Source organism: Nicotiana sylvestris, chromosome 4 (genome assembly GCF_000393655.2).
Source record: "Nicotiana sylvestris chromosome 4, ASM39365v2, whole genome shotgun sequence".
Classification (NCBI taxonomy): domain Eukaryota; kingdom Viridiplantae; phylum Streptophyta; class Magnoliopsida; order Solanales; family Solanaceae; genus Nicotiana; species Nicotiana sylvestris.
Window position 1 is genome coordinate 16,396,722 of NC_091060.1, and position 72,089 is coordinate 16,468,810.

Here is a 72,089-nt window from a genome sequence, read left to right on the forward strand (position 1 = left end):
GTGCATTTATTTGCTTCGGACTTGCATGCTGACCAACTTTTGAGGAAAGCAAAATAGTAGTATGAGGGTTAAGGAGAGTTAATCGCCTGTGTTTGAAAAAAAATCAATGTCCAAATAGTGTCGAAACTCTGCCGAATTTTTTTAGAAAGTAAAAAATATATATATATATATATATATATATATATATATATATATATATATATATAGTTTTATTTGCCAATGAAAAGAATCTGATTTTCAAAAAGAAGTTTATTTTATCGACCCGAACTACGCCGGTTTGATTCTCACAGGGTGCGGGATACGTAGGCAACCCTCATCGGGTCCAACCTCCCCTCTTACAAAAATAGCCAAAAATGTCAAATTTTAATTGTCAACATAAATAAGTCGGGTGATGCCGTTTTTGGAAAAAATAGCCGAGTGTTCCCGAAAGGGACGCCGGAAGACTGACTTTGCATAAACGGCCACTTTTAGTCATTTTTGGATTTTTGACCGGTTGACTCACCCAGCTTTAAAATCTTCGTTCCCGAAGTGCTGAAAAGCCGTGTGCGGAGCCGGATCTTCCTTTTAATCTATGAAAAATTAAAAATAGTCAATTTGTTGAGTCAAATAAATTTTATTTCTTAATCACCTTAATTAATGTGCAGGATGAGCACGATGCAAAATGAACCTTTTTCAATAATAACTAAAATCCCTTTCAAGTTGCGGCTATGGTGGGATGATTTAGGTGGTGAAGGGCAAGATGAGGTCAAGAAATATCTAAAAGGTCTTACGGGTTTATTGGAAATCCAGCCTCGGGGGATATCATAAGAGCTTTGGTCACCTGCTGGGACCCGGCACACAATGTCTTCCACTTCTCCGATTTCGAACTCACTCTGATTTTGGAGGAAATAGCCGGGTACATCGGAAATGCTGAAGTTCCGTTGAGGCAAAAATACCTGGTTGCTCCAAGAGCTGTCACTGTGCATCGGTTTTTAGATTCGTTAAAGATACCCAGGACGGTCCATAACCCAGATTTGGCCGCAGGTTTTTGTAATCCGCGCTTCATATACGACAGATACGGTCATGTCGGAGGATTCAACAACCCAGGTAACAAGTTATGCAACAAAAGTAACCGTCAGAAATGGGACGAGCATAGACGAGTGGCTTTTATGATAACCTTTTTGGGCCTTTTGGTATTTCCAAGGAAAGACGGAAACATTGATTTGAAAATAGCCGGGGTCGTCAGTACCTTGCTCATTCAAGATGAAAGCACTCTTGCGCCTATGATAGTATCTGATATCTTCCGAACTCTCACAGCCTGCAAAGCCAGAGGGAACTTTTTCGAGGGGTGTAACTTGTTGCTACAAATATGGATGAATGAGCATCTCTGCCACCGTTCCCAGCTCTTGAGTTATGGTTCCTCGAAGAAAACTTGCATAGAAAAGTTCTACACAAGAATCAAGGGGGTCAGTCTACCCGAGGGAGTTACGGCGTGGACATCATTCTTTCGGACCCTCACCGCTGGCCAAATACAGTGGACACTAGGATGGTTGCCTGTGGATGAAATCATATATATGCCAGCCACTGGACCCCATTTCCTTTTGATGGGACTCCGGAGTATTCAGCCCTATGCCCCGTATCGAGTCTTGAGACAGTTGGGGAGATGCCAAATAGTTCCGAAAGATGAAGATCTTAGTGGCCAAGTAGTTGAGATCGGGCCCAACGGACAGTTTCCTGAAGCAGCAGTCCGACAAATTTGGAGTGAGTGTCAATACTTAATAGCCAATACATGTGTACGCAATCGGTCCAAGGGTGAAGTTTCGCCTGGATACTTTGCTTGGTTTAGGAAAGAAATCGAGTTTGGGAGACCGGCCAAAAGGCCCCATCTCCAGGAGTTCGTCCAGGCGTCGCAAGAACAGTGGGATTGGTTGGCTAAAGAAGAAAGTTACAGGGCAGAAATAGGCAAGCTGAGGCAACAGATTAGAAACCTGGAATTTGAAAATAGTCTGCAAGTTGATGCCGACCGGGGATAAAAGAGCAAATTGGCCCAAGAAAACGAGGCGCTGAAAACCCAAATCCGATAGATGAGGAGAGATGCTGACAAACAACAAAGGAGTCGGTCGGATGAGCGGTTAATAAAAGGGTTAAAAAAGGAAATCGGTGAGTGCCGGGATAATTTGAAGAAATCTAAGGATACCATAGCACAACTCCAGGTAAAATGGGCAAAGAGAACGAAAGAGCACACACAGCAGGCAAGGAAAGATCGTGAAAAGACCATTTTCAGTCTAAAAAAGGAAGGTGACCACCCTAGAGAGCGAGACGGCTAAACAAGCCAAGGCTTTTGAAACTGAGAGTAAACACTGTTATAATCTGATGGCCTCGATGGAAGATGAAATACAGCAGTTACGGAAACAACATCTGCATAATTCTCGGGTTTTGAAGGCTAGAGGGGATCAGATAGAATGCCTACTCCTAGGGAAAGACCGAACCAAGAACAAGATTCTGACTATTGCTCATGCTATTACCAGGAAATGTCGGGAGTGTGAAAACATGAACTGTACTACTTTTTTCTCGGCAGTGATGATATTTGTGAAGCACATCATGTATGAATTGGAATAGCTAGAAAGGAACCTTACACCTAAACCCGCGGCGAGGCCGAATGACGCCCCGCGGGCACCCAAATTTAAAACTTTAATGTGTTCATAGTTTGAATCTGCATTTTCTTTTTCTTAGAGTCTGTCTTCCCGTCAGAGTTTGTCTTTATTTCGCATCAGAGTATGTCAGTAGTTATTGAGTTCGTACTTGGTTTGGTTTCGAGTCTGTTATTTTCCTTTCCAAAAAAAAGCATCTGGTTTGTAATAGAATGTTTATCAGTGAAAAATCAAAAATTTCCAAAAATTATCTTTTTACTTTTCGTACTTATAGGGCATAACTACGCCCGGTATGATTCATGCGGGGACATAATACATAGGCAATCCACATAAGATTCGACCACCACTAAAAAGAAAAAGAGAAAGGGCAAAGTGAATAAAAGAAAGGAAAAGAGGGAAATAAAAAGAGAAATAAAAAAAGTTTCAGAAACACTTAAACGAGGCACAAACAAAGTAAACCGGAATGACGCATGCGGTCGAAGAAAAGACATGTTAGAAATGGATAAACTGCCTAGGAACATTGCATCCCCCAACGTGAAATTGCAATATGTGTTAAACTCTAACGCTAACAAGTTTGTTGTTTATCCAGAGATTTCGAACCTGTTAGTTTGTTAGAACGTTCTGGCAGATTACCATTACCAAACAAGATACAAAGGGCCCGTACTAAAAAGCATGACGAGTTCAGACCAAAGTGTCGAGGATGAAAGGACGGAGAATCAAATGCTGAAGGAGGAAATGGATAAGATGAGACAGGAGATGAAAGAAATGTAGCTGGCCTTAGCTAGGGTACAAAAAGTGCCTAACCCTCCCATTATTCCCACTCTCCCACCAGGACACACGCCGGAATACCCTCCCCCTGGCCCTTCGACATGCTTCCCCAGTCACCAATACTATCAGGGAAGAAATACCTATGATCCCCAAGCTTCACAACCTAATCAGAACCCTCTTCCACAAAATGTTCCTATTTTCGTGGCACCCCCACCAGCCGTGCTGCAAAGATCATCCAGCGAGCCGTTATTTCAGGCTCACGATAACCAATATTACCCCCCTGAACCAACCTTCAAATCACCCGAGCCTCAAACTTATAATACTCACTTCGAGATCCCGGTAGAGACTGAAAAACTGGCTAAGAGCCCAGAGCAAGACGAAGTGCTTCGAAAGTTTAAAAGCCTGGAGCAGTCCTTCAGGAATATCCATGGGTTAGGCAACCAAGTCAGTGTGGCCTACAAAGATCTGTGCCCATTCCCCGACATTCAATTGCCGGCAGGGTTCAAGATGCCAAAGTTTGATCTATACGAGGGGCACGGTGATCCAATGGCACATCTGCGAGGTTTTTGCAGTAAGATGAGAGGGGCCGGGGGAAAGGACGAGCTATTTATAGCTCATTTTGGTCAAAGTCTAAGCGGGTCTGCACTGGAATGGTACACAAGACAGGATTCTAGCAGGTGGTACACCTAGGACGATCTGGCACAAGCCTTTGCAGGTCACTTCTAGTACAACCTTGAGATCGTCCCTGACCGTCTCACATTGCTGAAACTTGAGAAGAAGCCCAGGGAAAGCTTCCGAGAATTTGGGTTCCGCTGGAGAGAGCAGGCGACAAGAGTTGATCCTCCGATGAGAGAGGGGGAGATGGTGGACTACTTTCTGCAGACTCTGGAGCCAACTTACTTCGGTCACCTGGTGACGTCAGTTGGCAAATCTTTCAACGAAGTAGTAAAAATGGGCGGTATGATTGAAGAGGGACTTAAGTCCAACAAAATCCTGAGCTATTCGGCGATTAAAGCAACCACTCAGGCCATCCAGAGCGGTATGGGAGGTGCGCTCGGAAAGAAGAAAAGGGAAGATATCGCAACAGTCGAGGCAGGTACTTGGTCCAGATCCAGAGGTCCCCCCCTCACTACCAACCTAGACCCCATCACTCAAATTACCCACACATTCCATACGGACCTCCACAGCCCTACTACCCACCACAGGAGCCACATTTCTCTGTCCATCATGCCCAAACTTACACCCAGCCTCCGGCTCGCCCGCAATGGCATGCGCTGGCTCCCCAAAACACATACCCACCTCCACAAAATACATATCCACCTCCACAAAATACATATCCACCACCAAGGGCCTACAAGAATCCTTCGGGACCAGGTTTCCGTGGGAATCAGACTTTCAGGAATGAAAGGGTGAAGAGACAGAGAACATTCACTCCGCTGGGAGAAACCTATACTACTCTGTTCCAAAAATTGAGGCAGTTAGGCTTATCGAGTCCTGTGGAGCCCAAATTGCCAAATCCCCTTCCCAAAAATCTGGACCACTCGGTAAGATGTGAATATTGTTCGGGGGCTCCTAGGTATGATACTGAGAAGTGTTGGAAGTTGAAGATTGTCGTACAAGATCTCATTGACACAAATAGGATCGAGTTCCAGGAGCCAGAGGCACCTAATATCAATCAGAACCCGTTGTCGGCACACCATGAAGCCCACATGATCGAACTAGTGCACAAAAGAGGGAAGCTCAAGAAGCCCTCACAAACGGTAATGATGATCCGTGCTAGTCCGAAAGAAAAGTTGATCAGTGGAAAAGCAGTAGTACAGTCGGAAAGGGTAGAAGGCAAGCCGGTGGTGGTGATAGGGAAGAGTTCGTCTGATATTGCCAAGAATCCAGAGCCGGTCAAAGTAACGGTGCAAGGGATATCAAGCAAGCCAGTAGCTGTGAAGGGGGCATGCATAGGACCAGTTGTTATCAGGTCAGTAATGCAGTTGCCGATAATCAGCGAGAAAGTTGTGCCATGGAGCTACAGTGAGGTAATGGTAATGCATAAGGGGAAGGAAGTTGTGGAAGAAATATGTGAGGCACAGGGGTTAACTCGTTCGGGAAGGTGTTTTGCCCCCGCAGAGTTAAGAAGGGCCAATCCAGTAGCGACAAAGAATCCAGTTACCGAGGAAGAGGCGGAAGAATTTTTAAAGAAAATGAATGCGCAAAATTACTCCATTGTGGAGCAGTTGAGGAAGACACCGGAACAGATCTCATTGTTATCGTTGTTGATCCATTCAGATGAGCATCGCCAGGTATTGATGAAAATTCTGAACGAAGCCCATGTTCCGGATAAGATCTCTGTGAATCATCTGGAGAAAATAGCAAACAAGATTTTCGAGGTCAATAGGGTCACTTTTTCAGATGATGAGTTGCCCGTAGAGGGTACAGAACATAATAGAGCCCTTTATTTGACCGTGAAGTGTGAAGACTCGGTAGTCACTCGAGTACTGATTGATAATGGTTCCAGTGCCAATATCTGTCCTTTGGCCACATTGAACAAACTGAAGGTCGATGGTGACAGGATTCACAAGAACAACATCTATGTTCGAGGGTTTGACGGTGGTGGTACAGACACAGTGGGTGACATCATACTTGAATTAACAATTGGTTCAGTCGAGTTCACCATGGAGTTTCAAGTGTTAGACGTGGCAGTGTCATATAATCTTCTGTTGGGGCGACCCTGGATCCACGCCGCCAAAGAAGTGCCATCTACATTACATTAGATGGTCAAATTCGAGTGGGATAGGCAAGAGATCATAGTACATGGGGAAGACAATGCAAGCGCCGTTCATAGAGACTGATGATGATAAGGGACCGTGGGTTTACCAGGTTTTCGATCGGTTTCAGTGGATAAAATTTCTGAAGGCGAGGACCTTCCACTTCCCAGGATCGCAGCTGCGACTGTCATGGTAGCCTCGGAGATGTTGAAGAACGGGTTTGTGCCAGGCAAAGGTTTAGGGGCTGATCTTCAGGGTATTGTTCAGCCGGTTTCTTTGTCCAAAAATCTGGACACCTTTGGGTTGGGGTTCAAGCCTATAGCAGCGGATATGAGACGGGCCCGTAAGTTGAAGAAAAGAGTCTGGGTCCTTCCTAAGCCAATCCCGCGCCTATCCAGATCATTTGTTAGAGCAGGTATCAGAAAGTTGTCGGTCCCGAAAGTTCTCGGACCACTGATTGGGCCAGATGGAGATTTGAATGAGGGCTTTGAAAGGATATTCACCAATGTCAACATGATAGAAGCTGGAGAAGGTTCCAGTAAGGCAGATATGCAGTTTGTGGGGCCTAGGGCCAATATCAACAATTGGACAGCTACTCCTCTTCCTGCCCGGAGGGAGTCTTGGTAGTAGGCTCTGGATTTTTCTTTCTTGTCTTTTTGGATTATTTCAGGGTTGTAATCCAGTTTTGTTTTGTATTCGGCAAAGTGTGAAACTCTGTTATCCCGTATTTTAATAAAGTGAAAGCTTTTTTTTCTCTTCTAATTTTGTTTTCTTTTTTTCTCTTTCTGAACAGTTCTCTTTATATTGGTTCTAATGACATGACATGCACAATGGATCTTCAACCCAGTCTAAAAAATCAATCTGATTCCGAACTAATTGTACAAGAGGTCGATCATGATGATGAATCGGAATACGATGAGGACGAAGCCTTCGAAGAGATAAACAGAGAGTTAAGCCAGTTTGAAGAGAAATCCAAGCCCAACTTAAATAACACATAAGCCATAAATTTAGGGGATGCAGATGATATCAGGGAAACTAAAATAAGCATCCACATTGCACTGAATATCAGGGAAGAACTAATCAAAGCACTTATTGAGTTCAAAGACGTTTTTGCATGGTTGTATGATGACTTGCCGGGGTTAAGTACGGATTTAGTGGTTCACAAATTGCACATTAACCTGGTATGCCCTCCCGTCAAGTAGAAATTGAGGAAGTTCAAAACAGACATGAGTGTGAAGATTAAAGAGGAAGTAACCAAGCAGCTGCAAGCAAAGGTTATTTGGGTCACTCGATATCCTGATTGGTTGGCTAATGTGGTGCCAGTGCCGAAGAAAGATGGGAAGATCAAGGTGTGTGTCGATTACCGCAATCTGAACAAGGCAAGCCCAAAGGATAACTTTCCATTACCCAACATCCATATCTTGATCGATAATTGTGCCGGACGTGAGATCGGGTCTTTTGTGGATTGTTATGCTGGGTATCATCAAATTCTGATGGATGAAGAAGATGCGGAAAAGACGGCTTTCATTACGCCGTGGGGGACTTATTGCTACAGGGTAATGCCATTTGGTTTGAAGAATGTCGGGGCAACGTACATGAGAGCAATGACTATTGTGTTTCATGATATGATACACAAAGATATTGAGGTATACGTGGACGATGTGATCATAAAATCCAAGCATCAGGAAGACCACGTAGCAGACCTAAGGAAGTTTTTCCAAAGACTTCGAAGGTACGATATTAAGCTCAGCCCGGCCAAATGTGCATTCGGTGTTCCATCTGGAAAGTTGTTGGGATTCATCATTAGTCGGCGAGGCATTGAGTTGGACCCGTCAAAGATCAAATCCATCCAAGATTTGCCACCGCCGAAGAACAAGACAGAAGTAACGAGTCTGTTGGGAAGGTTGAATTATATCAGCAGGTTTATTGCTCAACTCACAGCAACTTGTGAACCCATTTTTCGGCTACTGAAGAAAGATGCTGCGGTAGAATGGACGGCAGATTGTCAGGAAGCATTTGACCAAATCAAAGGATATTTATCAAATCTACCTGTGTTGGTTCCACCTGAGCCGGGAAGACCGTTAATTCTTTATCTAACGGTCCTAGAGAATTCGTTTGGCTGCGTACTGGGGCAACACGACATTACAGGAAGGAAGGAGCAAGCCGTCTATTATCTCAGCAAGAAGTTTACAGGCTATGAGGTTAAGTACACTCAACTTGAGAAGACATGTTGCGCCCTAACTTGGGTGGCCCAGAAATTGAAGCATTATCTGTCATCATATACTACTTATCTCATTTCACGCTTGGATCCACTGAAGTATATTTTCCAGAAGCCTATGCCCACAGGAAGATTGGCGAAATGGCAGATATTACTCACAGAATTCGACATCGTCTATGTGACGAGGACGACCATGAAGGCCCAAGCATTGGCTGATCACTTGGCTGAGAATCCTGTTGATGAAGAATACGAGCCCTTGAGGACGTATTTTCCTAATGAAGAAGTGATGCATATAGATGAGTTGGAAATGACCAAGGAACCAGGATGGAAACTTTTTTCGATGGAGCTGCAAATGCGAAGGGAGTTGGAATAGGAGCGGTACTTATTTCTGAAACATGACATCATTATCCTGTTACGGCTCAGCTGTGTTTCTATTGTACCAACAACATGGCTGAGTATGAGGCATGCATTTTGGGTCTATGGCTAGCTGCAGATATGGATGTCCAAGACGTCTTGGTCTTGGGAGACTCGAACCTCCTGGTGCATCAGATTCAGGGTGAATGGGAAACAAGGGATTTGAAGCTCGTACCATATCGACAATGCTTGCTTGATCTGAGTAAACGATTTTGATCAGTGGAGTTCAGACACATCCCAAGAGTTCATAATGATGTCGCCGATGCTTTTGCCACTTTAGCATCGATGTTGCACCACCCAGACAAAATTCATGTTGACCCATTGCATATCTAGATTCGTGATCAGCATGCTTATTGCAACATATTAGAGGGAGAGCTGGATGGCGAACCATGGTTCTATGATGTCAAGGAATAACTCAGGATGGGGATATACCCGGAGCAGGCCACCGGAGATCAAAAGAGAGCCATTCGGCGATTGGCAAATGGATTTTTCCTCAGTGGGGGAGTGTTGTACAAAAGAACACCAGATTTGGGATTGCTGAGATGTATAGATGCTAGTCAAGCCGCAACAGTTATGACAGAGGTACATGCTGGAGTTTGTAAGCCACATATGAGCGGATATGTATTGGCGAAGAAGATTCTTCGAGCAAGGTACTATTGGCTCACTATGGAGCGTGATTATATCAGTTTCGTGCGGAAATGCCATCAGTGTCAAATACACGGAGATCTGATTCATTCTCCGCCGACAGAATTGCATACAATGTCAGCACCATGTCCATTTGTTGCATGGGGCATGGATGTCATTGGACCGATTGAGCCGGTAGCTTCCAATAGTCATAGGTTCATTCTGGTCACCATCGATTATTTCACTAAGTGGGTTGAAGCTAAGACTTTCAAGTCGGTAACCAAGAAGGCAATGGTAGATTTTATTCACTCCCATATCATCTGTAGATTTGGAATCCCAAAGGTAATCATCACGGATAATGGTGCTAATCTTAACAGCAATTTGATGAAAGAGGTATGTCAATAGTTTAAGATTACACACCGCAATTCCACCCCATATCGTCCCAAGGCGAATGGAGCAGTTGAGGCAGCCAACAAAAACATAAAGGAGATACTTCGGAAGATGGTAGAAGGTTCGAGGCAATGACATGAAAAATTACCATTTGCATTATTGGGTTATCGCACTACTGTCCGTACTTTAGTAGGGGCAACTCCTTATTTGTTGGTATACGGAACTGAAGCAGTAATACCGACAGAAGTTGAAATTCCATCCCTTCGGATTGTCGTTGAGGCTGGAATTGATGATGATGAATGGGTCAAAACCCGTTTGGAGCAGTTGAACTTGATTGATGAAAAAAGATTGGCAGTTGTGTGTCATGGACAGTTATATCAAAGGAGAATGGCAAGAGCATACAACAAAAGGGTGCGTCCCCGGAAGTTTGAAGTGGGCCAGCAAGCGCTGAAACGCATCCTCCCACATCAGGCCGAGGCAAAAGGCAAGTTCGCCCCGAATTGGTAAGGGCCATTCATTGTAACCAGAGTGTTGTCCAATGGCGCTCTGTGTTTAATGGATATCGAAGGGAAATGTGTCAACATGACTATCAATTCTGACGCAGTTAAGAGATATTATGTATGATTTCTTTTGATTGTAATTGTTGTTTGTTTGCACTTGGCATGGTTTCGGAAAATGAAATGACAAAGGCAATTTGTTCTTCCATCCAAACACTTCAACCTTTGCTTCCCCTTTTGAGCCTTATTTATTCTTTCATACCCCTCTTTTGGAATCAGTAATGAAAATGAAAGAGAAAGAGAAGAGAAAAATAATCAAGACAAAATAAAAGTCACAATAAAAACAAAGGAATTGGGAACTACGTTTGACCTGATTCCTCAAAGAAGGATATGTAGGCGCCTCACGGCTCGGTCATAGTGTAAAAAAAAAATAATAAAAATCCCCAAGCAAGAAACTGGGGCAGAAGTTGTGTTTATAATTTTGGGAAAGAAAGTTGATTCCAAGAGTTGTAATGTTTTACCCATAAAGTTTAATTTGAACCTTTTACCCTTTTTCTTTTAGCCATACACAAAAACCCATATTGATGTCCAAAAAAGACCTCCCGATCAGTATCCGAGAAGTGTCAAGTCATGCAAACGGAAGTCGGGAATAACACTCTAATCCCTAGCAGAGAAGAGGATCATAAGCTGGAAATGAATTGGTAGCCGAAAGAATCCCCAGCAGAGAGAGTCATATCGGTAACACTCCAATCCCCAGCTGAAAAAAATAAAATAAAATGAGAGAGTCTTATCGGTGAAAACCTCCATAGGCATCATAAGGCGACGTAAGATGAGGGAAATAAAACGAGAGAGTCTTATCGGTGAAAACCTTCACAGGCACCATAAGGTGATGGGAGTTGAGAGAAATGAGAGAGTCTTAGTAGTGAAAACCCCTCGAAGAGAACTATGAGGCGACAAGACAAGATTGGCGGAAAGGATCCGCATTTGGCAAAAAGTTGAGTGCTTGTTTATCCCCAGCAAGATGAGGCCGTACGAAAGGTTGATTGATACAAGTGGACTGGGTTGATTAATCCGGAATGCACGACATGATCGTTGGGATCGGTTATATCATTCAAATAAGTTCTTTTCTTTCCTTTTCCCCAGCATTTGTTCAGAAAGATTTCTTCTTTTTCTATCTTTTGAAATCATCATTTTTCATTTTTGGTCTAAAGACTTTATCTCCCCAGCAGTTTGTTTTTGAAAAGAATTTTCAAAGCTTATTACCAGTTGCCAAGATGGTGCAAAAACACAATGTGGGTAGGACGGGCCAAAGATAAGGCGACAAAGGGAAAAGAAGTTTGTCGCAAGACAAATGATGAATGGGTCTAGATTCCAAGAGGACCAAATTTCCAGGGGAAGTTGGAGAAAAACAGAAAAAACAACAGTTGAAAAGTTATGGATCAAATTCCAAGAGGATCCCCAGCAGATTTGCGAGATGCAGGAACAACTCCGACAGATTATCGACCAAGTCCGCGATGGTCGGATAACACAGAGCGGGGAAGGAAGAGAAAAGAAAAACCATCCCCAGCAGGAATATCATCCCCAACAAATAATATCATCCCCAGCAAGTTTTGTAATAAAACGCAAAGCAGGGAAAGGGAAAATGGGAAAAACCATCCCCAGCAGGAGTAGCACGACCATTCACCACGTTTTAAACTAACAAAATTTTGTCTTTGACTTGAAGCAGGGACAGGAAATGTTATAGATGATGAAAAGACATCATGATAACAAGAAAAATTGTCAAACTAGAGCAGAAAGTTTTCTTTCATTTTTGAAAATTTTCTGGAAGTCCGGTACCCACTTGGGAAAGAAGCAAGATAACACAAATTTTGGGAAAATGGTATCCCCACCAGTCTTCGGAAGAAGGACAAACAAGTCTTAAGGGAAGTAGTTCCAGTGGAAGGAAAGCACCAGCTTTAAAGGAAGTAGTCTTTGAAGAAGGAAAATAACATATTTGTGAATAAAATGCTGGTGTTATCCCCAGCAGTTTTCAGAGGAATAAAACACCAATTTTAAGGGAAGCGGTTCTGAAAGAAGATGATTCAAGTTAGAAGGAAAATGGTTCGGGAGGCAGGAAGGAACAACAGCAATAAAACGCATTGTTTAAGAAGAAGTTGAAGTCAGGAACCTGCCTGGAGAATGGAGGTGTTATATTTTTAAGTCATTGTTGAAGTCAGGAGCCCGCCTGAAGAATAGAGGTGATGTATTTTTAAAGTTGTGTTGGAAGTCAGGAGCCCGCCTGGAGAATGGAGGTTGTTATCATTTCAAATTGAAGTTGAAGTCAGGAACTCGCCTGGAAAATGGAGGTCTTATATTTAAAAAAAAGTTGTTGAAGTTAAGAGCCCGCCTGGAGAATGGAGGTGTTATGCCTTTAAGAAATAGTCGAAGTCAGGAGCACGCCTGGAGAATGGAGGTACTATATTCTGAGTTGTAGTTGAAGTCAGGAGCCCGCCTGTAGAACGGAGGTTGTTATTTTTAAGTTGAAGAAGTCAGGAGCCCTCCTGGAGAACGGAGGTGTTACATTTTAAGTCATAATTGAAGTCAGGAGCCCGCCTGAAAAATAGAGGTGTTATATTTTTGAGTTGTTGTCGAAGTCAGGAGCCCGCCTGAAAAATGGAGGTGCTATATTTCTTGAGAAGGTTGAAGTCAGGAGCCCGCCTGGAGAATGGAGGTGTTATGTTTTTAAGAAATTGTCGAAGTCAGGAGCCCGCCTGGAAAATGGAGGTATTATCTCTAAATTGTTTATTGAAGTCAGGAGCCCGCCTGAAGAATGGAGGTATTATATCTTTAAGAAGCTGTTGAAGTCAGGAGCCTGCCTGAAAAATAGAGGAGTTATATTTTTAAGAAGCTATTGAAGTCAGGAGCCTGCCTGGAGAATAGAGGTATTATATTTTTAAGAAGTTGTTGAAGTCAGGAGCCCGCCTAGAGAATGGAGGTGTTACGTCTTTAAGAAGTTGTTTAAGTCAGGAGCCTGCCTGAAAAATAGAGGAGTTATATTTTTAAGAAGCTGTTGAAGTCAGGAGCCCGCCTGAAGAATGAAGGTTGTTATCATTGCAAGTTGCAGACGAAATCAGGAGCCCGCCTGGAGAATGGAGGTACTATATTTTGAAGAAGTAGCTGAAGTCAGGAGCCCGCCTGTAGAACGGAGGTTGTTATATTTTAAGATAATGGAGTCAGGAGCCCGCCCGTAGAACGGAGTTTGTTATATTTAAAGTTGATGAAGTCAGGAGCCCGCCTGTAGAACGGAGGTTGTTATATTTTAAGTTGAAGCAGTCAGGAGCCCGCCTGTTAGAACGGAGGTTGTTATATTTGAAGTTGATAAAGTCAGGAGCCCGCCTAGAGAATGGAGGCTGCATTATCTTTAAATTGCTGTTGAAGTCAGGAGCCCGCCTGTAGAACAGAGGAATAAATTTCAAGATTGAGGTCAGGAGCCCGCCTGTAGAACGGGGGTTGTTAAATTTTAAACTTGTGCAGTCGGGAGCCCGCCCGTAGAACGGAGGTGTTACTTTTAAGTCAAGAGCCCGCCTGCAGAATAGAGAAATACGTTTCAGGATCAAATCAGAGGTCAGTAATGCGGAGGATTACAACAAAATACCCCCAGCATGAATCCCATCGCAGAAATCAGAAAGAAAACTACAAGAGCAAGTTTGACGATAGATAAGATGTTGTAATCCCTAGTTTAGTCTAGCTTCTTGTTTTTCTTTTAGCGCGGTGTAATAAGGAGATCGAAAAGCAGTAGCAACAGCATGCAGCAGCAGTAACAGCAAAAATGCAGTCTCATGGTAGTCCCAGCTACCACAACTTTCCGAACTACATTAACCTGATTCCCTTTTAGCCAGGGATATGTAGGAAACCTGTGAAGCAAAGGTTCGGTTAAATCTTTTCAAAAATGCTTCACACGGAGTATTCCAACGGGCAAAAATCGCTCGTATCCGCTCACTTTATCTTTGCACGAAAAATCTTTGTGTTTTCGGACAAAGAGGGGCAGCTGTGAGCACGTGATTTTTGCTTCACGAAAACTACTCCAAAAAAAATCGAAAATAAAACAAATTGCCTTTGGGTACATTTTTGAGAATTTTTGCGTGACCTTTTGGATAATTATTTTTGTCTATGAATGTTTACTTTATTTTAATTAATTGAAAAATACCAAAATACTTGTTGCATGCATATTTAGAATTTAATTATGCATTTTTGAATTAATTAAACCATGTCCTATTTTAAAGAATGAAAATCACAAAAATATGAATTTTTGGTAGCTTTGTCATTTTTATTGTTTAATTGTGTGATTTTTATTTTAATCAATATTTGATCTTGTGTGTTAATTGTTGTTAAGGGTTAATTAATATCTTTTTAAAATAATCTTGGTTTTGCAATTTAATTTAGGAATTTTGGTTTTTAGGAATTAAAGAAAGTAAAAGGGAAAAGAAGAAACAAGAGAAGAAAGGGTAAAAATTCGGACTGGGCCAGTTTAAAAGGGAAAAGTTCAGGCCCAAATGTCATCCCCAAGTCTGCCCATACCCGCCCCAAATCCAGTCCACTTGTGACCAGTCCAGAACGACATCGTTTGGGCATTGTGAATCTGGACCGTCAATCTCATACGATCAAACGGTCCAGTCCGTCTCCAGATATATCCAAACGACGTCGTATCTGGACAATAAATCCAAGCCATTGATTTGTTTTTATCTAACGGTCCTAGGCTTCCCCCATAACCCGGTCCATTTCAACCCGGGTCGACCCAGTCTCGAGGAATGACCAAACGTCACCATTTCCTTTAAGTGAACTGATCCAGGCCATTGATCGTGCTTGATCCAACGGCCAGGATTAAACCACCCCCTCCGTATATAAATCCAACCTCTCACCTCGCACCCCCCCAAGCCATACCCCCTATTCATCATCTCTTTCAGAGACAAACCAAACGACCCTCGAAACCCTAGCCGCCCTGAAACCCTTTCGCCTGAAAGCCGGCGGCAACAACGCCGATGACCATGAAACTAACACCCCTAGAGCACCAACCACCCTCTCCACGAATCCCTTACCCGTTTTGCTCGAATCAGACTGTAGCTTCTCGAATCTTCAATCAAAGATTCGAGCAAAACTTGAAACCCACCCCAACCAGTCCCAAACTCACACCAAGGCACCCCCTGACCACCCTCGCTACGGATCTGTTAACCATTTGCCTCGAATTAGCTTGTAGTTTCTCGAATCTTCAATCGAAGATTCGAGCAGAACCTAAATCTACCCCAACCGGTCCCAAACTCATACTAAGGCATCCCTGGCCTCCCTCGTCAACAAACCACCATTGGTTTGGTTCGAATCAGACCGGAACCGTTCGAACCCCAAATCAAACCTCAAGAACCCTAGAAAGCTAAAGGCTAGAGTTGGTCCGAATTAGAGGAATTTGGGTGTCCAATGGACCTTAGTCGAAGTGTTCTCAGTTTAGAACACTCGATTAAGGTCCGTTCGACCTCAAAAAGTTCGAGTCAAGGGTTCGACCTGGGTTCATCTAGTTTCTGTTTTGTTAAGGTACCTTTATCTCCTTTCTTGTCCTATTTTGTTATGGTTAATTGTGTTTAGTTAGTTATAATCCAGTCTTGTTCGTTGTTCTTTCTTCTTCTCCATCAGACCTTTTATTTGGTCCAATTTTATCATTGCTTCGGTTTGTTGTCGAGTGTTATATGTTATAATTTGTGTAATTGATTGAATAAGTGTCGTCGATTAGTCTGGTATACTTGAATGTTAGATTAGCATGATAATAGCATAATTTTTGGTTCATTCTTGTCTGTTTCCCCTCCTGCCTCGTTTGTGTTCTAAAGTTTGTATCAAAATGAGCTCGTTGGTATATTTGAACTTAGAACTGAGCCTGTTGGTATATTCAGTTCATTGAACTGAATTTATTGGTCATTTGTTATCCTGAATCTGTCGATCCCCTTAAGGCTCTTCTAGCTGTTTTTTCTTTTGTATTCCAATCTGATTAAGGCATATGCTCATCTAGTTGATTTCAGTTCATCTGTTGCTGAGCTAAATATGATTGGTTCCCCAATATAGTTAGTTCAATATGTGCTGCCTTGAACCCTTAGTCTTCATTTTAATGCCATTTGATTTAATATCTTGAATTACTAACTGATTTGAATTGGTTATAGCTGTTGTAGTTTGTTGGATTCAGCTTAGTTAGTTGGTAGGTTTGAATAGGTTAGAGTTGAAAGGTTCAATGCAGAGTGAAAGGGATTGGGTAGGATAGTAATTTCAGGGGCTTTTAGGAGGGTAATTTGGGAATTGAAAATTCTAAAAATGGCTAGTTTAAGTGGGCTGTCAGTAAAGCACTTAAGTAACATTTAAACTAATGCATTTGTTAGTGCTAATGGGGAACAAAACATAATGTTATGAAAGGCTTTAAAGGGAATGGATTAAGAAATAGGTGCCCATGCCTATTTGAATTTAAATAAAGAAAAGACAAGGGTAGTGGGGAACAAATGAATTAAAAGGAGGGAAAACATACTCTAGTGGGGTTTGAGATGATGGGCAGAAATTAATAACAGTTGGGATGCTTTTGAGAATGGGGGGGTCTGTTTTGGTGATAAATAGGGTCATTCAAGACAGAAAAGGGGCTGGTTTTTTGGGGAGCAGAAAATCAGTTCTTTTTTTTCAAGCTTTTGAGTCTGGTCTGGCTGTTCTTTTGGGCAGACCTTAAGAAGGAAAACATTCTAGAAATCTTAAGGGGATGGGAATCTAAAAAAAGGTCAGAGTTATAGAGTAAGAAAGTCTAGGCTGGATTTTGACATTAGAAATTCAGAGTTTAATAGTGAAATACAAGCCGAGTTTTACCCTAAAAGAGTTCAATAGGTTGAGAGCTAAATACTTAAAAAGTGAGGTCTTCTTTACTATTGAAAATCAGAATCAGTTTGTTACTTTTTAGTTGAGGTTCTGAGTGTTTTTATTTGAGAATCTGAGGAACAGAATTCAGAAAATCTACTCTCCTGTCTCATTCCTGAATACATTTTGTTCCTGTCTGTGAATCGCTTGGTATTTTCTGGTTTCATTCCTGGGTTTTGGACTGTTTGTGCTGGTTGTTATTTCTGCTGTGTGTTCTGGGCTGAACTGGTTGTGTTCGTGGCTGTTTGAACTCTAAATCTGCTACTATGCCTGTTGTTTGCTACTACTGACTGCTCCTTCTTCATTGTTGTAAATCCTAGGTACATGTTTCGAATTCCTTTGATGTAAGTTCAACATTGGAGTGAAAAATGTAGTTTTATGCCAGAGTCGAGTTCATTTGAATACTTGTAGTTATAGTCCGTTAAATGTTGTACTTATTTAGTTTTTAACCAGTTGGATTGTTAACATGATATGGACTGCATGGATTTGAACTAGGACTGTTTTATATTACATGAATAATAGACGACTGTATAATTAGGACTATTTATAAGTTGTTTGGGCTGCTTGATTCCGGGACTGTTTGGATTTTGGAATATGATTATGTAATAGTCATATTGGTTTAGTGTTGTTTTGTAGTAAAATTTTTGAAATTAGAAGCAAGTTGCTAGCTGAAACAGGAAAGTGTTTTTGGAATTCATGCATTTCACTTGTACTAATAAAATTGAGCTGAAATCAGCAAGTATGGGTTTAAATGTGGTTATTGATTAAGAGTGCATTCGTTATTCATATTTTGTTAAGAATTAAACTTGTATCTATGTATTCTCGTAAAATTCTCTTTTATATATTTTATAATGCGTGTATTTATGTAAGTTTTAGACAATATTATCATTAGTGAGTGTTGTAGTTTAGACAAGTAATATATTTTAGTTGTAATAATAATGTTATGGTACATGTTTTCAATCTGATAGTAATAGACAATGGTCAATAGTTAAAACGAGATAGGAAATTAATGGTAATGCGTTATTAAGCTAATAATTGTAATCATTGTTAATTAGTTAACTGATCAGGAAAGTTGTGCTTGGATTTGGAGATGAAAGCCGGCTGTCCCACGGGTAGGCCTTGGAGACCCGATGCGGATTAATTATAAGTTTCTTTCTTAAAGGGGAAGTAGCTCTTAAAATAAATTAATTAGGACTTCTTCTTTTACTTTAGAGACAATAAAAATAGCAAAAATTATAGTTACTTTAGGCTTACGCACAAGCTGTGGGGTCCTCAATAAATGGTTATAACGAATACATAGAATTCGGGATGGGCCGTTTAGAAAATTTCACGGCCTTCCCCAAAATAATAACGCGTTAATCACTGCAGGCGCGCTTTTAATAACATTACTTCCCCAAACTCGGGTGCGCATTTATGCGACCCAAATCCAAATCTCAACGATGTTAAAACGTGTCCAAAATCATGGGTGCATTGATGTGACGTGGTTCAAAATGTGTTTTAATAACGTTGCAAGTCCCTTTAAAATAATAATAATAATAATAATAATAATAAAAGCGGTACACAGTTAAAATTTGCACATAGGTTCAACATGTATTAAAATTAGGTAAATAAGCCGAATATGACAGTTGAGCGACCGTGCTAGGACCACGGAACTTGGGAATGCCTAACACCTTCTCCCGGGTTAACAAAATTCCTTACTTGGATTTCTGGTTCGTGGACTGTAATACAGAGTCAATCTTTTCCTCGATTCGGGATTCAACCGGTGACTTGGAACACCATAAATCTCCTAAGTGGCGACTCTGAATTAAATAATAAATCCCGTTTCGATCGTCCCTTAATTGGAAAAACTCCCTCTGCGCCCCTACGGGTGTAGGTGAGAAAGGAGGTGTGACAAATTTTATATAATTTTTTGTCACATTACAATAATTGAATTTTATTCACTATAATAGTAAGATTACTTAACTTTACCCATTATCACAATAATATCTATCAATCAAGGTCACAACAACAACATACCCAATATTATCCTATACCGTAGGGTCTAGGGAGAGTAGTGTGTATGCGACCTTACCCCTACCTTGTGAGAATATAGATGTTGTTTCCAATAGACCCTCAGCGTAGGAAAGCATAAGCACCACATTAATGAAAATATATACAAGAAGGGACAATACCAAAAAGCCATATAAAATAACAACAACAACAACAACAATAACGACCCAATAAAATCTCACTAGTGGGTCTGGGGAGGGTAATGTATACGCAGACCTTACCCCTACCCCGAAGGAGTAGAGAGGCTGTTTTCGAATGACCCTCAGCTCAAGAAGACAAAAAGACAAAACGAGACAATATCAGTATCACTACAAAAATCATAGGAAAATAGGAGCAACATGAAATCCAGAAGAAAGATGCAAAGCAAAAACAATAGCTAGTAAATAGGTCCAGCACTGAAAAACGAAATAGTAAGACACAACATTGCCACTAACTATCTTAGACAAAAACCCTACCAGACTAGTCTCACAAAGGTACGACGGAAGGCAAGACTCAACTACCTCCTAACCTGCAACCCTAATACTCGACCTCCACATCTTCCTATCAAGTGTCATGTCCTCGAAAATCTGAAGCATCGCCATGTCCTGCCTAATCACTTCTCCCCAATACTTTTTAGGCCACCCTCTACCTCTTCTTGTTCCCTCCACAACCAGTCGCTCACACCTCATTACCGGAGCATATGGGCTTCTCCTCTGTACATGCCAGAACCATCTGAGCCTCGCTTGCCGCATCTTGTCGTCAATGGGAGCCACACACCTTCTCTCGAATATCATCATTCATAATCTTATCCATCCTAGTTTGCCCGCACATCCACCTCAACATCCTCATTTTTGCTACTTTCATCTTCTGGATCTGTGAGTTCTTAACAGGCCAACACTCAGCCCTATACATCATGGCCGGTTAGCTGAAGTTGCGTTATGTCTTGCCTAATCACCTCTCCCCGTCTCTTCTTTGGCGTACCTCTATCTCTTCGTAGGCCCTCTAATGTCAACCTCTCACACCTCCTCAGTGGGGCGTCTGTGCTCCTCCTCCTCACATGATCAAACCACCTAAGCGACGCTTCCCGCATCTTGTCCTCAATAGAGATAACACCCACCTTGTCACGAATAACTTATCAATCAAGGTGATTTTACTAATATAGTGGGTAGAATTTTGTGATTTTATTTTTATTGTGAGTAAAGTTTAGCTTATTATCTTAATATGACAAAAAAATTGTGACTTTTCTATTATGAAAGCAAAAGGAAGAAAAAAATAAAAAATAAAGAACTCACGCAGGTTAAATTTATATAATATTTGGCTGGCGGTATAAATAAATTTAGTGTCAATCAAAAATGATATAAATTTAATTATTTTCTTATGGAGTACATGATATCCCACCTTTATCCTACTCTATTTGGGAGTCCAAATATTAAATTAAATTTAATCGGCGCACCAAAGGACACCTTTTAAGTCTTCCCCTCATCGAGCTAAAAAAGTAAAAAACCTAAACAGACAAGGACACTGAGACTCAACCGTTAAAACCTGCAACTTCCATCAACTTAACCAATTTCTCTTACAAAAAAAACAAGAGAGAGTTTTATTCCTCTTTCTCTCTTTCACTTTCACACACATACACACAGATTTTTTTTAATTGAATTTCCCAATAAGTTTTGAGCTTACTTTAATTATGAAGATTGTTCGCAGAGACCTTGTTCCTGATGGCCCTGGTAGCGTCAAGGTAATTTTTTTCATTGAATTAAGTAATTTTCGTAGTATTTTGATACCCCAAATAAAGAAAACGATCAAATTAATTTGGTTATTATATATTTTGAAAAAAAATCATATTTTTTCTTTACAGATAATTCCAGAAGAAGCGGATGATTTATGGGTTGCCTATAATCTGATAGCTGAAGGTGATACTGTCTTAGCTGTTACTGTCAGGTATTATAATTTTGCCCAATTTCGATATAATTTTGCTCAATTTCAATACATGAGTTTACTCGCTCAATCCCAATTTATATGGTTGATATTTGACTGGACGGAGTTTAAGAATTTATATTTTGTGGTCTAAAATAAGCCATAGACATTTATTATAAATCATCTCATTAGGGATAAAATTCGAAGATTAAATTTTAAATTTGTTTCTAAATATACAAAAGTGTCATTCTTTTTAGGACGAACTAAAAAGGAAATGCCATCACATAAATTGGGACAAAAGGAGTAAGTGGTATCTTGTAGGTGCTACTAAAATTTACAAAAAATGTGAGTTTCTTGCACTTTTATAAATTTAATCATGAAAGATGGAATCTTTGGGTTGAATGAACTCTAAATATGTGTCTCTTGCTAATTATCTCCAAATTCAGTTTGTTTGAAAGTTTTCTAGACTCTTCTGGCGTTGTTTTCCAATACATTTTTGGTTCTATATAAATTACACACGTATACTTCTCGTTCTGCAAATCTCTATTTTTTGTAGCAATTATGTTGTTTCATGCCGTCAGCTATTTGTTAATTAGAGTCTAATATGAGCTGTATTGTAAATTCCTAGTTAAATTTGTCTAGATTTTCTTATGACGTTGAAGTTGTGAATGACAATGTAACTAGAAGGAAATTGAATTTTTTTCGGCAGATTGTGAGTCTTTGATGATTGCTCAGATTGATAATAATATAGTTAGTTTTGTTTCTTAAAGCCAGCGATGAATGCTCATTTTATATGTTGAGAGCAAGTGAGCAACTATCTTTTGCAAATTATGTTATGTGGCTCTTTACTGGCTGTGAACACATTTCCGCTTATCACAAAACAACCTAATGTAAGCGTTCATTATTGCTTGTGATTTCCTGTAGGAAGGTTCTAAGGGAAGCTGCTTCTGGAGGAAGAGATGCTGAACGAGTGAAACTGAAATTGGAAGTTAAAGTTGAGGTAAGAGAACATTTAGACGCATCATTCAGCTGTGAAGGGGGGGGGGGTGTTTAACATTCTTGTTAATTGTTTATTTCATCTTATAGTGTTAGTTCTTAATCCAAGTAAAATATTTAGCTGAGTGCAGTTAGAGCCAGATTCCATGGTTGACTTTCTTAGTTCATTATACGACATGTAATGCTCACTTATTTTGGATGTACACATGTCCAGCTTCTCACTGACTTACATCAATAAACTTTACCTTATCCAAAAAAAAAAAAGAAAAAAATATAGTGCATCTGTCCCAAAGTTGGGAAAAGGATAGTTTGATTGGGTGTGGGCCTTGGATCAGGACTTGGTCTTAGCTTCCAGCATAAGGTTTGTTAAGAGAAATTGAAGGATAAACTTTGAAATCAATAAACTATAGAGAAGAATTTACTAAAGGATGCGGAGGAGACTTTTCTTTGTCTTTCACTGATCATAAAAAGAAAAAAAGAGTTTTCTTTGTCTTCCTTTTCTAATTTGGTCAAGATGAAGGAATTTTTGGGTAGTTTGATATATTTTGAGGATATCAATACAGCATGTGTATGAAATACGATGTGATTGCCACATAACAATGCTCCTTTTCATATGAATCACAATAAATGCGACATTGATAATTATGTTCCACTGTAATGGTTATAATTGTAGTGTCACCACAAAGTAGGAAACAGATAGTTGCTCTTTCTAGGGTTTTCATTTGAGTCTATTCCGTTCCAAAGTTGTATAATGTGTAAGTAATTTGGTGTTTCAGAATGTTGAGTATGACAAAGAAGGTTCTGCCTTGCGTATTCGTGGGAAGAATATCCTGGAGAATGAACATGTAAAGGTGTGTATCATTCAACTTAATATTTTTGATTAAGTTCCTTGCTTTGACGCTGCGGCAAAAAACTCTAATTATTTTATTGCAGATAGGGGCCTTTCACACTCTGGAGATTGAGCAACACAGACCTTTTGTGCTAAGAAAGGTACACTGCTGCCGTTTGATTCTTTTCCACCTATCACTCTGTGTTTTCTTTTAAAACTTGTGAGGTATTTTTTTTTTTTTTTGAATTTCAAAAGCTATTAAGCTGGTGGTACATTTTCTTTAGAATTGCAGCTCAACCGAGCACAAAAAATCTGTAAAGTTATCCAGGCCATTTGCATTAATATGATCACACCGACCGAAAGAAAAAAAAAAGAAGAGAACAAGTTACTTAAGCAACTATATTTCAACTTATGTCTCGCCACTGATACCCCTTCGAGGCATCTCCTGTTCCTGTCCTTTGAGGCAGTCCACACCATGCACAAAAGGTGTACATACAATACTTTCTGGCTGCCTTCTAGACTGAACAACCCGTCTACATCAATGATAATTCCACCATGGTTATTTTCGTATCCGATTCCATGCCAAATAATCCAAGAAAAAGTTACGTGTTGTTCAATACACGTCAAAAAAGCGCACACCAAATATATTGTCATTGTTCTCTCATAAACAAATTTACAATGGTTGGAGAATTTCCTTAAGGTGTCGCTGCTTGTTAATTTATTATTAACTCCTTTATTATACATTATCTGGACTTTGGTGAGAATAACAAATACCGAATGTACCGAGGGGGTTATTATCTTTTTTCAGCTTGTTTTATATGTAGCATGACGAAGAAATTGGGGATAAAGGCGGGGACAGGAAGTTGTTCAGACTAGCGAAGGTGAGGGAGCGGAAGGCCCGGGATCTGGACCAAGTGAGATGCATAAAAGATGAGGAGGAAAGAGTTTTATTGGAGGGGGCACAGATTAAGCAGAGATGACAGTCTTACTTTCATAGGCTCTTGAATGAAGAGGGAAATAGGGGCATTGTGTTGGGGGAGTTGGAGCACTCGGAGCGGCAACGAGATTTTGGGTACTGTAGACGTATACGAGTGGGGGAGGTTGTAGGGGCTATGCGCAGGATGAGTAGGGGTAGAGCGACGGGGCCGGACGAGATCCCGGTGGAATTTTGGAAGAGCATGGGTAAGGAGGGCTTGGAATGGCTTGCTGGGTTGTTTAACGTCATTTTTAGGACGAAGAAGATGCCTGAAGAATGGAGGCAGAGTACGATGATCCCGCTGTACAAGAATAAGGGGGATGTCCAAAACTGCAACAACTATAGGGGTATCAAGTTGTTAAGCCATACGATGAAAGTGTGGAAGAGGGTGATTGAAGGGAGGTTGAGGAGGTGTGTGTCCATTTCCGAGAACCAGTTTGGTTTCATGCCGGGACGGTCGACCACTGAGGCCATTCATATTGTGAGGAGATTGGTGGAGCAGTTTAGGGCGGTGAAGAATGATTTGCACATGGTGCTCATTGACTTGGAGAAGGCCTATGACAAAGTCCCCGGAGAGGTTTTATGGAGATGTTTGGAGGCTATAGGAGTGCCTGTAGCGTATATTAGAGTGATTCAGGACATGTATGATGGAACTAAGACACGGGTTAGGACAACAGGTGGAGACTCGGATTACTTTCCGGTTGAGATGGGGTTGCATCAAGGATCAGCACTTAGCCCGTTTTTGTTTTCCCTGGCGTTGGATTCTTTGACACGTCACATTCAGGGGGAGGTGCCTTGGTGCTTGCTATTTGCAGATGACATAGTCCTGATTGATGAGACGCGAGGTGGCGTTAACGAGAGGCTGGAGGTCTGGAGACATACCCTGGAGTCTAAGGGTTTCAAGTTGAGTAGGACCAAGACAGAATACTTGGAGTGCAAGTTCAGCGATGTTATCCAGGAGGCGGATGGGGATGTGAAACTCGATACGCAAGTCATTGCCAGGAGAGAGAGTTTCAAGTATCTGGGATCTATAAGTCAGAAGGATGGGGAGATAGATGAGGATGTCACACACCGTATCGGAGCAGGGTGGATGAAGTGGAGGCTCGCTTCCGGTGTCTTGTGTGATAAGAATGTGCCGTTGAGACTTAAGGGTAAGTTCTACAAGGTAGTTGTTAGACCGACTATGTTGTATGGGGCAGAGTGTTGGCCAGTCAAAACCTCTCATATCCAGAAGATGAGGGTAGCGGAAATGAGGATGTTGAGATGAATGTGTGGGCATACTAGGTTGGATAGAATCAGAAATGAAGTTATTCGAGACAAGGTGGGAGTGGCCCCTGTGGAGGCAAAGATGCGTGAGGCAAAGTTGAGGTGGTTCGGGCATGTTAAGAGGAGAAATGCAGATGCCCCTGTCAGGAGATGTGAGGGGTTGACCTTAGCAGGTGTGAGGAGGGGTAGAGGTAGGCCAAAGAAGTCTTGGGGAGAGGTGATTAGGCTGGCCATGGCGCTACTTGAGCTAACCGAGGACATGAGTCTAGATAGAAGGATGTGGAGGTTGAAGATTAGGGTAGAAGGTTAGTAGGTAGTCGTGCATCCCCCTTTATCTTCTCTAGCTCGATAGTATTCGCGCTAGTTCGGTACCCTTTTTTTTCCTTAGTTTTCTATATTCGCATGTCTCGTTTCGTTGTTACTTGCCATTGGTCATTCCGTAGTTTGCTAGCAGTACTTCGTTCATATTCTCGTCTGCTGCCTTGGAATTAGTTTTCTGAATATGTTATCTTGTTGCTACTTGTTATCAGTACCCCTTTCATATTACCTGTTGCTATCCCCGATTTAGTTTTCTAATTATTGTTTTGCTATTACTTGCTACCAGGGCTTCTCTCACCTTCTGTAGCTGAGGGTCTATCCGAAACAGTCTCTCTGCCCTTCCAGGGTAGGGGTAAGGCTGCGTACATCCTACCCTCCCCAAACCTCACTTGTGGGACCACACTGGGTTGTTTGTTGTTGTTGTTATATGTAGCATGAAGGATCTATGTCCCCTTGTTCGTCCAACACAGGTAGGGGTTGGGGCAATGATAGGGTAAATGAAGGGTTTGAGTTACCTAGTTAATGTATATTTAAGTGATGCAACAATCTGGGTTCAGGTAGAAGAAATTCTTTTCATATGTTAGAGGCTAAATGAGTGATAGGAGATGAATTAGGTCAATAATCAGGATATTATTTATATTATCCCAGACAAATGGTCCATAAAACAGTTTTAGAAAAAAGGACTCCAGAAGCCTTATGCTAAATCATTTTACTTTAATTTTCATGTTGCAAAATATTCTCAAATTATGAGCTCTTTTACATTTGGAGAGCACCTCAAACTCTTTCTTACAGGAACATTGATTGTAATAACGCACATACAATCTTCAGTTTTGTGGAATAAGCAAAAATTTTATGATGTACTTAATTCTTACAGTTATGGACAAACCAAAGGACCCTCGGAATATCTTTTAGACACCTTGGTTAGCTCAGTAGAGATTAGTTTTTCATCGTCAGTTTCGATAAACAGACTAATGTTTCTTAATTGTGGTTATTGTAAAAAAGAAGGAAGGTTAGCAGTAAGAAGAATGAGTAAAAGACAAGACATTTAAGGTATGGGATAAAAGAGAAGATCTGAAATTAGAGAAAGCGGAGATAACACATACTCAATCTTGTGATGTCTATTATTTGTCATTCGTACGTAGTACTTCAACAACCAAAAAAATCTTTTATTCGTAGTTGTCACTTGAGGATTCTATAGGAAACTGTAGGAATACTTTGGATCGAAATATGAAAGCCTGAGCTGAGAATTAAAGGTAAAACTTGAAAGTATGTGGATCAGCGTACAGGCTGAATGAAATTTGCCAAAATTTCTTTTGCTGCTAGATATATTACTGAAAGGTATACACTTATCAAAAGAACATTTTTTAAAGGTATTCGCGTTTTCGTTTAAAACTTTTGTTTGTAATCTGTATATACTTCCATCTATGCATGGACAATAATTGTTTTGAATTTCTTTGTATATAGTGTTTCAAAGTGATTGTTCTTTCCTTTGCATCTGCCCTTCTGATTTCATATGTTTTCTTATTAGCAAATTTATGAGCATGTGCTTTTTTTATTCTTCAATCGTAGTCTTATCTAAACAGAGTTGATTTTTACAATAGTTTATGCATATATTAGTTTTGACCAAGATTATCTTATTTAGGTGGTATGGGACTCACTGGCGCGGGAGGTTCTTCGTCAAGCTTCTGGTATTTTTTACAGTACACTTCAACAAAATTAAATTTTTAGTTGTTCAGTGCTGCCATTACCATTATCTGCAATATTAGGTGTTTTATTTCATAGCCTGACTTTGATCCCGTTTGGCTTAGTGGAATAAAGTAGCTTTTAAGCACCAAGTGCTGAAAATCACTTTTAAGTGCTGGAGCTAATTTTATGAATAAGAAGTTACGTGTTAGCACTTGGTTAGATTAATAATCAATTGGCATGATAGTGAAACTGCTTTGTAGGTGCATTAGTTGTTTCAGTCTAGGTGTGTTTTAGCTTTTTTTTTTTTTTTTGCAAAGGTTCTCTTACTTCTCCGCTCGTACACTGGTGGAGAGAACATGATTATTCGCTGCAATTTCGTGTGCGTCAGGGTGTTCTTGAACTGATGAAAAGTTTCCCTACAAAATTGTTGATGATTGGACAGTATTGCTTCCAATGTGGATATGTGGTTTAGTACTGCTCTTGGATTACCCTTTCATTATGCTGAATATGGTTTTCCAATTTGATTCAGATCCATCTGCAAGCGCCGATCTGGCTGTGGTTCTGATGCAAGAAGGATTGGCACACATACTTCTTATTGGTAAAAGGTAAGCTTGACAATCTGATAATCCTCTTGAATACAAATTTTAAACAGATTTTGAGTCTCTCCTTTTCTTTTATTCAAATAAGATGGTATAATTTAAAAGGCGAATGAGGATGACAGACTTTCTGTTGCGGATTAAGGTTAAGACTGAGTTAACTAGATTGTCTGGCATAATTTAGCCTTATGTACCTGTTGATGTTGTTAACAGCGTGACTATTACTCGTTCTCGTATAGAGACTTCTATACCACGCAAGCATGGGCCAGCTATTGCAGGTTATGATAAGGTATGTCTTTCTTTTTTTCCAGCTTTTGTATTATTTAATTATGATATCTTAGTGATTTGAGTTCTTAACTTTGTTTTGCAGGCGTTAAACAAGTTCTTTGATAATGTTCTACAGGTAGACTTTGCGAACTTTCTTAATGTTGCTTAATGTTCATAAGCAATATGTGACAAGTTGTTATTTTCTGTTTCAGGCCTTTGTTAAGCATGTTGATTTCAAGGTAGTTCGCTGTGCTGTAATTGCAAGTCCAGGATTCACCAAGGTATTTTTTGTTTCGGTAGTTCTTTCTTGTAAAGTTACACTTCTTGGCATGTCATACATTTATGCTATGTTGCAAGTGAAAGAACGTGCATGCCTAAGTTTATCTCTACTATGCATATGTTATTTAATTGTGGTATATATCTTCAATCTTTTTTTGCTTATTAAATGTACAGGATCAGTTTCATCGTCACCTGTTGTTGGAAGCCGAGAGGAAACAGCTAAGACCTATAATAGAAAATAAGTCACGCATAATTCTTGTCCATACAACATCAGGATACAAGTGCGCCCATCTGTCTCTTTCTCTCATATTTTAGTACAATTCACCTTTTTTTGTCTAAGTGATATGTTATGGCTTATGATGTAAAATCATTGTCAAGCATGATTGTTTAAGCCCAAAAGTTTTTATCTGGTTAACAGGCATAGTTTGAAAGAGGTTTTGGAGGCCCCAAACGTAATGAGTATGATAAAAGATACAAAAGCTGCCAAAGAGGTATTTTATACCCTTGCTCAACATATTATGATCTTTATTATTCTTTATACTTATGTTTGTTAAAAGTCTTTTTCTTACTCATTTGGAATTACAGTTTCTTCTTCTCTTCCAATCTTAATCAGGTCCAAGCCCTAAAGGAATTTTTCGCCATGCTTTCAAATGTTAGTTTCAACCCTTGATCTCTATGTTTTATTTTTATGTTAATAAATATATTTGGGATATTTCAGATTGTTTTCTTTCATAAGCTAAGAGTACAAGCAGATTGTTTGTCTTTGAATTTATGTTGCTGGAATCTTTTTGGTGTTTGTTTTTTATCTTTCATCTTGAATTCTGTGTAAGGCCTGGAAATTTCAAATAAAAGTCAGGTGTTTTACTATGCATGCCGGAGATCCCTGTTTTAAGGAAATCAAGATGGACTAATCTGAAATATTTCAAGATTAATAACAGATTTGCTTGCAATCTAACTTGGTTAAATTTATTTTCAGCAAGGATCTGTCAATATTCTTAGATATTTCCAATCAACAATTTTCGACTTTTATTGAATTTTTGGGCATCTCAGTTGTATCTGAGATGTGCAATGAGTTTGATGCTACTTAGCGATCTGCCTACTTGATGAACCATTATTTGAAACTAAAACATTCACAAATGATCTTTTCGGACCTAGGAATGCACAAGTTGAGGATGATGTGAGGCTTATGAGTAAGTAGGTTTTGGTTGTTGAGTATTTGAAACATCAGAGGCTGGCTCATATTCTTTGTAAAGCTTCTACACTAAGAAAGAAATTCTTTTTAGCTGGAAATTCTGCAAATGGAAGTTGTAAATTCTTGCTAATCAATATATCTGAAATTTCACCACGAGTTTCTTAGTTGGATCTTTAGTTGACCGATGTTGAATTTAGTGCGAGGAATATTCGTCTGCAACGGTGACGCCATATTGATATGAGAGGGCTAGAGGAAAAATTATCATCTGAGATGACCTCCTCCCCCTTTACTTCTTTGCAGAAAGAAATACAATAAGTCTGGCTGAATTAAAACACTTTTGCTTGATTTCCAGGTCTCTAGGTCATTACGTCTAAACACTAGAGTTACATTACATGAATTATGATATTCATTTTTTTTGAAGTAACTGAGAAGGATAACACTCTTGGTTATAAGTTTTTCTCTCTTTTTTTTAAGAACCTGCAATAAATTTATGGCATGTCCTCTTTACTGAATCTCTACCATTTATATGAATGAACTTCACCTTTTATGAAGTTATATGTACTTCCACTTGTCAAAAATGAGGTAATACAAAATTACAGCATAGCTGTATAGTTACATTGCCACAAGTACGTCAGAATTTGATATTGGAGTGTTTTTTTCCCTTATTTTAAATATATTTTAGTAGTGGAAGCTTACGTTTATGTTGGAATTTGATATTGAAGTGTTTTCTTATTCTTATTTTAAAATATATTTTAGAAGTGGAAGTTTAAGTTGCTTTTTTGGTACTTTCCTAGGATCCCGATCGTGCATGCTACGGACCAAAGCATGTTGAAGTTGCTCATGAACGAATGGCTGTCCAGACACTTCTCATTACTGACGAGCTCTTTAGGTGAGCTATCTAATGGTTCCCGGGTTGAACTGATGGGCTGTACGAGCAATAAAAATGAAAGTGTATTGTTGTATGGATTAAGATATAGCTTGATAATATATTTACCTGCAACTCATGTTCCTCTAGTTGATATATATCTCTTTTTACGTGCTTAGCTTTTAAAAATGGTGTCTTTGGTGCATAGGATTGGTCTATTTCATTGCTGTTGTCATATTTTAACATGTAATAACTTTGTATCTTCATATTTCAATGGATTATAAATGGTCAAGAGGCGAGGCGGCTTTCATGAGATGTTTTGTCCAACATATCTACTCTCTATGTGAAATTCAAAAGTGGCCTCTAAGATAATAAACATTCATGTACCATGTCAATACATGGTCCAGAAGATCAATAGAACATCTCCCTCAAGCGCTTGGGCAGAGTGCCAAACCCTGTTTCATGGGTGAAATAGAACTACTTCCCTTCATTTTCTTTTGTTTTCGTTTCTTACTTTTTCGCATTAAGGAACCTGCCAATTTGGTTGTTGTTTGTTTCTTTGGAATCGAATGCATGCTATCCTTAAACCGACTTTATTTTTGAGGAACATGTGAGTGGTGAGAGTAAGTCGTTGGCTAGGGCTTTGCATAGTAATTGATGAGATGTAAACATCTTACTGTACTATCTCTTTCGCTCCTTCGCGTATATAGTTGGTTGATTGTATATGAGAAATATCTAACATCTTCTGATCTGTTGACAGGAGTTCTGATGTAGCAACGAGGAAAAAGTATGCTAATCTGGTTGATTCAGTCAAGGATTCAGGTGGTACTGCTCTCATTTTCTCGTCAATGCATGTTTCAGGAGAACGTGAGTATATAGTTACTTTATTGTTAATTTCTTTTTCCTTCCAGCATTTACATCTGTCATTCCCAGTTAGACTCTATTTTGCTCGGTCCTTGGTAGTGTTTTACGAAACAGGTCTCTTGGAAATTGATTCGTCTAGCGTCATCTAAATGAGTCGAACCATATATCCCTTTCTGTGCACATGTTCATTGTCACATTCACACTTTAAATCTTTTCCTTCCATCCTGTAAACGTGCATGCTTTACTGCATATTTGGTTAGACTGATTAAAGTAATTCTTGGTTGGGAGCACAGAACTGGCACAGCTAACTGGCATTGCTGCTATCCTTCGTTTTCCTTTGCCGGAACTGGAAGATATAGAGATGTGAATGAAGAAAGGCCGTTCGTGGGTAATGTTATAGCTACACTCTTAAACGTACCATACACACCAGAACAGACATTCACTATAGAAAGAGTGAGAAACTGAAGTAATGCATTCTTAGGAATGAAGATGCCCGTGTTGTTGTACATCCGAATTTTGTCCTTTCTATTAATTAAACTGTAATGTATTGTGACTGTAGAGATGTACTATATCATTGTAGCGGTATTTTTCATCGCAGGTTTCTGCTTATAGGAGCCCCATTTTAATGTATTCACTTCTTTCATGTTCAATTAGAATATCTTAATTCAGTGGTGCGCTGATGTAACAAGTCTTTGCACTCTTGATTATTAAGTGAAGTTCTCTTGTTATTGACAGCTGCTCTGGTTTTGCTGTTGTTTCTTTGACAAGCACATTGTTTTAATTCTTTTTATTGTTTCTCAGGAGTTTGGCTTGTTTCCTCTCATTTTCCAGATTTTTTTTTCGTTTTCCTTTGTATATTTATAGAAGGGGAGCCTTGGCGTAACTGGTAAAGTTGCTACCGATCAGGAGGTCACGGGTTCGAGCCGTGGAAACAGCTTCTTGCAGAGAGCTGTGGAAACAACATCTTGCAGAAATGCAAGGTAAGGCTATGTACAAAAGACCCTTGTGGTCCGACCCTTCTCCGAACCCCGCGCATAGCGGGAACTTAGTGCACCCGACTGCCGTTTTTTCTTTGTAAGTTCATAAAATGAGATAAACCAACTACAAAATTCTTCTTATTTATTTATTTAATTATTTATGTGCGGCACCAGATGTGAAAGTAAATTTCAAGAGAATAGATTGGAAAGATATTTTCCAGTCTGCAAAATTTATCTGTATCATCTTGCTGCACCTGGTTAACCAATTGGAAGTAATTTTCCCCTCCAGAAAATGGCATCAGTAATCTTAGTCTTTGCTTCTTCACACAAATTTTATCAAGATATTTTGCATATTCTAATTTTTAATTTATCCAGTCTTGAAAATGTTTCACTGTAAAGGAACAAGTCGACTGGGGAAACCCCTTCTCTGGAGTTTTGAGTGTCAATTGCCAAAGTATACTGGCAACTTCTCAACCAATTTTTTATCAGTTTTTTCCCGTTTTGGGCTCGACTAAACCAGATTTAGATTCACGCTTGGAACTTCAACTTTGGGATAAAGAACTTCCTATCAAAGGTGACTCAATTCCTAGAGCTAAATTTCGAGACTTTTGGTTAACGATGGAGTGATACCTACCCCATCACAACTTTTAATGGTAATTTTTCATCTTTTATGACAACTATTCCCAAAGCTCAATTGTCTTGAAATTATGAGTGTCGATCATTTCATTGCCAAAAAAATGTAGTGATCACGTAATTTGAAAGACAGAGTACTTTTACATAGAAAGGTGTGTTAATAATAGAAATGGAGAATAATCAAACATAAAATGACTCCACTCAAAAAAGCAAAAGCAATACTCCATTACATATTTACATATATAAATTTAAAAATGGAATTTCTTTCATGATAAGCCAAATCAAATAACACTTACTACCAACAAAAACTAATTGGAAAATCTTAGAAATTAAAATAACTACCATCAAACTATTATTTATTTTGATCAAAACCTAAAAAGACATAAACCCTAAAGATAATAACCTTAAAAAATGTATGATCAATAAAATATTGTTCCAACACTTCTCTTCATGTCTTAGATAATTCTTAATTATTCTCTCCTTTGTCTCCTTTTGGTGGAGACGGGACTGTTGGATGCATGAATGGCCATGGATGATGACGGAACCATGGATGAGGAAACTTATGAAAACCATCAGCAGGCATGGGTGGATGCGGGAATGACCATGTGTGATGATAATCACGAGTAGGCATTGGAGGATGAACGAATGACCATGGAAGTGGATGTGACCATGGATGTGGATGGAACCATGGATGGTACCAATCTAATTCTTTATCTTGCAAAGACTGAATCAGATTTCTCCGTAGTAGCTACGTTCTCAGTTGCAAAACATAGGTTGAAAAGCAGGAAAATGCAAATGAGAAAAGTGAAAAAGCAAGAAAATAAACTTTTCTTAGCCATGGTTAATAACTGATTATAGTTTGTACTTTAAGATGAAATATCAAAGTAGGTACAGCTGGGATTTTATAGGGTTGTTTAGGAATACATTCTGTTTACCCTCAAAATCGGATAACAATTGAATTTATAAGTGATTTTAAAGATACGTGAATTAAATGGACGCAAAACAACAAGTTAAATTGTAATTGTAAATAAACTATGATAAACCAAATTCATACCACACGAATTAAACAGTAACAACCTTAGGGTGGATTGGGGAGGGGGGAGGAGCCACCCTTTAGCAGACTTCGATCAGTCTCAAAACACTATTGAAATAGAACTTAAAGAGTAAATAATAATTTATTGCTTCTGAATGGATGCTACAATGTCCTTTACAAATAATCAGACCCCCTTTATATAATAGGGGAGTCCTATTTTAGGTACAATTCAATAAAAGGTAAAAGATCCAATGATTTGCTAATTAGTCGGTTTCTTATTGATATGTGCCGAGATTTTCGCCCTGATACCCGACCGGTTATGGATATTTCAGCCTCCCGTTATTTGGTCAGACAATGTTTACTCGAGCTCATTCGGGGTCAGGGTTGATTCCGGGGTCATGGACTCGATGTTCTTGAAGATGGGCGTTCTGACCTTGTATCCTATTTCGATGGAACCTAGGGTCGATCTTCAACCCTTCACGTCTCAATCCCGATCTGTCATGCAATAGACGAGCCCGATTTCGACCGTATAGAGATAGTCCCCTCATTTTTTGGAGAGTAAACGATGAGAAACGATATAAGTTCCCGATTCTCGCCTCAATACTCCGCATCAGAAACGACAAAATGAACGAAACATCTCGTCAGTCACGTCTTAATGGCATTAAATGCTCGTCAGTTGTTGAACGGGCCACTCCTGATTTTGAACCATCGTTTGAAAATTATAAATACCCCGTCCTTCATTCATTCAAACTTTACATCCAAATGTTTCCTACTTTTGTTCTAAAAAATATTTGCATTTTCTAGCACTTGTACCCAGATTTCTCGAGATCTTTATAAAAACTCTCGCTCGTCTTCACTTCAATCCATTAAGCGTACCCTTTTAACTTCATCTCCTTCATCTTTATTCAAAATAAAAATGCCGAAGACTTCTAAGACAGTTCCTCAAAAAGAAACTGCTTCTTCGTCACGGTCGGCAGCAAAGAACCAGCGGTGGAACCTCTTTTTGGCGCGTTTATTCCTGGCGGGTGCTCGGTGACCGCCGACTTCAAGGTTGAAAAACCTTCACCCATTACGAGCCGAGGTGAGAAAGTATCGAGGTATATTTTCTCGATCACTGAAGAGACCCTCCCTACAGTCATAAGGACTGTAACTCGGCCGGAAAAGACGTGGTAGTTCCCGGGCCCGAAAAAGATATCACACCATTCTTCTCCGATTCTTTGTGAGCAAGATTGACAGATGCCCATTCATTGTTGACCATCTGATGCGCCTATACAATCCCCGAATCTTCCGGGGGGGGCTAATTAAACTTGCATATTGGGCCACTAAAGCCCTTTTCTAGAGCATCAATAAAGATCGAGACTGAGGTTGTCTAGGCCGATTTGTCCGAGTGAGAACCTCGAATCTGATCCCGGCCAAGGATATGCCGTTCCCCGAGGAGTGAAACATAAAATGTAAGTAATGTTTCGTTTTTCCCAAAATTTTATTTTTACTTTATTTTTCTCCTTTCTGATTGATGTTTAGTGGTGATGTAACTGTTGCTCGGGTCCCGGATGCAGTTCCTCGACTTAGGGAGTGGGTCGATGACATTGTGTCACAACAACTATATTCTGAGCACTCATGGCGCGAACTTTTGAAGGGCCGGTGGGAGGCCCGTTCTCACGGTAAGATTACTTTCTTGAGTGGACAACACTTGGATTTCTTCCATGCTGCCTTACTCATTTCTTTTTTCTTTGTAGGTCTTTCCAAGGATGTTGCAATGAGGCCTCCATCCGGTGATGAGGATAGCCCCACCGAGTCCCCTGCTACGAGGCAGGGTGAGGAGAATAAAAGGAGAATGGGTCCGAGTTCTCCGAACTCGGAGAAGAAAAAACCAAAAAGGAGGCTGGTGCGCAAATCCAAGGAAAACACTAGTGCCCGAGAGCTCCCACCGGACTCAATCCACCGGCTGAGGGATGAGTCCGAAGAAGAAGAAGATGCTATCGAACTTGTGGCCTGTGTACGAGGCAACATCATACTGCCACAAACTAGGGGGCCAATAAGGAGGCAGTGGCCGAGGCCTCCGAACCAGAGAGGGGCGAAATTAGGGAGGTCGACAAAGAGACTGTGGCTGGTGCTTCTTGGGCAGAGGATAATGCCCCGAAGGATGCACTTGGAGTGGTAGATCTCTCCGAGTCGCCTTCATTTACCGACTCCATGATCCACAATGCCCAGACGTTGAAAGGACTCCCAAATGAGGAGCCCCAAGGGGTGGCAGACCCTTTTCACAACTTCTTTGAAGGTTTAGACTCTACTACCTCGAAAGATGTCACTGGGTTGGGTGACTTACTGGTACCAAAGAAGAGTCCACCTTGGGGAACCAACGTGCCTTCTTCGAGTTCGAAACTAGTAAACCGGTTCCTAGCTCCAAGTGCAGATCCTGACCGGAAGCGGTCGATCATTATGTCTATTCCGGAGAACGCCCGAGTCCTCTCTGCCCCCATGGGAGTTGCAAATTATCTTCGGTGCTTGATGACAGATAAGGATCAATAAAATATGAACGAGGTGGACGCGCCCTGCCTGTTCAACGAAGCCCAACAGGCATTAAATCGGGTAACTTCGAATGCCTCCTGATGACTTCTATTATGTTCTTAAATTAAGTCGTAAATAACCGTAATTTTTTTTCTTTGTCAATAGGCCCTGATGCTTCATTACGAGACTTTTCTCCGATATCTAGAAGAGTTAAGCCAACCCGAGGGCTCATTGAGAGGGGTGCTTACAAACTTCTCAGTGAGCAACGTGGAGAGGAAGTCATGAAACTCCAAGCTGAGCTGGAAATGGCTCGGAAGGAGCATGCCGACCTAGTCGAGCAGGTAAGAAGAGTGTTTAAGGTTAGTGACGATGAGTCAGATACGGTGGCTAGTGGTCCGAACCTGTAGGTCCAATAGAAGCTTGAACGGATTGGACAGCTTCGGGCAGAGGTGAATGCGGTAAAGGCCGAGGCCAAAGAATGAAAAAAAATGGACTGCCTGGCCTTAGAAAAAGAGACCACTCGGGCACAACTGGCTCCAGTTGAGATCCAGCTTCGAGTCGTAAAGGAGAAATCCTTGGTGCATGCCAAGAAAATCGAGAAGCTCCAGTCCCAGTTAAATTCGGTCGTCTCTGATCGAGAAAATCTGGCTAAGGAGCTTGAAACAGTCAAGTCAGAGACCAAGGTAATTAAAGTTGATGCCGACGAGATGGTGGCCATTTATAAGGCTGATGCCGAGGTGGCTCAAGTTTGAGAAAATTATATCATCGAGCACACAAAGTGGCAATCTCGAAAGGGGCCCTTAAAGAAATTCATGCTCGGGGTTTCGACTTATCGGCTAAGATTGAGAGTGCCAAAGAGCTCGAAGCCGAGGCTAAAAAACCAGCCTATCCCAAAGACGAGGAGTCCGAAGATTTGGGCGAGTCCGAGGGTGGTGGAGACCCCGAAGGTGATGATGCTTCCCCCGATGAAGACTAGCCACTTAGACCTTTTTAGATGTTTTTTTTGTATTACCTTTTTGCTTTACTTTGAAAAGGCCCGACTTCCAAGTCTCTACCTTGATAGCCCTTGCGTGTGCCTTCACGAAAGATTCTGCTAGCATAGCAAATGAGTCAATAGAATTAGGTGGTAAATTGTGATATCATATAATAGCTCCCTTTAACAGGGTCTCCCTGAATTTCTTTAGCAAGACAAATTCGATCTCGTCATCCTCCAAGTTATTCCCTTTGATGGCGCATGTGTAGGAGGTAACATGCTTATTTGGATCGGTTGTTCCATTGTACTTAGGAATTTTGGGCATGCGGAACTTCTTAGGGATCATCTTGGGAGCCGCGCTTGAAGGAAAAGTTTTCTACACGAGCTTCTTGGAGTCTAGGCCTTTCAATACCGGTGGCGCTCCTGGGATTTGATCGACCCTGGAATTGTAGGTTTCCACCTTCTTATCATTTGCCTCGATCTTCTTCTCTCCCGACTACATCCGTTTTGTCAGTTCCTCGAGAATCTTCATGATTACCGGGTTGGTCCCCGACTCCTTCTCATTCGATCTCCCTGAGACCGGTTCAACTCTGTGAACAACTTCATGGGATGGTTCGGGCTCAACCCTACTTAGCGGGTGGCTCTGGTTCTGGAGTTGGGCTACCGCCGCCTGTTGAGCCTGTAACATTTCGAAGATCACTCGCAAGTTGATTCCACCATCTTCGCCAACGTGTGTTCTTTGTGCGGCCAATCGAACACCCCTACGGACGCTATCCTCAGGATCGGTGGGCAAATTTGCATTGATGGCTACATGTGAGCTAACATTGATTGGATCTGCAGTCGGGGCTCCGTTGAGGTCGATCGGGGGCACGTCGTTCCCGGGTGCTACGTTGTTGTTTTTGGCATGGTGGCCGTAATCATTGTCAACATGTAAGGGTGATAATTGGGAGTTCGACATTTTTATCCTGAAATCAAAGACACTTCAAAGAACAAGTGTAAAATAGAGTGTGTTATGGAAATTTGTATCAAATAACCACTATTATCCTTAGCCCCACAGTGTGCGTCATACTGTTTACCCTTAAAATCGGATAACAATTGAATTTGTAAGTGGTTTTAAGGATACGTGGATTAAATTGACACAAAACGACAAGTTAAATTGTAATTGTAAATAAAGTATGATAAAGCAAATTCAAACCACACGAATTGAACAGTAACAACCTTGGGGGGGGGGAGCCACCCTTTAGCAAAAAGCACTTCGATCAATCTCAAGACACAGTTGAAATAGAATTTAAAGAGAAAATAACAGTATATTGCTTCTGAATGGATGCTACAATGTCCTTTACAAATAATCAGACCCCCTTTATATAGTAGGGAAGTCCTACTTTACGTACAATTCTATAAAAGGTAAAAGATCCCATGATTTTCTAATTAGCCGATTTCTTATTGATACGTGCTGATATTCTCGCCGTGATACCCGATCGGTTATGCATATTTCAGCCTTCTGTTATTCGGTCTGGCAATGTTTACTCGAGCTCATTCGGGGTCAGGGTCGATTCCGGAGTCATGGACTCGATGTTCTTGAAGACGGGCGTTCTGACTTCGTATCCTAGTTCGATGGAATCCGGGGTCGATCTTCAACCTTTCACGTTTCAATCCCGATTTGTCATGCAATAGACGAGCCCGATTTCTGCCGTATACACATTCATATGGATTAGGAGAGTTTTTTAGTTTATCGGATATTTGATTTCTTGATTTATGTCAATCATAATTGAAGTTTTGTACAAACAGAAGTCTAATGTTTTAATCAACTTTTAATTATTTCTACTACATAATCCGTTTGTGTGAATATATAGTCTAGCGGTTGGGCAATTTGGTTCGGAATTTGTGCTTGATTTAACGCCTATATTAATTAAATCAATTGTATCACTTCATCAACTAACAGAGACATGTTTTGATTAATGATTTAAAAATAAAATCGATAATGTAATAATGACTTATTTAAATAATTACGATTGTCTATATTATTTAAAGGCGAAATACATACGGAGACACTTAAAGTTGACACGATCTTTCATTTAGACACTTGAACTTAAGAGAGTTCCTATTGAGCACTTATACTACCCGAAACTTATTCCAATTGAGCACTTCTTGCTGAGTTGGCACATAAAGTGAATTTCACCCGATATAGGCGCGTGAAGACCCAAAAAACAGATTTTTTATTTTTTCTTTTTTATTTCCTTCATCTTCTCCCTCAAAAACAAAACAGATTTGCGTCTCTTCACTGCCAGAATTCGGCAAGAGAAACCGACGACCTCATCCTCTCCAAAAAACCAACGAGTTCCCCTCTTCTTCTCCCGTGCTGGTCACAGAAAAGATTCCAAAACCCTAGGAAAACGATCTGGGTTCCAACGAGCTCCCCTCTTAACAAGAGTTCAATGTTCTTCAATTTTTGATTTTTTAATTTTTATTATTGGATTTTAATTTTTCTTGTAAATCCTGGATTTGATTTAAGGTTGGAGAAGTCAGGAGTAGCAGCCGCATCCCCTTGTTGCAGAGAACTGCAATTAAATGAAATCTACCATTAATGGGTCTTTAAAGAGCTTGAAGGTTTAAAATGGGTTACTTGATTTGATGAAAGTTTGGGAAATTAATATTGGGGTTGTCTTCGGGTCGTCGTGGGGAATGTTTAGCTAAAGTTATAACAAATTTGGTGGAGTTTCTCTTAAAAATTTGGATTAAAATCGTGCTTGGAACAAGAACATACATGAAAATTATGAAGAACACCAAGACCACTAATTATTTTGTTTATTAAATAGATTTAACATAGTTTTTCCTTTTTTTTTACCCAAAATAATATATGTCCTTTTATTATATTTCATTCGCCACGTCAGCAGCGAGTGCATTTCACAAACTTTGTAAGTTTGGCTGATTGTCAAATAAGTGCTCAATTGGAATAAGTTTCGGGGTAGTATAAGTGCTCAATAGGAACTTTCTTAAGTTCAGGTGTCTAAATGAAAAATCATGCCAACTTTAAGTGTCTCCGTATGTATTCCGCCTTATTTAAATGAAGGTTGTTATTGTTGGTAAACCTGTATTTGTAAATAATGATTCTGGAAATCAGAACGTTAGCTTATAAACGTAAATATAAATGATATAAATGAAACAGAAATTAATTCGAGCTCACTGAATTCACAGTGTTTCCTTAAGGAATTTAATCCCCTCCTAGTACCCAAGGTTATGGATTATTTCCTCCCAGGACACTGGTGTAGCGGTACTTCAAACCCCAGTGTTTCAGCGAACACAAAGTTCGGCAGAAAATCACACTTACGGTTGCTTTGTTTGTAGTTTAAAATAATGCAGAACAACGGAGGAGAACTCAGAAGTCGAATGGAAATTCTGAGAGGAAGGAATGCAAATTATAACCAACGTTGAGTTTTCGGTGAAGAGAAGATCAATAGCTCTCAATTCTGTTTTTGGTGTGTCATTCTCCAACTGTTGTTGTTCATATTTATAGCAGTCAGTTGTGAAACCCGTCCCCCTTCCATGGTGGAGCATGCACTAGCTTGTTATGGAGCAAGCACTTAGCCATGGTGGGAGGAGCACTAGGCGGCTTTATAGCAGTTATTTGAGAGAAATCCGCCCCTTCCATGGTGCAACAAGCACTAGATCATGGAGAAAGCACTTACATGGTGGTATATACACTTGCTTGGTGGGAGGAACACTTGCACCATTGTGGGAGGTGCACTAGGCTGCATTGTTGCTTAGTGTTGCAACACAATACACGGATTGGAAAACATCCGTTACAAACACGGATTATATCACGTTAATATTCACTATTAACAAATAAATTTGGTCCAAAAAATTAATCAATCGATCGATCATTTGACCAAATCCGAATCCAAATCCCATTTCCCATTCACTCTAATTTTAAGACTATTTCATCTTAAACAAAAACTCAACAATCCCCCACATGAATGGGGAATGGCTATATCATGGAAGTATGCATGAAAAACTTGTGTGATTTGCAAACAAGAATTAATTGCATCTGGATAAGTAGGTTTCCCTTTGAACTTTCCGTAGTGAACTTATGTCGGATATACTCGGTCAATCGGTAGATTTGATATCTTTGAACCGTCGAACTTTAGTGTATACCTAGACAACCATAAGTCACACAATCAACCCTTAACCGTCTTTGGTTCTCATTGTTGTGTTCGTTTCAGCCATGAACACTGCCTGGTTTCATAAGTGCGTAGAGAATTGGCCTTGCAAAATTCTCCTTGAAGCGGCTAACACTTCACACTTACATAGGTGATTCCTAAATGTGTCATCTCGTAGATACACTATTTAATATACCCCGTATCAAATTTAGAAATCATTCAAAAGCCTTAATGTTTTATCCTTGGTACTGAATATTGTCTCATCACGAGAATGGACCAAAATTTTTGTTGATAATGTTGAACCGTCATTAATGACTTTGTTTGATCTCCTTGAACCTAGATCTTGGGATCTCTAGTCTTCTAGGTAGAGTTACCGCCACAATGACTTGTTCTCGGCCATAGTCCCATTCCCCTTGATGATTTCTCAACTACCTCTCTAGTTAGACCTTTTGTAAGTGGATCTGACACATTATCACTTGACCTTACATAGTCAATCGTGATAATTCATCTAGAGAGTAGTTGCCTAATGGTTTTATGTCTTCATCGTATATGACGAGATTTACCGTTATACATAACGCTCCCAGCCCTTCCAATTGCCGCTTGGCTATCACAATGTATGCATATGGTGCCAACGGTTTGGGCCAAAATGGAATGTCTTCCAAGAAATTCCGAAGCCATTCAGCTTCTTCACCGGCTTTATCTAAGGCTATGAACTCAGCCTCCATTGTAGAGCGGGCAATACATGTTTGTTTGGACGACTTCCAAGATACCGCTCCTCCACCAATAGTGAATACATATCCACTTGTGGACTTCGAATCAGTTGAACCGGTGATCCAATTTGCATCACAATATCCTTCAATCACCGCAGGATATTTACTGTAGTGCAAATCAAAGTTTTGGGTATGTTCTAAGTATCCCAAAACTCGTTTCATTGCCATCCAGTGAGATTGGCCTGGATTGCTCGTGTATCGACTTAGTTTACTTATAGCACAAGCTATATCTGGTCGTGTACAATTCATGATGTACATTAAGCATCCCAACACACGAGCATAATCCAATTGTGATATGCTTTGGCCTTTGTTCTTTGCTAGTGCAAGATTCACGTCAATTGGAGTCTTTGCAACTTTAAAGCCCAAGTGCTTGAATTTTTCAAGTACTGTCTTAATATAATGAGATTGTGACAATGCCAGGCCTTGAGGAGTCTTTTGGATCTTAATCCCCAGAATTAAATCTGCAATTCCCAAGTCCTTCATATCAAACTTGCTAGTTAGCATACGCTTAGTAGCATTTATGTTGGCAATGTTATTACTCATTATCAGCATATCATCCACATATAGGCAAACAATGACTATGTGATTTGGAACATTTTTAATGTACACACATTTATCACATTCATTTATCTTAAAACCATTTGACAACATTGTTTGGTCAAATTTCGCATGCCATTGTTTGGGTGCTTGTTTTAGTCCGTAAAGGGACTTAACAAGTCTACATACCTTATTTTCTTTACCTGGAACCACAAACCCTTCAGGTTGTTCCATGTAAATTTCTTCCTCCAACTCTCCATTTAAGAAGGCCGTTTTAACATCCATTTGATGAATTTCAAGACCATACACTGCAGCTAATGCTACTAACATCCGTATGGACGTAATCCTTGTAACTGGGGAGTATGTATCAAAGTAGTCAAGACCTTCTCGTTGTCTATACCCTTTGACAACAAGTCTTGCCTTAAATTTATCAATAGTGCCATCATCTTTCATTTTTCTCTTAAAAATCCATTTAGAACCCAAAAGTTTATTTCCAGGAGGAAGATCAACCAATTCCCATGTACGGTTGTTCAAAATGGATTCTATTTCACTATTGACTGCCTCTTTCCAAGACAATGATTCCGAAGAAGACATAACTTCTTTAAATGTTTGAGGCTCATTCTTCAATAAGAAAGTCACAAAATCTGGTCCAAATGAAGTAGACATTCTTTGACGTTTACTACATCTTGGATCCTCCTGATTAAATGTACTTTCTTTTGTTTCTTCCCGAGGTTGTTTAGATACTTCACCAAACAACTCACATTCCTTTTTATACGGATATATATTTTCAAAGAACTCAGCATTATCTGATTCTATAACCGTATTATTATGAATGTCGGGATTTTCTGATTTATGAACCAGAAATCGATATGCTTTACTATTAGTTGCATATCCTATGAAAACACAATCAACTGTTTTCGGTCCTATTTTTACCCTTTTGGGTTTAGGAACTTGCACCTTTGCCAAACACCCCCACACTTTAAAATAATTCAAGTTGGGCTTCCTTCCTTTCCATTTTTCATATGGAATGGATTGTGTTTTGCTATGGGGTACTCGATTTTGTATTCGGTTAGCCGTAAGAACGGCTTCCCCCCACAAGTTCTGTGGCAAATCAGAACTTATCAACAATGCGTTCATCATCTCCTTTAATGAACGATTCTTTCTTTCTGCAATCCCATTGGATTGGGGCGTGTAAGGGGCTGTTGTTTGATGAATAATTCCATATTCTAGACATATTTCTTCAAAAGGAGATTCATATTCACCACCCCTATCACTTCTTATCATTTTGACTTTCTTGTTAAGTTGTGTTTCAACTTTATTTTTATATTGCCTGAATGCGTCTATTGCTTCATCTTTACTATTAAGTAAGTAAACATAGCAATATCGAGTACTGTCGTCAATAAAAGTTATGAAATACTTCTTTCCACCGCGAGATGGTATTGACTTCATGTCACAAATATCTGTGTGAATTAAGTCTAAAGGATTTGAATTCCTTTCAACTAACTTATAAGGATGTTTAACATACTTAGATTCCACACATATTTGACATTTTGATTTTTCGCATTCAAACTTAGGCAATACTTCCAAGTTTATCATTTTTCGCAAGGTTTTATAATTGACATGACCTAAACGTACATGCCATAAATCATTTGACTCAAGTAAGTAAGAAGAAGCTGAAGTTTTATTATTAGTTTCAACAACTATTACATTCAGCTTGAAAAGGCCCTCAGTAAGGTAACCTTTTCCTACAAACATTTCATTCTTACTAATCACTACCTTGTCAGATACAAAAACGCACTTGAAACCGTGCTTTACAAGAAGTCCAGTAGAGACTAAGTTCTTCCTAATCTCGGGAACATGAAGGACGTTGTTCAAAGTCATGACCTTGCCAGAAGTCATCTTGAGAAATATCTTACCGTATCCTTCAATTTTTGCTGTAGCAGCATTTCCCATAGAGAGCGTCTCTTCGGGTCCAGCAGAAGCATATGTAGAAAATGCTTCCCTCACAGCACAAACATGGCGAGTGGCTCCAGAATCAATCCACCACTCCTTTGGGTTTCCTACCAGGTTGCATTCAGAAAGCATGGCGCACAAGTCATCAACATCATCATGCTTTTCTACCATGTTTGCTTGACCCCTTTGCTTGTCTTTCTTCCGAGCACGACACTCCGTAGATTTGTGTCCGGTTTTCCCACAGTTGTAGCAGTTTCCACTGAACCGCTTCTTGCTTGGGTTGTATTTCGGACCAGAAGCCTTCTTTCTCTTTTTGTTATCTTCAACAATATTTGCTCCCATTATTGTTGAATTTTCACGACCTCTCTTTTCAGCAGCTTTATTGTCCTCTTCGATTCTCAATCGAACAATGAGATCCTCAAGGGACATCTCCTTTCGTTTGTGTTTCAAATAATTTTTGAAGTCCTTCCACAATGGAAGCAACTTCTCAATTATTGTTGCTACTTGGAATGCTTCATTGATGACAAGACCTTCAATGAAAATTCCGTTAGTAAAATTACTAAAAATTTTACTTTCAACATCAGTATTCTTTTTAAATATACCTTCAGCAAGTAGATTATGAATAATTACTTGCAATTCCTGGACTTGGGTAATAACAGATTTGCTATCTACCATTTTGTAGTCCAAAAATTTTGCAGCGACGAATTTCTTCATCTCGACATCTTCAGTTTTATATTTCTTTTCAAGCGCATTCCACAATTCTTTTGACGTCTCCACGCCACTGTATACATTATACAGATTATCATCCAGTCCGCTAAGAATATAATTCTTGCACAAAAAGTCAGAATGCTTCCACGCCTCAATCACGAGAAAATGTTCATTCTCTGGAGTTTCATCGGGCAGATCAGGAACATCTTCCTTGATGAACTTCTGTAGACATAACGTAGTCAAGTAGAAGAACATCTTCTGCTGCCAGCGCTTGAAATCAATCCCGGAAAATTTTTCGGGGTTTTCTGCCGGTGCCAAATCCAATGTTCGGCTTGTCGATGCGTTGGCAGTCACCATCGGAACAGCTTGATTTCCGTTGTCATTTGCCATTTTTCTGTAAAAAATGACACAAACAAACGTTTAAAACTGGAGTAAAAAATCACATAGATTTTAATCTCTCCAACAAAACGCCACGAAGACTTTAAAACTGGAGTAAAAATCACGTAGATTTTAATCTCCAACAAAATGCCACGAAAGCTTTACTCTCCAAACGAGAGTACACAAAAACCACAAAGGTTTTAGTTTCCAGAATAATAAGAATAACACAAATATAGAAATTAAAATAATTAAATTCCTTAAGCTTGTTGGTAAACCTGTGTTTGTAAATAATGATTCTGGAAATTAGAACGTTAGCTTATAAACGTAAATATAAATGAAACAGAAATTAATTCGAGCTCACTGAATTCACAGTGTTTCCTTAAGGAAGTTAATCCCCTCCTAGTACCCAAGGTTATGGATTATTTCCTCCCAGGACACTGGTGTCGCGGTACTTCAAACCCCAGTATTTCAGCGAACACAAAGTTCGGCAGTAAATCACACTTACGGTTGCTTTGTTTGTAGTTTAAAACAATGCAGAACAACGGAGGAGAACTCAGAAATCGAATGAAAATTCTGAGAGGAAGGAATGCAAATTATAGTCAATGTTGAGTTTTCGATGAAGAGAAGATCAATAGCTCTCAATTCTGTTTTTGGTGTGTCATTCTCCAACTGTTGCTGCTCATATTTATAGCAGTCAGTTGTGAGACCCGTCCCCCCTCCATGGTGGAGCATGCACTAGCTTGTTATGGAGCAAGCACTTAGCCATGGTGGGAGGAGCACTAGGCGGCTGCTATTGCAATTGGTGGTACAATACACGGATTGGAACATATCTGTTACAAACACGGATAATATTACGTTAATATCTACTATTAACAAATAAATTTGGTCCAAAAAATTAATCAATCAATCATTTGACCAAATCCAAATCCGAAGCCGAAACCGAAGTCGAGCGACGACGAAGCCGAAGCCGAAGCCGAGCGACGATGACGGCGCGAGGCTTGCCTTCTTCCTAACTCTTTAAGAGCTACATGAAGTGCATTTGTATATAAACCCACCAAATGTCTTTTCCTCTACTAATGAGGGACAATGTCTCATTAAAAGGAGAGGGAAACTTAAAATTTTACTCAAAATTTTCATTTCCCTTCATTTCTCATTCACCCTCTTTTTAATATCTTTCTATATTAAAAAGAAACTCTAACAGTTATCATGAGAATTCTATAGTGTTGTCAAGAAAGATATCCATATGTACTAGGGGACTTTTTAATTTTATCACGATTTTAGTATTTATGTTTATCATAAATGAAGTTTATATGTAAAGAGAATTCTTAAAATACTTGCAGTGTTGCTGTTATATTCGAAGAGAGTTACGTCCTGGTTGTGCTTACCATTTTCTTGATTTTAAAAGATGATCTTACTTGTTTCCCCCTTGCACATGCCTCACAAACTTTGTCTTCCTTGAACTTGATGTTAGGTAACTCTATCACCAAGTCCTTGGAGACTAATTTGTTGAGTTGATTCAGACTTGCATGACCAACTCTCTTGTGCCACAGAAGGGGATCATTGTCCAACACACTCAAGCAAGTGAGTTCGTTTTCTGAAAGTGTGGACAAATCTACAATGTAAATATTGTTAACTCTTTTTCCTGCAAAACAATCTTGTCAGTGGTAAGATTAATCACAAAGCATTTGGTAGAGGTAAATGCTACAAGTTATGAGTTCAACTGAACACATAACTTTCGACACAGAACATAAATTTATATGTAAAAATTAATTAAAATTACAATAAATAGTATATACGAACCCTTAATTTTAAAAATATAATAGGTTCAATGATAAAATCCTTAAATGTTGTGCCGAAAGAATTTAAATTATGGATTTGCTTCTTATTTAAATTTATGTAAGTGAATTCTGAATATGAAGGTCAAAACACAAAAAAAAAATCAGTGTAATTTTAACCTTCAATTTTTTATTTAAACAAAATAATATATTTAAAAATTACATTAAAAAGTACAAATTATATTTAATAATTTACAAAAAGAAACTTCAAGTCTAACATCCATAAAATGGATCGGGAGTAACACCTATAGCGACGAAAATATTATTTTCTTCGTTTATTTAAATGTCTTACGTTCCCTTGTATAATTGTGAGATATTACCATACAAACAAGTTAAATTGAATGGTAATGTATCACAGTTATTACCAAAAAAAAATTAATTTTCAACACCAAAAAATTTAAATATTAGAGATGAGTTCATATTGGATGTTATACTGGGGATCTCATGTTCAACCACTTAAACTAGAATTTTGTTCTTACAATAAATACTTTATAACCTAAAAACAAGTTCATTACACTAGCTTGCTAGCTTATGAATAACAACTTATATACGTTCATTAGTGTATTTCCTGAAAGAAAAAAATATTATGTATTCTCAATGTAAAGAGTGTGCCAAACACACTCAAATTTTAAGTAACTAGCTACTATAAAATTGATATTTAAACTAACTCTTAATTGATTACTATCAAGAAATATGATGAAGTACAAGGGGTGAATTATTGTTTTTTTTTTCATATGTAAGTAGTTGACCAGTTTACCGAATAGTCGACTGAAAGTAAAGGCAGGATAAAACTAAAGACAGAAGTAAAGTGCAGGAATTAATTTAATGTGAATCCTGCTCCACTCCCCTTGGGTTGCAAGGGCGTTATCTCTTCAAAGCACCTTGAATAACTTTGTACAATTTTGTTGATGTTATCTCTGAATACCAACTCACTTTTGATTCTAAGTACACTCGTAATAATTGTGATACAAGGCCTCACCAAAGTTTTTCTCTCTTTCTTCTCTCTGTTGATTACACAGTAAACTACACTTAGATTACAATCCTTGTTTAGAATAGAAAACAAAGAGCATGAAGTTGGTTTAATCAAAGTATATCATTCTTCCTTGATAATCTGCAATATATACTCAACTTTGGTTTGACTGATTTCAACATATCATTGAGATATTTGCGATTTAAAGGAATTGATCCTTGGAGTTGAATCAGTTATGATTCATTCCAAAAATAAGTGCGGAGCTTCCTTAGTTTGAATCTTGATTGCCGGTCTTTCCTTTTTTAAGAGTGAATCTCCTCGTGCGAATGGTCCTTTGATTGTTCCTTGATCTAAGGGATTGATAACTTTCCTTTGCAACGCATATCTTCAGTGATCTGAGCAAACGCAATTTCAGCAACCTGGATCTCCGTCAAATCTTGATCCTTCCTTCTTTATTCTTTGTCATCTTTATTGCGTATCTTTTACAAACCTCTTCAATCTTGGACCTTTCTTTCTTGTTTTTGTTGACAGATCTTTGCATTTTTCTTTTCTTTTACTCCTTTCTTTCTTGTCTTCTTTCGTACATTATTGACAGACTTACTCGCATCCTCCTTTGTGTCTGGAATGATCCTGGAAACAAAGATATGTTATTTTTGATCGTTGAACTCAAGATCTAACAATGATGGCATGATTCCTCCCCTCTTAAACTAAATTTTGGCCTTATCCAAGTCTAGTTTAGATTCTAGTCTCAATAGGATTATAGGAATATCTCTCAATTCCTTTAACGCAAACCCGAGCCAATAATTCCAAATATGAGATGGCTGCATAAAAGAAAAAGAAATCTAAACTAACTATTGCTTTCCAATATATTTGCTTATAATTGTACGCATCCTCTTTTACCAACCAAGTTCTATTAATTTACCCCACACAGAAAAAGGAAAAAAATAAAATAAATGCTTTTTCATCACAGAGTTTTAATTATTTTAATTCATATAACTATGTTTAAAGACCCAACCCTTGATAAGCCTGTTATTTGTCCTCCCCCCCCTTCCCCGCGGTTCTCCGCCACCGTGCTCAGGGGCGACTCAATTTGATTTGTGGCCTAAGGCCGAATTTCAAGAAGAGGCTCTAATTATTTTTTTATATATTAAAAAATTTCATACATAATTTGAAGTATATTTTTTAACCATTTTAGATGCAGTGTTATTAATTGTTTTTTCATTCATTCCAAATGCACTTACAAACGTAGATTAGTGACTTGTTCATCTTCTAAAGAGCATCCTCTAGTATTTTTAAATTATTATAGTATTGTCTCTTAAAAAAATTTCAGGAGCTCCATTATGAGATTGTATTAAAGTTACAACTGTTTTTCTTTTTTTTGAGTTTTAAGTAGTTTACTTGTTTCATATTTTCTAATTTACATATTTAAATTCTAATAAATAAGACAAAAAATAATGTACACTTATGATGTAAAAAAATAATAAATAACAAATCTCAAATTTAAAAAAGAGAATAGCATGTTGAAACAATAGAACCTAATTCTGGAATTTGATAAACTGCTATTACAACAAATTTTACTGCTTTGATTTGCTTGTTGCAATGCCTGCCCAACCCGAGAAAGAATAAAAGAGGTGCAATTTGATGTATTCAATGTTCAAACCTTAACACTTCGTTTGGGTCATTGTTCCCCGTCGTTTTATAATGTATTGTATTGTATCGTATTATATCATATCATTTTATGAATACAATGTTTGGATAGATTGTATTGTTTGTTATTGTTAAATAATATTTTGTTGTTTGGTTTGACTGTATTGTACTATATTGTAACTGATAACTTTACTAAAATAACCTTAATTGTTTAAATATTAAATTTATCAAAAATTATGCATAAAATAGTCTAAAAACACAAAACAGAAGAAGACAAAACACTTTAAGCAGGCAGAATAAAGGAGCGAGACAAAAGAATGCAAAACAAAGGAGCACAACTAATTAGAAGTGAGTTAAAAGCAAATTAGGAGAAAAAATAAAATAGAAGGCGAAAAAATACCTTTAACGTTTGCAGCAGAAGTTTTGAAAAAAAACAAAGTAGGTTATAGGTTGGAGATTTAGAGTTAAAATAAAAAAAAAGGTAAAGAGTAAAATAGAATTGTGGAGTAATAAATTAGGGCATAATTGGAAAGAAAAATAGAAAACAATCCCACCACACCAAATTGGTTGTTTCAAAAAAGGAAATTTTTCATTGTTCCAGAACAATGAATTTAACAATACAATACAATCAATTTTAATGAAACAATCAAAACAAACATTATTTTGGGATGACAATACAATACTATACAATAAGGAACAACCATCCAAACAAGCTGTAAGTTTTTTAGACTAAATAGCTTAGTAGGAGGGAAAAAAGAGAGTATAAAGTGCAAGTTTTCTTGTGAGAAAAGAAAAAAGAAAAAGATTATTTATATATGTAAATTATCCAAAATGTATCTACATACACTTTCAATTACATAACAAATAGTTCTATAGATCTTTATATTTTTTATTAAAGTATTTAATATTTTTTTTGCTAGAAAATGAACACGTAATAATGGGGCCTAAAGGGGACCTAAGGCGGTCGCTTCATCCGCTTGGCCCTCGAGCCGGCCTTCTAAGTGACTAACTTAGTAATACAAGGGTATGCGTAAGATTTTAATGGGTGAAATTCAAAAATAGCTAGATTTACAATTGGTCGTTCAAAAATAGCCCAATTTCAAAAGTAATCAAAATTTAGGCATTTTTCATGTAAAGATAAATGTGAGCGAAAACACTGTTCAAAACCCGGAAAATACGCCAGTATATTATGCTGGAGTTCCAACATAAGTACACTAAAACTCCAGCATAATATACTGGAGTTCCAGCAAGTATACCGGTCCAGCATAATATACTGGAGTTTGGAGCACCGATGCTCCAGTCTCCAGTATATTATACTGGAGCCAGCAAAGTATACCGGTCCAGCATAATATGCTGGAGTTCATACACAGGTGCACCGAACTCCAGTATATTATGCTGGATCGGTCTCTGTTGCGGCAAAATAGTGGCTATTTTTCATTGACTTGGTAAACGCTGGCTATTTTTGAATGACCAGTCCAAAAACTGGCTATAACGTGCTATTTTTACGATTTTAATAGAATAGAAATAGTAAGTGACTAACTTAATAATACAAGGGTACGCTTAAAACTGAGCGATAGTACAAGGATGTTATCGTAGTTTTACCTTAAAAAAATATAATAATGACTATAATATTTTATTTAACAGAAAAGGGCCAAATATATCTCTCTATTTTCGTTTATTGTTCAATCTTATCCCTTGTTATACTTTTCATCGATACATATCCCTGTCGTCCATCAAAGTTTTATATTTTTTCCCTACTCTAACGAACATGACACGTGTCATCGTGTGAATGAAAGAACCAAACCAGCAACAAAATAACCCATCCTTGTTCGGGTTACCTGTAACCCATCAGACCCTCCAGCAGCAATACACAGTACAGGAAAACCAAAGATAAATATGGAACGAGAAGTTTTATTGTGTGCCTCACACAATTGACATTAGTTGTGTGAGGCTTCTTTTTATCTCACAAATTTGTAGATCCCAATCTTACACTTCTGGGTCCACAAAACTGTGAGACAAAAAAGATATCTCATACAACCAATGTCAGTTGTATGAGACACAAAATAAAATTTTACATATGGAACACGTTCCCCTCTCAACTTTTTCATTTTCCCTCCAAAAACTTATTTTCAACAAACTCGTAATATCCAAACCTAAACCAAAAAAATTGGCTGTACGGAGATCAAAATGAGGCAGGGGAAGAAATAGGACGAGTCATGGGAGAACGACGAGACGATCAAGGAGTTGAACTTGGTGGCTCCGAAGGAACTCCGTTGCACTAGGTGAAACAGCAAGAAACGGAGATGCAATGACTATAAAATACAAGGTAAATCCTTGTGTCACAAACATTATCTTAAATCGATTATAGCCCGTTAGACCGTCAAAACTTTTCTTCACGTCGCTAGACACAAGGGTTTCAGTAGGAAATAAGACGAGAAGTAGAGAAGATTATTCATCATCTAAGGAAGTGATGCCAACGAAGAAACTGCGACCAAATAGTAGTTTGGTTGGAAATGTGAAGACGACTAATGGTTCAAGTGAAGCAAAGGATGTAAAGCATGTGAAAAAATCCAGGATAATGAAAAGTGGGGGAAATGGAGAGGGTGGCAAGGAGGATGAGATTGTTACTTTTAAGGATGGTGAAAGATAGTAAGATAAAATTCGAAAATGAAGAAGAGAGGATAAAAGTTGGGGGCAAGGGGTTTCGGGTAACGATAGGGGAGTAGGATGGAATATCTGATGTACTAGAGGAGAAAAAGGGTTCTAATGTGATCAAATCTACTAAAAAGTGTGTCAAAACTTAATCGTCTTCGAAGGAAAAAGATGGGATAGAAAGACGGAAAATGATCTTACAAGAGGAAGATGATGATGGTGATGCAAATAACAACGAGAATAAACCTGAAGATGAGAAGGGTTGTGGAGTGGTTAAAAAAGAGGTTGGATATGATTTAGAGAAATCAATGTTAAAGGTGAACAAAGAGGAGATTCAAAGTGCTGAGGAGAAGAAGATTTTAAGTGAACAAGAGGATGTGAAGTGTGAAGAAATCTGGTTTTCCTTGGACGAAAAGCAGGAGAAATATAGAGGTTTCGAGGAGGATAAGGTTGTTTGTTCATTGAGGATGATGAAATATAGTAAGATAAAAGTTGAAAATGAACAAGACACTAGAGGTTTAAATGATCAGATAAAAGTTGGGGTTGAGGGGTTTCGAGCAAGGAAAGGGTTCTGATGTATCAAAGGAGAAAGGCTGTAATAAACCTGAAGGTGAGAAGGTCCGTGGAGTGGCCAAGAAAGAGGTTGAATGCGATTTAAAGAAATCAAGGTTGAAGGCAAACAAAAGGGAGGTTCAAAGTGATGGTAATTTTTTTTATTCAAAGGGGAAACGTTCAGCTAATTCATTGAAATCTATTCCAAAAGGTGTTAGCGATGAGTCTTTACTTAGGCGAAGCGAAAGGAATTTTGCCAGAGAACAGAGGAGTGGAAGATTCTTTGGAAAAGCAGTATTATGATGGCACCAACAAATCTGATGAACCCTCCTTGATTGATATATTACGAAATGCACGCCACATGACCATCGGTTCCCAACTTAATCCAGATGCCAAGTCAAGGACATTGCTTCAATCACAGTTTCTCCCGTTCTCTTTCATTCGGTGGGCAAGAAATATCACCAGTATCTGTTGCTCTCCATTCAGGCAGCCTTCTGTTTTCATCTGCACAATCAACATTACTAATCAATCCCGAAAAGGTTCATAAGGTGAACATGAAGCAAGAGATTTTCACCCTTGCAAGTAAGTTTTTATATATTATGAAACTGAACAACTACAACTTCCTCACCTCCTAGAAAACAACCTTCTCGAATTTCCTGACAGCAGGTCAGGCAGAGATCAGGCAGCGGGTGCCGTTTTACATCCAGGCCCAGGTTCGGGGCGTGACACAAAATTTCTTCAAGTTATAACAATATGTAAACTCACTCCAAGCTAAAGCCCCAGGGGACGGGATTAAAGATTTTCATCAAGCTAACTAATACATACAAATGGAAGAGAATGATTTTTCAAGTCAAGCCACATTCTATTGCATTAGATCTTCAACATGATATGGCAGCCCAATTGTATGGACAAAGGATCGGATTGATTGACTGACAAGTTATTACAATAAAAAGTTTCTCAGCCATTCCTAAATTACTGCAATCAATTTGAAAGTCCTCCCAACTGTTTGGTAATAAATCAGTCTCCTTGGAGATATGATAAGATTTAGTAAAATGCTTTCAAGTCACTATCTAGAACAAAAAAATTATTCAATAACTATATAAGTCCCTTAGATTTAATAAAAATTTTATTGTTAGGCATATCATCTTGACAAATAAGATGACAATTGAAATTTGTTAAAGCAATACGATCTAATATGTTCAAATAAGCCCGATTACAATTTAATTTAATTAATATTGACTGCGCATCGCGTGGGTACGACTACTAGTAAGACCTCACAGCAAGGGCCTTATGGACAAATAGCAGCAGATGAAAGGCAAAAGTCACCAAAAGGATCAGATATATCACCAAGAGACCATTTATGCAAAGGAAAAATATTGTCATGAATTATACCTTTAATCTTTGCCTCCGTCTCCATTTCAATGGTTTGATCATGGATAAATGATTTCAAAAATGGATGGAGCACATTTATGAGATGCTTCAAGCAAATTAATCTTTTTCTCTTTTTCCGGTGGTTCTCCTGAATATTTCGGTACCTGTAGTGTAAGGAGCAGATAATACATCAGCATGCCGCAATCACAAGCCTGGAGGACTGTAGCGGAAAGTTGAATGAAGTAATATATATGGTCTCATAGCAGCAGATGAAAGGCAAAAGTCACCAAAAGGATCAGATATATCACCAAGAGACCATTTATGCAAAGGAAAAATATTGTCATGAATTATACCTTTAATCTTTGCCTCCGTCTCCATTTCAATGGTTTGATCATGGATAAATGATTTCAAAAATGGATGGAGCACATTTATGAGATGCTTCAAGCAAATTAATCTTTTTCTCTTTTTCCGGTGGTTCTCCTGAATATTTCGGTACCTGTAGTGTAAGGAGCAGATAATACATCAGCATGCCGCAATCACAAGCCTGGAGGACTGTAGCGGAAAGTTGAATGAAGTAATATATATGGAAAACGCTAACCTTAACATTTTTGTGTAAACAATCTTAGTTGATGGCAAACAGGTAGAAGACATTAGCAAAGTCCACAAAGCATGAATAGCAGATGTTAACTAAGTTTGTTCCAATATCACCCTGTGGACAAAAGGGAATCAACAAACTATTACCATCTCTGGATACAAGGGACACAATAGCGTTTGCGACATCCCATTCCACACGGAACAACTTTTCGATCACTTTTGTGGCATTGATGGCACATATGGCAATTATCATCCTTGTCCTGTTAAGTGAAAATCAATTCAGGTTATGCTAAGAAGTTAAAAAGAGAAATGTTATATACCAACTAAAATGCTTCCTTCTTGTTTCAACCTTTGAATTCTTGTTTTACCCTGCCATCATAATACTGCAATTCTAAAGAATCTTCCACTCTTTCTTCTTTGGCAAATTCCTTTCGCTTCGCCTAAGTAAAGACTAGCTTCTGGAATAGATTTTAGTAAATTAACTGAACGTTTCCCCTTTGAATCAAAAAAATTACCATCACTTTGAACCTCCCCTTTCTTCGCCTTCAACCTTGATTTCTTTAAATCGCATCCAACCTCTTTCTTAGCCACTCCACTGACCTTCTCACCTTCAAGTTTATTACAGCATTTCTCCTTTGATACATCAGAATCTCCATTCTTTTCCCCTTTCCTTGCTCGAAACCCCTTAACCCCAACTTTTATCTGATCATTTAAACCTCTCGTGTCTTGTTCATTTTCGACTTGTATCTTACTATATTTCATCATCCTCAACGAACAGACAACCTTATCCTCCTCGAAACCGTCTCTATTTTTTCTGCTTTTCGTCCAAGGAAAACCAGATTTCTTCACAGGCTTCACATCGTCGTGTTCACTTAAATCCTTCTTCTCCCCGGCACTTTGAATCTCCTATTTATTCAACTTTAACATCGATTTCTCTAAATCACATCCAGCCTATTTCTTAACCACTCCACAAACCTTCTCATCTTCAGGTTTATTCTCGTTGTTATTTGCATCACCATCATCATCTTCCTCTTGTAAGATCATCTTCCGTCTTTTTATCCCATCCTTTTCCTTCGAAGACGATTCAGTTTTGACACACTTTTTAGTAGATTTGATCACATTAGAACCCTTTTTCTCCTTTAATACATCAGATATTCCATCATTTTCTCCTTTCGTTACCCGAAACCCCTCACCCCCAACTTTTATCCTCTCTTCTTTATTTTCGACTTTTATCTTACTATCTTTCACCATCCTTAAAAGTAACAATCTCATCCTCCATGCCACCCTTTCCATTTCCCCTGCTTCCCGGATCTTTTCACATGCTTTACATCCTTTGTTTCACTTGAATCATTAGTCGTCTTCACATTTCTAACCAAGCTACTATTTTGGTCGCAGTTTCTTAGTCGGCATCACTTCCTCAGATGCAGGGGCGGACCCAGAGCATTGGATATGGTTCCCGGGACCCTTCAACTCTTGCGTAGACCCTTTAATTATATTAAAAAATTCACTAAATATTTGTAAATATCTAACTGTGAACCCAATTGTTATTGCATATTAATTTGAAACTACGGTAGCAACTCATGAGCCTCAAATCCTAGATCCGCCTCTGCTCAAATGACGAATAATCTTCTCTACTTCTCTTATTTCCTACTTAAACCCTTGCGTCTAGCAACGCGGAAGAACAATTTTGACGGTGTAATGGGCTATAATCGATTTAAGATAATGTTTCTAACACAAAGATTTACCTTGTATTTTATAGCCGTTGCATCTCCATTTTTTGCTATCTGACCTTGCGCAACGGAGTTCGTTCGGAGCCACCAAGTTCAACTCCTTGATCGTCTCGTCGTTCTCCCATGACTCGTCCTCTTTCTTCCCCTGCCTCATTCTGATCTCCGTATAGCCAAATTTTCTGGTTTAGGTTTGGGTATTATGAGTTTGTTGAAAATAAGTTTTTAGAGGGAAAATAAAAAAGTTGAGAGGGAAAGGTGTACTGTGTATTGCTGCTGGAGGGTCGGATAGGTTCTTTTGTTGCTGGTTTGGTTCTTTCATTCACACGTTGACATGTGTCATTTCGCTAGAGTAGGGGGTAAATGTAAAATTTTGATGGACAGTAGGGGTATAAAAAGTATAACGAGGAATAAGGTTGAATAATAAACGAAAGTAAGAGGAATATATTTGACTCTTTAATTCATTAAATAAAATATTATAATCATTATTATATTTTTTAAGATAAATTATGATAAAAACCCTTGTACTATCGCTCAATTTTAAGCATACCCTTATATTACTAAGTTAGTCACCTACTATTCATATACTATTAAAATCCTACGCATACCCTTGTATTACTAAGTTAGGCCCCCAAATGTTTTAGGCCCCATTATTACGTGTTCATTTTCTGGTAAAAAATATTAAATACTTTAATAAAAATATATAAAGATCTATATAACTATTTCTTATGTAATTGAAAGTGTACGTAGATACATTTTGGATAATTTACATATATAATCCAAATAATATATATATTCTCACAAGATAACTTGCACTTTATACTCTCTTTTTTCCCTCCTACTAAGCTATTTAGTCTAAAAACATAAGGTTTGAAGGACATTGAATAAATCAACTTGCACCTCTTTTATTCTTTCTCGGGTTGGTCAGGCATTGCAACAAGCAAATCAAAGCAGTAAAATTTATTGTAATGGCAGTTTATCAAATTCCAGAATTAGATTCTATTGTTTTAACATGCTATTCTCTTTTTTAAATTTGAGATTTGTTATTTATTATATTTTCACATCATAAGTCTACATTATTTTTTGTCTTATGTATTAGAATTTAAATATGTCAATTAAAAAATATGAAACAAGTTAATTACTCACTCAAAAAAAAAAAAAGGAAAACAGTTGAAACTTTAATACAATCTCATAATGGAGCTCTTGAAATTTTTTTAAGAGACAATACTAAAATAATTTAATGCAACGACCCGGCCGGTTGTTTCATGAGTTACTGCTCTGTTTCCCTCATTTATGCTTCTTTATATCTTGTTCAACTGTGTTATGTGGCATCGTGTTGGTTAGTTTGGGTTCGGAGAGGTTTTGGAAAGGAATGAGACACTTAGTCTCTTTTGAGTAAGCTTAGGTTGGAAAAGTCAACCGGATGTTGACTTATGTGAAAAAGGGCTCGGATGTGAATTCTGATAGTTCGGATAGCTTCGGGAGGTAATTTAGGACTTAGGAGTGTGATCTGAATGTGTTTTGGAGGTCCGAAGAAGATTTAGGCTTGAATTGGCAAAATTGGAATTTTGGCGTTTCCCGATTTATGGGGGGATTTTGATATAGGGGTCGGAATGGATTTCCGGGACGCGGAGTAAGTCCGTTGTGTCATTTGTGATGCGTGTGCAAAATTTCAGGTCATTCGGACGAGGTTTGGTAGACTTTATGATCGAAAGCGGAATTTGGAAGTTTTTGGATTCTTAGGGTTGAATCCGATGGTGATTTGATGTTTTGATGTTGTTTTGAGTGTTCCGAAGGTTGGAACAAGTTTGATGAGCTTATGGGATATGTTGGCATATTTGGTAAGGTTCCGAGCGCCTCGGGTGAGTTTCGGGTGGTTAAACGGATCAAATCCTTGTATTGAAAGTTGCAGATTTGCTGATGTTGGTGTTGCGGAGTTTTGGCATTCACGTTCGCGAGAGGGCTCTTGCGTTCGCGAAGGGAAGAGATGTGAGGCAGTCAATTTGCCCTTCACTTTCAGAATGTTGGTCCCGCATTCGCGAAGGGTGAGGTTCAGTGTGCGTCGCGAACGCGATGAGGTTCCCGCGTTCGCGTAGAGTAATTGGAGCAGCTAGGGTCCTAGCCTTTTGTGCTTCGCATTAGGGGGTCGTGTTCGCGATAGTCTGAGAAGCTGAAGCTTTGCGTTCGCGTTTAGGTGGTCGCGTTCGCGAAAAAGGATTTTGTGGTCAATGAATTTTTGTACTTCGCGAACGCGAGGCTTTGACCGCGTTCGCGAAGAAGGAAAGGGTCACCTGGGCAGAATGTTTAAATAACCATTGTCCACAATTTTGGGTCTAACTTCCACATTTTTTAGCGATTTTGGAGCTTTTTGGGAAAGATTGAAGAGGGAATCAAAGGGAAACACTTGGAGGTAAGATTTATGGAGTTAATGCTCGATCCTATTGGAATTTCTACCTAATTAAACATGAAATTTATGGAATCTAAAAGCCTAAAATTGGGGAGTTAAGGCTTGGAATTTGAGACTTTAATTTGAGGATTTCAGGGGCCATTTGTGGTCGAATTTCGATGTATTTGATATGTATGAACTCGTGGGAGTGTAAGGATTCTCTTTTTGTGATTTTTACTGGAATCCGAGATGTGGGCCCGGGGGTCGAGTTTGGCCAATTTCGGGATTTTTGATGTAAATTGGTTATTTTCGTTTGGGTTTTGTTCCCTTAGCATATTTTGATGGTATAAATCTATTTTTGGTTAGATTTGGAGCATCCGAAGGTCGAGTCAAGAGGCAAAGGCATCGCGGGCTAGAGTTTGGACCAGATAGAGGTAAGTAATGATTGTAAATGTTGTCTTGAGGGTTTGAAACCCCAGATTTCACATCGTTGTGCTACTTTGAGGTGACACATATGCTAGATGACGAGCGTGGAGTCGTGCACTATTGGGGATTGTGATTTGGTCCGTCCCGTATGACTGTTAGGTCACGTATTTGATTGAAAACTGTTTGATATCATTGTGTTTTGGAAAATATTATCATGTTTTGGGCTGAATGCCATATTTGGGCCTCGTGTCAACTGTTTTGGACCCTTAGGGGATTTTTACTCCTATTCCTCACTATTTTGACTTTATATTTGTACTCAGTCATGCCTTATTCTACTGTTTTCATAACTCAGCCATATTTACTCTATTTTGATATTTTAAATGATATTTTGGCTGAGCATCATGTTTTACTGTTGCCCGAGTGGCTTGAGAGATTTCTGACTGATTGAGGTCGAGGGCATGTGTTGTAAGGATATTATATGATCGGTCTGCACGCCGCATCAATGTTGTACTGATTCATGATTTATGAGGCCAAGGGCCTGATTTGTTACGCCACGAGGTGGCTTGTTATGAGGCCGAGGGCGAGTTTGATTATGCCACGAGATGGCTTGTTATAGCGCTTGGGCTGTAGGAGCCCCTCTAGGAGTCTGTACACCCCTAATGAGTGCGGGTACCCATTGTGAGATGTGATATTGCCCGAGGGGCTGTTGTTATTTCATGTTATTGCCCGAGGGGCTGATACGAGTGATTGTGAGGTAGCCCGAGGGGCTGGTTCTGCTGATACTATGCTTGAGGGGTGGTTGTGGTATATATTTTGCCCGAGGGGCCGTTTTACGTTTCTACCATTTTCTCACTGTTTTTATCACTCGTTTGAAACTATTGTAAGATGTTTTAAAAAGGCTTTCGAAACTGAGGTGTTTTCACATGTTTTACTGCTTTACTGCATTGATCTAGATTTATACTATTTTGTTGTAGCATTATGTTGTGGTTTACGTGTTTTCTTACTGCTCAACTGCCTTTACTTTTATTACCTACTGAGTTGACGTACTCACATTACTCCCTGCACCCTGTGTGCAGATCCAGGAGTCTTGGGTCATGCTAGCGAGTGCTGATTTATCTTCCAACAGGCTTTTCGGAGTTGACTAGGTAGCTGCTTGGCGTTCGCAGCCTAGTGCTTCTCCTTCCAATCTTTATTCTGCTTTGTATTATCTTTGTTTCAGAATCTATTGTCTTTTGATATTTTCTAGATGAGTTGTAGTTGCTCATAACTGGTGACACCCCGATGTCAGCTGTGTTTTATTTCCGTACTGTTCTATTCTACATTACATTTTGGGATTTTTAGCTTATTAATGACTTTAAATGACTTATTATAATTGTTTTTGTTGGTTTGGGGTTTCTGTCGGCTGGCCTAGTTTCCCAATAGGCACCATCATGACCGGGTTCGTTTTAGGGTCATGACAAGTTGGTATTAGAGCCTAGGTTACATAGGTCTCACGAGTCATGAGCATGTTTAGTAAAGTCTCGCGGATCGGTACGGAGACGTCTATATTTATCCTCGGGACACTGCAGAACCTTTAGGAAAACTTCATATTCTTAAATTCTTGTCGTGCGAATCTGTTGACCGAGTACTAAACCTCTGTTATTCTATTCTCTCACATATGGTGAGGACACGTGCTACCAGTCAGGATGGAAGACCATCGGTACCACCAGCTGGGGCCACCAGAGGCCGAGAACGCAGTCGAGGCCGTGGTAGGGGCATGGGTGTAGCCCGTACAACAGCTAGGGCAGCACCTGCAGATCCACTAGCCGCCCCAATTCATGATCAGGTCCTAGTTATGGACGCTCCAGCAGCACCAGCTCAGGCACTAGCTGTGCCTATTGTGATTCTAGGCCTTCAGGAGGCCCTAGCCCCGATTCTATTAGTGTGCACGGACCTAGCTCAGGCGGTCTCAGTTACTACCGCCGCAGCTACTTCTCAGGCCGAGGGAGGCACTCAGACTTCCGCCGCTCGCACACCTAAGCAGGTCGTGGAGGGACTTCAGACACCACGGTCACCTCTAGCCCAGCCGGTTGCAGCTACTCAGGACTATGTAACTCCTGTTATGATAGAGGATGAGCATCGCATATTAGAGAGGTTTGGTAGACTTCAGCCTCCGACTTTCAGTGGTACAGAGGGCGAGGATGCCCAGGGTTTCTTGGACAAGTGTCAGAGAATTCTTCGTACAACGGGTATTCTAGAGACCAGTGGGGTAAAATTTACTACTTTTCAGTTTTCTAGAGCTGCCTTCACTTGGAGGGAGGCTTATGAGAGGCGTAGGCTTGTTGGTGCTGCGCCCCTTACCTGGCAGCAGTTCTTCGTTCTCTTTTTGGAGAAGTATGGGCCACAGTCTCGCAGAAAGGAGCTGTGTAGGCAGTTCGAGCAGTTACGTCAGGGAGATATAACTGTGATGCAGTATGAGATGAGGTTCTCGGAGTTAGCTCATCATGCTATTTGGTTGGTTCCTACAGATAGAGAGAGTATCAAGAGGTTCTTTGATGGCCTCACATATCAGCTTCGGATTATCATACTAGGGAGAGGGTGTTTAGTGCTGCTTTTGAGGAGGTTGTTGACATTGCTCGCGAGATTGAGTCAGTTCGTCGCCAAGAGTGAGATGAGAGGGAGGCCAAGAGGCCTCGGTGATCTGGTAGTTTTAGTGGTGCCCCTTCGAGAGGTCAGTTTCAACACAGTAGAGGTCGTCCATTCAGGCATGCTTAGTCAGCTTGCCCAGGTTATCATGGGGCATCATCGGGACATGGTTCTCATAGTTCTCATCAGGTCCATTCATCACTCAGTGCCTTTCCAGCCTAGAGTTCGTCCCGTGCTCCATCAGTTCAGGGCTCTTTTATGCCAGGTGCATCTACTATTCATCTTGGTGTAGGGGTTCCCTTCAGTCCCCATCTCCAGCACCAGGGAGTTGTTATAAGTGTGGAGAGTTGGGTCACATGTGGAGACAGTGTCCTCGTCGTCTTGGAGGTTTATCTCAGTAGAGGAGTCAGCTATCAGCTTCGGCACCAGTTACTTCACCACCCACCCACCCAGCTAAGGGTGGAGGACAGTCAACTAGGGGTCGCCCCAGAGGGGGATATCGATCAAGTGGTGGTCAGGCCTGTTTCTATGTACTGCCAGCTAGACCCGATGTTATTGCTTCAGATGCTGCGATTATAGGTATTGTCTCAGTCTGCCACAGAGATGGCTCTGTGTTATTTGATACCAGTTCCACTTTTCATCTGTGTCATCATATTTTGCTTGTTATTTGGATATGCCCCGTGAGTCTCTTGTTTCATCTGTTTGTGTATCTACTCTGGTGGGCGATACTATTGTTGTGGACCGTGTGTACTAGTTGTGTGTGGTGACTATTGGGGGTTTGGAGACCCGAGTGGACCTATTATTGCTTTGTATGATGGACTTCGATGTGATATTGGGCATGGATTGGTTGTCTCCGTGTCGTGCTATTTTAGACTGTCATGCTAAGATAGTGATGTTGGCTATGTCGGGTGTGCCACGGATTGAGTGGCGAGGTTCGACTGATTTTGTCCCCAGTAGGGTAATTTCATTCTTCAAGGCCCAACAGATGGTTGGGAAGGATTGTCTTTCATACTTAGCCTTTGTGAGGGATGTCGGTGCTGAGACTCCTAGTATTGATTATGTTCCTGTTGTGAGGGATTTCCCGATGTGTTTCCTGTAGACCTGTCGGGCATGCCACTGGATAGAGATATTGATTTTGGTATTGATCTGGTGCCGGGCACTCAGCCCATTTCTATTCCACCATATTGTATAGCACCAGCGGAGTTGAAGGAGTTAAAGGAGCAGCTTCAGGAACTCCTTGATAAGGGGTTTATTCGACCTAGTGTGTTGCCTTAGGGTGCGCATGTTCTATTTGTGAAGAAGAAGGATGACACGATGAGGATGTGCATTGATTATAAGCAGTTGAGCAAAGTGAAAATCAAGAACAAGTATCCTTTGCCTCGTTTCGATGATTTATTTGACCAGCTTTAGGGAGCGAGAGTGTTCTCCAAGATTGATCTTCGTTCAGGGTATCACTAGCTGAAGATCAGGGATTCGGATATTCATAAGAAACCTTTCAAGACCCGATATAGTCATTATGAGTTCCTGGTGATGTCTTTTGGGCTGACCAATGTCCCAGCAGCATTCATGCATTTGATGAACATCGTGTTTCGGCCTTATCTTGACTCGTTTGTCATAGTTTTCATTGATGATATTCGGGTGTATTCACGTAGTCAGGAGGAGCATGCGGAGCATTTGAGAGTTGTGTTGCAGAGATTGAGGGAGGAGAAGCTTTATGCAAAGTTCTCCAAGTGTAAATTTTGGCTCAGTTCAGTGGCATTCTTGGGGCACGTGGTGTCCAGTGAGGGTATTCAGGTTGATTCGAAGAAGATAGAAGCGGTTCAGAGTTGGCCCAGACCGTCCTCAGCCACAGAGATTCGCAGCTTTCTTGGATTGGTGGGTTATTACCATCGGTTTGTTCAAGGATTTTCATCTATCGCATCACCCTTGACCAAGTTGACTCATAAGGGTGCTCTATTCAGGTGGTCGGATGAGTGTGAGGAGAGCTTTCAGGAGCTCAAGACTGCCTTGACCACAACTCCAGTGTTAGTTCTGCCATCAACTTCAGGTTCATATATAGTGTATTGTGATGCTTCGAGGGTTGGTATTGGGTATGTGTTGATGTAGGAGGGTAGATTTATTGCTTATGTTTCTTGTCAGTTGAAGCCCCATGAGAAGAACTACCTTGTTCATGATCTAGAGTTGGTTGTCATTGTTCACGCGTTGAAGATTTGGAGACATTATTTGTATGGTGTGTCTTGTGAGATGTTTACTGATCATCGTAGCCTCCCACACTTGTTCAAGGAGAAGGATCTCAATTTGAGGCAACGGAGGTGGTTGGATCTGCTAAAGGACTATGATATCACTATTTTGTATCACCTGGGGAAGGCCAATATGGTGGCCGATGCCTTGAGTAGGAAGGCGGTGAGTATGGGGAGTTTGGCATATATTCCTGTTGGGGAGCGACCTCTTGCAGTTGATGTTCAGGCCTTGGCCAATCGGTTCGTGAGGTTGGATATTTCGGAGCCCAGTCAGGTATTGGCTTGTGTGGTTTCTCGGTCTTCCTTATTTGATCGCATCAGAGAGCGCCAGTATGATGATCCTTATTTGCTTGTCCTTAAGGACAGAGTTCAACACGGTGATGCCAGAGATGTGACTATTGGTGATGATGGGGTGTTGAGGATGCAAGGCCGGATATGTGTGCCCAATGTAGAAGGGCTTCAGGAGTTGATTCTGGAGGAGGCCTATAGCTCGCGGTATTCCATCCATCTGGGTGCCGCGAAGATGTATCAAGATATGAGATAACATTATCGGTGGAGGAGAATGAAGAAGGACATTGTGGGATTTGTAGCTCAGTGTCTCAATTGTCAGCAGGTGAAATATGAGCATCAGAGATCGAGTGGCTTGCTTCTGCAGATGGATATTCTAGAGTGGAAGTGGGAGCAGATTACCATGGACTTCGTAGTTGGGATCCCACGGACTTTGAAGAAGTTTGATGCTATTTGGGTGATTGTGGATCGGCTGACCAAGTGTGCGCACTTTATTCCTATGTGTACTATCTATTTTTCAAAGCGGTTGGCAGAGATATATATTAGGGAGATTGTTCATTTGCATGGTGTCCCAGTTTCCATCATTTCAGATAGAGATACTCAGTTTACTTTGCAGTTTTAGAGAACCATGCAGAGAGAGTTGGGTACTCAAGTTGAGTTGAGCACAGCTTTTCACCCTCAGATAGACGGCCAGTCCGAGTGCACTATTCAGATATTGAAGGACATGTTGCGCGCTTTCATCATTGATTTTTTAGGGTTATGGGATCAGTTTCTACCACTCACAGAGTTTGCTTATAACAACCGTTATCAGTCGAGTATTCAGATGGCTCCATATGAGGCTTTGTATGGGAGATGGATGGCGTAGATCTCCGATCGGTTGGTTTGAGCCCGGTGAGGCTAGGCTTTTGGGTACAGACTTGGTGTAGGATGCTTTAGACAAGGTGAAGGTGATCCAGGAGCGACTTCGTACAGCATAGTCGAGATAAAAGAGTTATGCTGACAGGAAGGTTCGTGATGTGTCCTACATGGTTGGTGAGAAGGTTCTATTGAAAGGTTCACCCATAAAGGGTGTTATGAGATTTGGGAAGAAGGGTAAATTGAATCCTTGATTCATTGTGCCTTTTGAGGTGCTTCGGAGGATTGGGGAGGTGGCTTATGAGCATGCTTTGCCACCCAACTTATCGAGTGTGCATCCAATATTTCATGTTTCTATGCTCCGGAAGTATATTGGCGATCCGTCTCATGTTTTGGATTTCAGCACGATTCAGTTAGATGGGGATTTGTCTTATGATGTGGAGCCAACAACTATTTTGGAGTGTCAGGTTCGAACGTTGAGATCAAAGGATATAGCTTCAGTGAAAGTGCAGTGGAGAGATCGACTCGTGGAGGAGGCTACCCGAGAGACCGAGCGGGAGATGCGGAGCAGATATCCTCGCCTATTTGAGACTTCAGGTATGTTTCTTGACCCGTTCGAGGACGAACGTTTGTTTAAGAGAGGGAGGATGTAACGACCTGGCCGGTTGTTTCATGAGTTACCGCTCTGTTTCCCCCATTTATGCTTCTTTATGTCGTGTTCAGCTGTATTATATGGCATCGTGTTGGTTAGTTTGGGTTCGGAGAGGTTTTGGAAAGGAATGAGACACTTAGTCTCTTTTGAGTAAGCTTAGGTTGGAAAAGTCAACCGGATGTTGACTTATGTGAACTCGGATGTGAATTCTGATGGTTTGGATAGATTCAGGAGGTGATTTGGGGCTTAGGATCATGATCGGAATGTGTTTTGGAGGTCCAGAGAAGATTTAGGCTTGAATTGGCGAAATTGGAATTTTGGCGTTTCCCGGTTGATAGGGGAGATTTTGATATATCGGTCGGAATAGAATTCCGGAACTTGGAGTAGGTCCGTTGTATCATTTGTGATGTGTGTGCAAAATTTCAGGTCATTCGGACGAGGTTTGGTAGACTTTTTGATCGAAAGCGGAATTTGGAAGTTTTTGGAATTCTTAGGATTGAATCTGATGGTGATTTGATGTTTTGATGTTGTTTTGAGTGTTCCAAAGGTTGGAACAAGTTTGAATGAGGTTATGGGATATGTTGGCATGTTTGGTTGAGGTTCCGAGGGCCTTGGGTGATTTCGGGTGATTGAATCCTTGTTTTGAAAGTTGCAGATTTGCTGATGTTGGTGTTGTAGAGTTTTGGCATTCACGTTCGCGAGAGGGCTCTCGCATTCGCGAAGGGAAGAGATGTGAGGCAGTCAATTTGGCCTTCGCGTTCGCGATGTTGGTCCCGCGTTCGCGAAGGGTAAGGTTTAGTGTGCTTCGCGAACGCAATGAGGTTCCCGCGTTCGCGTAGAGTAATTGAAGCAGCTGGGGTCCTAGCCTTTTGTGTTTCCCCTTCGCGTTAAGGGGGTCGCGTTCGCGATAGTCTGAGAAGCTGAAGCTTTGCAATCGCATTTAGGTGGTCGCGTTCGCGAAGAAGGATTTTGTGGTCAACGAATTTTTGTGCTTGGAATTTGAGGATTTGAGGGGTCGTTTGTGGTCGGATTTTGATGTATTTGATATGTATGAATTCGTGAGAGTGTAAGATTCTAATTTTGTGATTTTTATTGGAATCCGAGACGTGGGCCCCGGGGTCGCGTCTGGACAATTTCGGGATTTTTGATGTAAATTGGTTATTTTCGAGTGGGCTTTGTTCCCTTAACATATTTTGATAGTATAAATCTATTTTTGGTTAGATTTGGAGCATCTGGAGGTCGAGCCGAGAAGCAAAAGCATTGCGGGCTAGAGTTTGGACCGGATAAAGGTAAGTAATGATTGTAAATGTTGTCCTGAGGGTATGAAACTCCGAATTCACATCATTGTGCTACTTTGAGGTGACGGACACGCTAGATGACGAGCGTGGGGTCGTGCACCGTTGGGGATTGTGACTTAGTCCGTCCCGTATGACTGTTGTATTTGATTGAAAACTGTTTGATATCATTGTGTTTTGGAAAGTATTATCATATTTTGGGTTGAATGCCATATTTGGGCCTCATGCAACTGTTATGGACCCTTAGGAGATTTTTACTACTATTTCTCACTGTTTTGACTTTATATTTGTACTCAGTCATGCTGTATTCTACTGTAGTCATAACTCAGCCCTATTTACTCCGTTTTGATATTTTAAATGATATTTTTGGTTGAGCATCATGTTTTACTGTTTCCCGAGTGACTTGAGAGATTTCTGACTGAGTGAGACCGAGGGCCTGTGTTGTGAGGATATTATGGGATCGGGTTGCGCGCCACAGTAGTATTTTATTGATTCATGGTTTATGGGGCCGAGGGACTGATTTATTACACCACGAGGTGGCTTGTTATGAGGCCGAGGGCCAGTTTGATTATACCACGAGATGGCTTGTTATAGCGTTTGGGCTGTAGGAGCCCCTCCAAAGTCTGCACACCCTAGTGAACGCGGGTACACAGTGTGAGATGTGATATTGCCCGAGGGGCTGTTGTTGTTTCATGTTATTTCCCGAGGGGCTGATACGAGTGATTGTAAGGTAGCCCGAGGGACTGGTTCTGTTGATATTGTGCCTGAGGGGCGGTTGTGGTATATGTTTTGCTCGAGGGTCCGTTTTACGTTTCTACCCTTTTCTCACTATTTTCATTACTCGTTTGAAACTATTGTAAGATGTTTTAAAAAGGTTTTCTGAACTGAGGTGTTTTCACGTGTTTTACTGCTTTACTGCATTGATCTGGATTTATATTGTTTTGTTGTAGCATTATGTTGTGGTTTACGTGTTTTCTTACTGCTCAGTTGCTTTTACTTTTATTACATACTGAGTTGGCGTACTCACATTACTCCCTGCACCATGTGTGCAGATCCAGGAGTCTCGGGTCATGCTAGCGAGTGCTGATTTATCTTCCAGTAGGCTTTTCGGAGTTGACTAGGTATCTGCTTGGCGTTCGCAGCCCAGTCCTTCTCATTCCGATCTTTATTCCGCTTTGTTTTAGCTTTGTTTCAGATTCTATATTTTTTATATTTTCTAGACGAGTTGTAGTTGCTCATGACTGGTGATACCCCGATGTTGGGTTGTGTTTTGTTTCTGCAGTGTTCTATTCTACCTTACATTTTGGAATTTTTAGCTTACTAATGACTTTAAATGACTTATTATAATTGTTTTGATTGGTTTGGGGTTTGTGTCGGCTGGCCTAGTTTCACGATAGGGGCTATCAAGACCGGATCAGTTTTATGATCATGACATTTAAGATACTAGAGAGTGCTCTTTAGAAGATGAACATGTCACTAATTTACGTTTACTGTAAGTGCATTTGGAATGAATGAAAAAACAACTTACAACACATCTAAAATTGTTAGAAAAATATACTTCAAATTATGTATTAAAATTTTTAATCTTTAAAAAACGTTTAGAGCCTCTTATTGAAATTCGGCCTTAGGCCACAAATCAAATTGAGCCGCCTTGGTCACTTGCTATTCCTATCCTATTAAAATCCTACACATAAATTAGCACTGTTAGTGATCCGTTTAAACTTCTAGTTTCTTTTTAGGGAAAATGGTAGGGGTGTCAATAGATATTTAAAAACCGACTAAATTTAATGAACTGTATCGTACTGAATCGGTTTTTAGGTTTTTTTAATAAAACCATAAGTTTTTATATAGATCTATAATTTTACCGATAATTATGGTAGGTTTTTTATTTTATGAAAATAAATCGAAAAAATATCGAATCACACCGAATAAATTCACATGTGAAAACTATATCTATATGTTAAGTTTAAAAATAATAAAGCACTAAATTTTTTCTTGGACTTTGAAATTATGAAAATGGTTACAAGCCAAATAATTAAACTTAAAATCTTAATTCTCAAACCCATTATGCTACTCCAGTTGAAACTAGATTATTTCCAGCATACTCACTAGCAATATATAAGGTATTTTAGTGGTTATGGTTAACAAACTACAATATATATTGAATATGTTTCTTTCGTATGATTTAGATTTATCTTTTTTAATATTTAATCTTCTACAGACTTTATTGTTAAGTCTCAACTTGGTTAATATCTTTCCACTCGTGCTGATTTATATTTTCTTTGCCTTTGTTTAGTTTCTTGTAGAATAATTGATGGATCCATGCTCTAACCATCTTTTATGTTTTCTTAATTCATCACCATTTAAACAGTAAAAATATCTAGAGAGTTGTGCTAAGTTATGTAAAAGTATGTATTTTATTACATTTACTTCTACTAATGACTTTTATATGACAATTAAAAAATACTGAAAATTAACCAAACTGTACCGATACCGTAGAGAAACCGACATTGATTGAGACGGTTTCAAAAAGTCTAATTTTGATTATATATAACAGGATAACCGAAAAATTAGTATGGTATAAATTTTATAAAATAACTGGCCGAATCGAACCATTGACACCCCCTAGAAAAGGGTCATAAATGTCCGTCTACTATTCGAAAATATTCATTTATACACTCAGTTATACTATTGGTTCACTACAGCTCCTGATATCGTAGAATTGGTACAAATATACTCTTCTGCTGTTAGGACCCTCCACCACAGCAATATTATCCCACGTGGCATGACATACCGCTGAGGTGGATGCCACGTAGCATGCCACCTCATCACACATCAGATTTTATCCCTTCCTTACTTCTTCTTCCTCCACCACCTCCCTCTTTCCCCAACCATCGCCAACATCACCTCCTCTTTCACCACGGTCCTATCCTTCCACCAATATAAGACCACTAGTTTTGACACCATAAAACCATCATTTTTCTCCAAAAATCAAATTGAATCGAAAATTTGTGTTTTATTTTCGAATTTGAGTTCAGATTATTTGTTGGAAAAGTACAGCTCTTAAAGTGTATGTTGCCCGATATTTGGTTGATGGCACCACCAGGAGAAGAAAGCACTCAAGTCCTTCATTGAGTCTTAAAGTAATCTTCGTTTGATTTTTGGGATAGAATACCTCAATCTTCATCATATATTTTTTAACAGCGATTAACGTAATAGCAAGTAGTGACTAGCTAATAGCAATTGATTATATAGCTTTATAGATTTCCTCCTTCAGAAAAACACTCACCCAATTCTTTATCGGATCTCATCAAATCTTCTTCATGACTAAATTTTTCATTTCCAGTTGTGACCTAGAAACGTTACCAGACAATTTATGGGAGTTTGAGATTTACCCAATGAAATGGGTGTTGCAAATTCTTGTCCAATTAATGAAACTAGTACACCAAACCATTTGCAGACAATTCCTCTTGGAGATATAGAGCAACAATATGGAAAGAGACTTGTTGATGCTGCAAAATATCACTCTGCTATAATTTTTTAATTTTTAATTTTTACGAATCCTAGAGATTAAGAGTAGTTAGTGTATAATATCAATTTTGTTATAAAACAATAAAAGAAGAAGAGAGAAAAGCAGAGAGAGTTCTTATTGATTTGGGATGAATTATAATGGAATATGACCCCTATATTTATAGGGAAAGAGTGACTTAACCACCAAGTAAAATCCCGACAATCTCTCTAAAATATAAAAATTCACCTTAAATAAAACTCTATTTATAACACTCCCCCTTGAATGTCTATTCAACAGATAACGTGCCTCGTTAAAACCTTAACTAAAATAAAACCTAGTGGAAAAAAAATTTAGTGAAGGAAAAAGATTACACATATCTAACAATACGCCTTTTGGTTGCCTCGTTAAAAACCTTGCAAAGAAAACCCATTGGGACAAAATTTTGTAAGGGAAAAAGAGTACAACGCGTATTAACTCCCCCTGATGAGAGCATCAATTCACATCCTTGAGCATTCGCATTCCAATCTTGTGCACTAGCTTCTTGAAGG

General features: G+C 39.5%; 1 protein-coding gene across 1 annotated transcript; it reads left to right on the forward strand.

Moving 5' to 3' along the window:
* Nucleotides 1–20,785: 20,785 nt before the first annotated feature.
* Nucleotides 20,786–32,022, forward strand: LOC104242181 (protein PELOTA 1). Its single transcript, XM_009797205.2, has 16 exons — nt 20,786–20,975; nt 21,096–21,178; nt 22,079–22,154; nt 22,927–23,001; nt 23,084–23,140; nt 27,182–27,227; nt 27,755–27,830; nt 28,035–28,110; nt 28,192–28,224; nt 28,301–28,369; nt 28,542–28,648; nt 28,786–28,858; nt 28,981–29,019; nt 30,354–30,448; nt 31,185–31,291; nt 31,582–32,022. The coding sequence occupies exons 1-16, from the start codon at nt 20,925–20,927 to the stop codon at nt 31,653–31,655; spliced, it is 1,137 nt and encodes a 378-aa protein (XP_009795507.1). The 5' UTR covers nt 20,786–20,924; the 3' UTR covers nt 31,656–32,022.
* The last annotated feature ends 40,067 nt before the right edge of the window (nt 32,023–72,089 follow it).

Excerpts from the sequence above, each read along its gene's own strand:
- LOC104242181 (XM_009797205.2), top strand. The coding sequence starts at position 20,925 with ATGAAGATTGTTCGCAGAGACCTTGTTCCTGATGGCCCTGGTAGCGTC. Across the intron at positions 22,155-22,926 it reads AATTGGAAGTTAAAGTTGAG|AATGTTGAGTATGACAAAGA; the intron begins GTAAGAGAACAT and ends TTGGTGTTTCAG. Across the intron at positions 23,141-27,181 it reads GACCTTTTGTGCTAAGAAAG|GTGGTATGGGACTCACTGGC; the intron begins GTACACTGCTGC and ends TATCTTATTTAG.